This window comes from Sturnus vulgaris, chromosome 15, assembly GCF_052056855.1.
Source record: "Sturnus vulgaris isolate bStuVul1 chromosome 15, bStuVul1.hap1, whole genome shotgun sequence".
Taxonomy (NCBI): Eukaryota; Metazoa; Chordata; class Aves; order Passeriformes; family Sturnidae; genus Sturnus; species Sturnus vulgaris.
In genome coordinates, this window is record NC_142257.1 from 11,792,852 (window position 1) to 11,864,359 (window position 71,508).

General features: G+C 44.3%; 1 protein-coding gene and 1 pseudogene across 8 annotated transcripts; both read left to right on the forward strand.

The window, feature by feature from the left end:
• The first annotated feature begins 1,266 nt into the window (after nt 1-1,266).
• LOC106862514 (organic cation/carnitine transporter 2-like) lies at nt 1,267-59,861 on the forward strand. 8 transcript variants are annotated; one of them, XM_088173777.1, is made up of 14 exons: nt 1,267-1,789; nt 10,268-10,371; nt 19,344-19,498; nt 20,848-21,019; nt 21,967-22,093; nt 22,971-23,071; nt 25,893-26,117; nt 27,354-27,536; nt 28,401-28,536; nt 29,087-31,840; nt 42,256-43,057; nt 43,152-43,231; nt 55,930-56,157; nt 58,187-59,861. In XM_088173777.1, the coding sequence occupies exons 1-8, from the start codon at nt 1,397-1,399 to the stop codon at nt 27,439-27,441; spliced, it is 1,365 nt and encodes a 454-aa protein (XP_088029903.1). In that variant the 5' UTR covers nt 1,267-1,396; the 3' UTR covers nt 27,442-27,536; nt 28,401-28,536; nt 29,087-31,840; nt 42,256-43,057; nt 43,152-43,231; nt 55,930-56,157; nt 58,187-59,861. The 8 variants fall into 8 exon arrangements, with proteins under 8 accessions (XP_088029903.1, XP_088029902.1, XP_088029897.1 ...); XM_088173776.1 differs by having other exon boundaries at nt 25,893-26,107; XM_088173771.1 differs by lacking the exons at nt 29,087-31,840; nt 42,256-43,057 and adding exons at nt 48,228-48,393; nt 52,864-54,470 and having other exon boundaries at nt 25,893-26,107.
• On the forward strand, nt 43,242-48,221 carry LOC148221989 (uncharacterized; annotated as a pseudogene).
• Nucleotides 59,862-71,508: the final 11,647 nt, after the last annotated feature.

Consider the following 71,508-nt stretch of genomic DNA (forward strand, 5'->3'; position numbering starts at 1 on the left):
AATTAAGTTCTTCCACACAGGAAGATTATGATAACTGTGGTACAGTTTTCCTGCCTTTCAGGTACAAATCCCTGGAAGCTGACCCTGGCCCAGGCTCAGAATGATTTTCTGATTTAACTCCTATTATGTCATTCATTTATCACCTTTGACATTTTTCACAGCTGTGTGATTCCAACCCGGGATAAAAGATCATTTTAAATACAAGTGTTCAAAAAATGCCGTAAAAAGTACACTTTTTTTTTTTAATCAACTAGAGGTGGGGAAAAATATCAGCCGTAAAAAGCCACTTGAAAATGTGAGTTAGCCTTATGAAGAGCAAGACCAAATTTCTATAGTGATGCAATTCAGCTTTTGAACTGACATCTATGGGACTCTGTGAACTTGCTGACAGTGCCACTAGGTCCTGAGCTGGGATTTTGAGCCTAAGATTAGCATATTATTTATTAAATTTATTATTTATTATTTGTCAAGTATGTAGTATGCATTGCCTGAGAAAATAGTGTCAGGGTTAGGAAAGATTTTGTACAGCTTCAGCTGAGCCTGCTGAAGGGACAATGGCAGCTGTGGGAAGGTGTTACAGAGTGAAATGAGGAACCCTTTAACTCTTGAACTTGCAGCAACTGCCCTGCTTTGATGAGCAGAACAATCCATGAAGACTCCTGGCTCATACATGGTACTGACTCCAAACAAGGTTTTATCGAAGAACCCCATGCAGGTTCACATGTGTGGCTTGGGGGCTGCAGGGAGCCCAATTATCATTCGGTGGGAATGGGCTGCTAGAGAGGTGGTGGAATCACTGTTCCTGGAGGTTTTAAGGAAAGACTGGACGTAGCATGACATAAGTTACAAGATGCTGTTCGGTCATGTTGATCGCGATGATGTGCGAGGTCCTTTCCAATCTCATTGACTATAATTCATCTCCACCCTGTTTTTTTAATTATTTGGGCAGTAAATACAAGATCCGATGCCTTTATTAATGGCCGTTCCTGACCACAAGTCACGAAGGGCAGGGGACCTGTGCCACCCTCGGCCGGGAGGGAGCTGGAAAGCGGCCCCAGGCCGGGGAGAGACTTGCCCAGAGCGGAGCGAGCAGGCTCCGAGGCCACCTACTGTAGCCCCTGTGTAATACACCCGCCGTAGACTCCCGCTTGGTCCACCGAGACGGCTCCCCCGCGGCACCCGCCGCTTGCCCCAGCCCGCCCGGGACCCCGCCCGCCTCCAGTCGGAGTGCACCGGGCCCGCCTACGCCGGGCCGGCCCCACCTTCGCGGCCTCCGCTTGCAAGCCCCACCCCCAGCCCGGCCCATGGCGCCGGGCTGCGCGGCCGATCGGGACGGCTGCTTCCTGCCCGCGCCAGACTGACCCGCCGGTACTGGCGGCCGCAGCTCGGCCGTGCTATGCGCGACTACGACGCGGCCACCGCCTTCCTGGGCGAATGGGGACGCTTCCAGCGCCTCGTTTTCTTTCTACTCAGCGCCAGCATCATTCCCAATGGTTTCAACGGCTTGTCCATCGTGTTCCTGGCCGGCACGCCCGAGCACCGGTGCATCGTGCCCGGCGGGGCCAACCTGAGCGACGAGTGGCGCAACGCCAGCATCCCGCTGGAGCTGCGGGGCGGGCAGGAGGCGCCGAGCCGCTGCCGCCGCTACCGCCTGGCCGCGCTCGCCAACTTCTCGGCGCTGGGGCTGCGACCCGGCTCCGACGTGGAGCTGGAGGCGCTGGAGCAGGAGCCGTGCCTGGACGGCTGGGAGTACAGCCGCGATGTCTATCACTCTACAATCGTCACCGAGGTGCGCGGGAGCGGGAGGGGACTCTCGGGCAGCCCCGGGGTGCCGGGGAGAATCGTGGCGTTATCGCAGTAGCGGTACAGCTCTGCCGCGTTCTGGGGTTTCTGCCGGCACATTGATCGGCTGTTAAACCTGCCATGCCGAGTTTATTCTGAGGTCTTCTGTTCGCTTTCATTTGCATATGAACGAGGAAGGAAATTTTTATAGTGAGGGTGGGAAGACACTGGACAGGTTGCCCTGGTAGGTTGATCCATTGGATCCCCAATGTTCAAGGCCAGGTTGGATAAGGACTTGAGCAACCTGGTCTGGTGGGAGGTGTTCCTGCCCATGGCAAGGACTAGATGATCTTTAAGGTCCATTCCAGTCCCTTAACGCTCTTTGTTTCTATAATGATCTTCCAAGTGCAGCCTGTTTCCTTATGCAGCGAAACTGGTCACACTGTGCAAATGCTTCTTGGTTCATCAGGTATCTGTGCAAGGGGCTGGAGCAGGGTGAGCACTGGGTTCAGCTTGCTTGGTGTGACAGAGATGTCTCTCTGAACTCTGGAGATCAACAGCATTTGTTTTCTTTCTTTAAAAAAATAAATGTGGTAGAGCTCATAGAATCACAGAGTGGTTTAGGTTGGAAGGGGTCTTAAGGAACATCTAGTTCCAACCCCCTGGCATGGGCAGGAACACCTTCCACTAGACCAGGCTGTTCCAGGCCCTGTCCAACCTTGCCTTGAATGCATATAGGGATGGGGACATTCATAGTTTCTCTGGACAGCCTGTGCCAACGTGTCACCACTCTCACAGTTTAGAGTCATCCTGAGTTGCACAAAATGCATGAGTTGGAGAGCCCTGGTTTGATACTTTATTCAGAAGACCCTGAATTTTGCTATGTGCCCACAGTGCCTCTGCTTTGGTCTCTGCTCACCTGCTGGGACAGGTCATTTTTTTGTCTGTGCAGGTATACTGCTTGAATCAAGTCTGGGCTGTGGGTAACCAACCAAAGGTGAAGCTCTGCTGATTGTCACTCTGGTTTCAGAAGAAAGCTGTCCAGACCCACAAGGGCAGGTTGACTTAAGAGGCAAGGAAATGGATTGTGAGAAGTACTTCTGAGAAATGCTTGAATTTCAGAAGGCTTACAAAGTTTGTAGTCCCATTGCTTGGACATGAGTTTTATGAAGCTGGAGCTCCATAAGAAAATATGCCATTTGCTTTGCAAATTGGGTTGTGATCCATGTTTGGGTAGTGATGGGTGTGAGCACCAAAGCTGATCTGGGTACTTAGAAGACTAAGGTGACTTGGGGAACATGGAAGAGGAGCCATTTCAGCACAAGGGAGGATTGGAAATGGGGACACAGGAGTTGTTGGAAACTCAGTCAAGGGTTTGAATGATTCTGACAAGCGGCACAAGGCATTACCTCATCTGTTTCTAAAGAATTGCTGTCTTCCTCGAGAGGAAAGCTGCTCAGAATTTCTCGGCTCCAGTCCTTGCTGAAATGCACTGTTGTGAAAGGCTGAGTACTCTCAGGGTGGTGTAAGGCAGTTGGCATCTTCTTGGGCAGGCCTCTTTCACAGGCAGACACACAGGTATTGCTCTGAGTGCTGTGCTATGATGGTTTTCCTGGCTTAGATGTGGTGCTTTGTCTTTAGAGCTTCACCCAGCTTGGGCTTGGTGTTAATTAAAATGTCTTGAGCTACTGGAGTATCATCAAGTTTAATAATCAGTAAGAAAAGAGAGCTGCTCACATACTGCTGATACTCCCCAGCCCTGACGCGTTGTGTGTGTGACTTGGCAGATGTCCTGTGTCTGTGGGAGGCAATGTTTGTATGCTCAGGCATCATGCACTGAGGCAGTATTTTTTTCTCCTCTAATATTAATACTTCTGAGGGAGTTTTGCAAGAGCTGTGGCCTTTCACACACTTACAGGTTTTCAGTGTTTAACTTGTTTAATTTCTTGGCTTGGTGGTACTTCTTTTATGATTAACTAATCTTATGTTTGGTTGCATATCCTTAACTTGTTGAATAATCATGAGGACCTTTGTCCCAGATTTCCATAGCTGACACTGGGAATGGGGAGGCGGATTTTTTTTTTTTTTAATAAAGGTTTTTGCTGAATGTCTCATGACTTTAGAGAAACCTTGTTTATGGTTCTGCTTTCCAGGGGAGACTTAAAACATTCAGTTCTCTCCCACTGGAAGAGAGACTTTCTTTTCTCACAGACTAACAACTGAATGTTGTTATTAACCAGTCTGCAGTATTTAATCAGCTCTGATGTAACAAAATCCCTTTCTGTCTTTTACTTTTTGAAATGCTGTAACTCAGGGCAAAGGAAGGGCTTTATTTTGGCTCAAGAAGCCAACTGTGTCATTCTAATTCCTCCATAAGTCCTGTAAAAAATTAATTTAAGAGTAGTGAAAGTTCATGCATGGTAGTAAAAGGACTAAACAGGGCATAATTAAGGGAAAATATTAACTTCTGCCAGTCATGGCTGTTATGGGCCTATACAGAATAACTGGGAGTAGAATTGAGAAGTGGAGTTAAGGGCATAAGTGCACTAGAAATATAATATAATGAAGTGTTAGATCAGTCAGAACATTTTAATTCACACAAGAGTAATTCTTAAACAGTGAACCATAAATAGATGCTGAGTTTTGGATACACTTATTCATCCTCAGCTTCTAAAAAGGTGTTGTATTGTTCATCAACTTGAAACCAGTGCAGGTAGTGTATGCCACATTTTCATGTTTTTTTCATGGTTTGTATCTGTTTTGCTATTGGCAAACTTTAGGGACTGTTGTCTTTTGCAGAGGAAGGATGCACATGGTGGGAATAGAGGCTTAGCGCAGGGCTGGTGCTCCATCCTGTATGAGTGTTCAGAGAAAGTTCTGGGCAGAGATGAGGGCCCAGAGGTTTCCATTGTCTGCACCCCAGGGATTCAAGTGCCCTGCTGTGCTGTCGGACCACAGTCCCTGCAGATAAGTGGGTTATGCTAGGGCTTCAGGAAGCAAAGGGAGACTGCAATAGTGATATGTGGAGGACACAAATGGGCTCTGTGACACACCTGGTTATCCAGAGAGGTTTTGATGTTCACCCTGTTGGAAGGCAGAGGGATGTATAATTTTACTTTACCAAAATAAAAATTCAGGTTTATGCTAGATGTTGTAACTTAGAGTCATAGAATCATAGAATGGTTTGGGTTGGGAAAGACCTTACAGATCATCTACTTCCAACTCCCCTGGCATGGGCAGGCACACCTTCCACTAGACCAGATTTGCAGGAGTGGACCCAGCAGCTGAATTGTAAATCAACCCTGTGTCATCCAGGTTCAGCTCTCACCCAGCTCTTCATTAATGTTAGTCACCTCCATTATTTATCGTCGTTTAAAACAGGTGCTTATTTTTTATTGTTGTAGGTTAATATCTGCTTATCTTTGTGGCTGAAGTTTTCATACTCCTAACTTCGCAGCCCCAGAAGCTGAAAAAGCTGTTTGCAGCTTTGCAAAAGCTTGGTATTACTAGTCTTGACAGAAGAATGAAAAGAAGTCTGGTTTTCATTTAATAAGTAAATACAAATGTCTGACAGATATACAAAGGTATTTGTAAAATGCTAGGTTTTTCTAGGTGTGATTTAAAAAGCACATCATGAAGTAGTGTTTGGAACTGTACAAAATACAGGAATTTTTGACATCGCAACATAATGTAAGATTAGTATTGTTAAAAAGTAATAGGCCTGCAGCTGGTATTGTTAAATGGATACAGTGGTCTTTTAGAGGTACTACAGACAGTTAGTGACAAGGTAAAATTCCCTTTATGTCGCCTTTACTTTTAAATTCAAACTCACCTCAGGTCATGGCAGTGCCCTCTTTCCTTTTTCTCCAGTCATCTCAGAAACGTGATGTAGGGGGAGCAGTTCCGTTTCTGCACCGGAATTGTAAAATATTTGGCAATTTCCTTCCTGTTCTATGCAAATTTTATCTCTATAAAAATGTAAAACAACTAGAGGACGGAAAATTAAGCAGAATGTTTCTTGAAAAAGAATAAGACTTATGTTTGCTTTAGATAATAAGTTTCAATGTAACTACTAGACTTCTAAGTATTTGGAATATACAAATGTGTTTTTAGAGGAAAGGGTGTTTAATAACACTCACAGCTCTCAAGTAAGCAGAGAATACTTGTATGGATATAAACAAAATTAGATTCAGAATCAAAGATTGTCAGTACTTGCTTGTGAGACAGATTTTTTTAAGAACCTACCTCTACTTGCTGAGAGAAGCAAGTGGAAGGAGCGAATACAGGGTAGTGGCCTAGCTTCCAAAAGTTGCTAACATGCTCATTTTTAAAAAGAAAATATTAATACATGGAACTGGCCACTTAATATTTCAGTTATGCTGTTATTCTCAGCAAGACAGGAAAATAATTTAAAAAAATAAAGGAATGGGAAGACACAGTATCTTGTAGTTATAAAAATTGTTTTTCCTATAAGGCTTCTCCTTGTAGGACAGGAGTATAACCAGGTGAGGCTCTTGAAGTTTTGTATTTCTCACAGACTAGCTTTGTTTAGGATTGTTTGTTTAGGGAAGGGTCTTGAGTTTGTGGGAGGGAGGAGATCTGATGGAGTAGTTTATAGAGTTTTTATTCTTCTCAGTTTTGTCACTGGGCTTGCTTTTCTACCAAGGGATTTGGAGACATGATTCCAGGCAGCTGGCATGTAAGAGATTAAGCAGAAGTTGGAAAGTGCTCTCCTAGTGGGGTGTGTAAGTGATGACTGTAAGTGCCTGAGACTGTTTAGTACTCGGGCCCCAGACCTGTGCTTGAGAAGCAACTGCTTCAATCCCTCTGCTTTTTGGTCCCCCTGCCTTTTAGCCCAAGCTGTCCACATTCTTGGCCGTCTTCATAGCCTGTCCTCTTTTTCCCATCCCCTGTTCCTAGCTGTCTTCACTAGTGACTGGCATCAGCCAAGAATCCACTTACGGAGGTGCATAAGCACACCTCAACTCAGGTGCACTAGTTATCATTTATGCTGGGTATGAGGCTGCTGAAAGACGTCACCCCAACCTGATGAATTGCCTGGGAAATAGAAAAATCACAAAGTATCTATAAGATGAGTAAGAAGACAAGTTTAAACTGCAACAGAGGATGTCGTAAAGTTATAATGAAATAGATCAAGAATGCTCTGTTCCATTGCATACCAGTGTTGAGCAGTAGATGCTTCACAACATCAGCAGCTGCTCTTCAAAAACAGAGCAGAAATGTTTTTCTTCTGTTTGAAGCCCAGATACCTCGCCGAGGTTAATCTTATCTTGTTCACAGATAAGGGGCAAAGGCTGTTACAGCTAGCAGGCTAGTTCAAAAGATACTAAGAAGTGAAAATAGCACATGATTTTAGAGCACTAGGTCATGGTATGCTGTGTCCAAACAGCACTGCCAGCAGCAGGGTTTAATTAATAACTACTCCTGGGACACTTGCTTTTTGCTATGCTGATCTGCTAGCAGTGATGCCTTGGTGACTTCCTCTTGGATAATGCACAGCTGAGGGAAGGGTATGGTTGCAAAATGGTTCTGGAAAGATGATGCCATCATCACTGACAAGCAATATAATAGACCTCAAAGGTGTGTCACTAATAAGTTGAAGACTTTAACATTTATTTACTGGAGCAAAGGGTAACAGACCTTAAAATCCCTTTGTTCTAATTGTTGTGCTTTTGTGGAGTCTGTAAATAACTGGTATTGTAGAGCCAAGGTAGTTCTACTTTGGAAAGTTGATGTTGAAGTTCACTTTGGTGCCTTGTTCAAGTGATCTTCAGCATGACAGCTCCTCACTGTGCTTTAACATTGAGAGGCCAGAAAAACAAGCTGGTAATCATTGCCACATTTGAATGCCCAGTATGTTTCCACCTGCCAATGCAAGAAGGTTTTGGCAGAGCTGTGCTAAACATTTTAATACCATGAACTTTTCCAAGAAAGGTCTCCACCTCAGTGATCTGTAGAAAATGCTTGTTATGGGACAGAAACATGCCAGTGTCCGGAAATCCAAGTGTTATGCAAGCCTTGTGCCAAAGTGCAGGGTGTAGGACAGATGAATAGAGATGGTGGACTCAGAGGCATAGGGTGATCAGCTGGAAAATAATGACATATTTAGTAATGATAGACTAATCACCAAGATAGATTTTAGTTCTGTTATTGAGGATATCTGACTGCAGTAGTTGATACAAAGATAACTTTTTGTGAGTAGGTAAGTTTTTATAACAGCAGGATTTGTATTTGTGGTGTTTGTTTCTCTGGCAGGTGTTATCATATGAAGGCATAGGATAACCACTGAAACCTTTGGCCTGTATAAATTATAAATTTGATAGCAGTCGTTTGCTGGCATTTCCGTGTTGCCAGGTATATTTTACTGAAGCTTCCTAGCTGGCTTAGCCTCTGTGGTCATAACAGAAAGGCTCAAGCTTTCTTTAGTCTATAATGAAGTATAGCTTTTGTTGAATAATACAGTTTTAACTATAAATGTTATTTATAGGTTATAATCTAAGTGATGTTGATAACTATAGTAAGTTCAATTCCTTACCATAAGTGGGATACATTTGTTAACACATTAGAAAGCTGAAGTTCTGGAAGGAATTTCTGTAATGATGCCTAATTGATGGTGTTGTTAGGATGTGCTGGAGCACTGCCTGGAGTGCTGGTACCTGAGCTTAAGGTGCTGTAAGGCTGGAAATGTCTGGGGAGGAAATGCTGAGGGTTATGAAATCTGATAGAAGGAGAGATTTTTCAGACATAAAACCGCAAACAGGTTTATCAATGGAGAGGCTATGAAATGACCTGAATACAGTTACAAATTGGAAAAAGGTGCATATTCACCTTAAAAATAATAATTGTGGTGACTGTCTTATAAATACAAGATAATATAAGGGCTGGCAGCTAAAGTTAGACAGCTGATGAGAGTGTAGCCTGTGTGTATGACCGTAATTAATCTCTGGAACAGTTTCCAGTTCTAATTCAAAACTAGATGCTATTCCATGAAATAAGGGACGGCCCAGTTGCATTTTGACATGGGAATCTGGCAGTGGAAGGCCATTGCTGGTGCTGTTCATTCTGTGCATAGTTTTAAGTGATCCTCCAGCCTTAAAATGTAGACTAGGATGTAGTTGTAGCATGATTGTTAACAGGCTGAGGGCTGTGAGATTGCTGGAGTCAAAGGCTTCGTGCTGAGGAGATAGAGCTGGAAGACAGTGAAACACCAGCATTTCTACATGCAGGACTATGGGTGAGATGGCTGGGGAAGCTGGAACACACAGCAACTGCTGTGTGTTTATTATGAAGCAGATCAAACCATTGAAGGGTGTTCCCTTCAATGAATTGAAAAAGGTATACTGAATTATTTGTAATTGGGGGACAAGGAGGATTAATAATTTAGATCAGGATGAATATTTTCATTTCGTCCTTTTTAATACAGATTAAAATCTAAAATTTTCCATTGCTAAAACATTAGAAGGGGCCTTGAGTGGGGCTGTTTGAGAAACTAATCTCAGGGAGGTTTGATCTCATATCAGAAGCATCTGTTGCCTCCCAGTTCCTCTCATGCAGGGCTGCAGCACCTGCCCCCTGGCAGCAGGTACTGGGAGAGCTCTGGGAAACCGGTTTTAGGTCCTCCAGTCAGAACATAGCTCTAAAGAAGGGCATGAGGGATTCCTGCTGGGTTTTGTTCTTTCTTCTAATATTTACACACTTTTTCCCTCCAGATAACCAAAATAGAACTAAAAGTCTTTCAATAATAGTTGTTTATGTAGATGGACAAATAACACGAGTGCTGTTTCAAAAACATCTGACTGAAGTGGGTAGGATCTTGAAAACCATTGAAGACTTTATTTAGTAAATATTTTCTTTTATACCTCATCTTTGTTTGTTAGGTATATATTTCAATTTGTATTTCAAAGATTCTAGTTGAGGTTAGATTCCAAGTGAAGAATGAGCAGTCTCTTGTCTCTCAAAACCATATTAAAATGTAATAAAGAGGCTTTTTCTTGCTATATTGATGTTTCTATAGTTCAATTTTTCTTAAATTAGGAATGTTGATTTTTTAATAGGAAACATTACTATATGCAGGGAAATCAGTTTTGGGAACTATTTACAAGGTCATGCAGTGACAAGGAGGAATGGCTTCATAGTGACAGAGGGCAGGGTTCTATTGGATATTAGGAAGAAACTCTTCCCTGTGAGGGTGGTGAGGCTCTGGTACATGTTGCCCAGAGAAGCTGTGGCTACCCCATCCCTGGAAGTATTCAAGGCCAGGTGGAAGGGAGCTTGGAGCAACCTGGTCTAGTGGAAGGTGTCCCTGCCCATGGAGGGGGTTGGAGTGAGATTGTCCTTAATGCCCCTTACAACCCAAACTATTCTGTAATTCTGTTCTCACTCATTCCAAACCCAGCTCAGGAGAGTTTAGGAGGGAGGGGAAATTCTGTTTATTAAAAGACTTTGCAATTCTCTCTCCCTGCAGTGGAATCTCGTATGTGCCAACGACTGGAAGGGACCCCTGAGCACCTCCCTGTTCTTTGTGGGTGTCCTGCTGGGATCTTTCATCTCAGGACAGCTCTCAGACAAGTAAAGTATATACACCAGAGCTGCTGTCTCTTTGATGTTCATTTGTAGGCATTTCTTGTATGTCAGCTTTCCTAGTAGTGTTTTTCTGCAGCTAGTAACATGTCTTTGTTCTGTGACTGGCTAACCTGAGTGTAAGAGAGTGTGTAGAGAAATGTGCTGAAATAGAATAGATTTTTAAAAGATTGTTAGTAGGTGTTATCTACCTCTGTTTCTTGCAACAAAATCACTCTGCAGCAAACTGGTAGAAAACAGGTGTAGGAGATAAGTTTTGCCTGGAAAAATCTCATCAATGACATTCTCTTCTATTTATTTTGGACTCTGTTCAGAGGGAGCCTCTGTTCCCTGAGGCTTGCTTGTTTTCCTTTTTCTATTTTTTTTCAGGTCAAATTGGGATTTTTCATTTTATAAACAGTTTTAGCTGCTGTTTCTCATCATCAGATAAAGCCTTAAGTCCAATGATCTGTGTTTGTAGAAGCATAAATGCTGTTGAACTGTACTCCAGGGAAGCAATTCTTGTTAATCAGTACAAACATTTAAAAAAAAGGAAGACATTTTTGTGATGCAAACAGTTGTTTGTATTTTGTAGAGCTCAGTTTTTCTCATTCTCTCCCTGGGATTTGCTGTGCAATGCAATGTGTGCTGTTCTCTGGATTCCCTGAGAACAATATGCGGCCTTCTAATTTGCTGATACTTGCAAAGTTTTTGTTTCATTGAAACATAATTTCTATGCCACAAATCTTGTTGCATCATTTAGGGCCTTTCCATGGTTTCCTGCTTATCAGGTTGGACCAATATCAAGCTTAAAGACAGTGATCTTTAAAAATTAACCAAGCCTTGTGTACTTCTCTCCAAAGATATGTGTCATGTTTTTTTTCCCAAAAAATCCCTGGGCAGGCTAGTGTTTGCTCTCTGTGATCCTGCCTTCTGCCTTGTTCCTCCCCTCACAATCCGGCTCTTTACTACTGCACAGCCAACAGGCTGCTGCCAGCCTTCACACCCCCAGTCAGTTCACCCTTGTTTGCAAGCGTGAGGTCCAGCAGTTTGTCCCTTTGTCAGCTCCTCAGCCTTGTATTAGGAAGTCATCACTAATGAGCTCCAGAAACCTCCTGGGTTTTGTCCTTTCAGTGTGTCCTGGAGTGTTCAAAGCCCTTATGATGGCTAGTGGCTTTGGACACAAGGAAGTTTCCTGTGGTGCTCTGCAGCAGGCTGTGTTTGCTTTTTTTCTGAGCAATTGGCTGCGGCAGACACCTACCACCCATATTGGCCTCCCTGCTAATCCCAACCCATAATCTCAGCTGGCTTGTCCCCAGGCAGAGCTCCATGTTCTTCTGCTGCCTTGCCATGTGAGGGGTGATTCCCCTCTTCCCTGTGGGGGAGTCTCTCACCACCCTTTCTTGGTGCTGCTGCTTCAGAAGATTCAGGTTCTTCCTTCCAAAGAGCTCCTTGTCTGATACAAGGATCCTGAGTGTCTCCTCTGGTGACTACCTGGCAGGTGAAGCTGGAGTTGGTCTGGTGCCAGAATCCATGAGCTTCCTGCCTTCACACTCCTGGCAGTCTCCTGCTGCTCCTTCTCATGGTAGCAAAGATCCTCACCAGGTGCAGGTGAGGAGGCCATCGATGCAGCTGTCCTGGGGTACAATGCAAAAATGTGTATTCTATCACCATCTGTTAAAATGTAGGAGGGGTGGTGATCCTTATCTCTGTGGGAGATATCCTCTGCTGATGTGCCATCTGATAAGATCGGGGGATGATCATCGTTATCTTTTCACAACCCGTCCTTCCTCCAGAAGATATATTCTGTTAATGGGCCATAAGTCCTATTGTGTGACTGATAAGATTACATCATCCCATTGGGAGATGCCCCAGCCAGGGGCAGGAGCCAAGCCTTTCCTACCTAGATAAAAAACTGGGGTTTGGGACGTGAAGACAGCCCTTTCCACTGGATCCCAGAGGAAAGTCGGACCATTTCTACATCATCGCTGGATCTTCGGAGGAAAACTGCACCCTTCTACAGGAGCACTGCTTCAACGGAACCACATCCATCATCCAGGAGGACTGCAGCCACCATTTATACGGACTGCTACCAACACCCTGACTGACAGGGTGTCAGGTTGTATTTCTGACTGTGTCGGTGGTTGTTTCTTTTATATTATTGCATGTATTTTATTTTTTTTCTTTTCTCCTATTAAATTGTATTACTGACTTGGAGTCTAGCACTGGTTTTACTTTCAAACCAACACATTAATTGGCGCCCAACATGAGGCATGAAGGGTACGGAGAAAAGTCAGTATTACAATTTTGTTTTCACCATGATTCTCAACATACTTACATGGGTTTTATATCTTGCTCTCTATATTTTTCCACACATGGGGAACTATCTGCCAGCTGTAATGCTCCTGTGTAGACCAGGATATGGTATAAAAATTGCTTTATTGGCCTATTATGTCTACTGCATGATAACCTCTGAGGCAAGGAACATAATTCGGAATATATACTCGACTTTGTTTGCTTGTCCTAGTCTAGGTTGCTACATCCGGGGTTTTAACAATCACACCCAGCCCTTGGGGGGAGGGGTAAAGGATGATTTTTTCCAATCTTTCTGGCCTGATAGAGTAGTTTTTAGAAATGTTGAGTTCCCGCTGGATGCTAAGGACAGCATAATATTGTTGTTAGTTCTGCTTTGTCTCCTCTGCACAGCCTACAACATGCTTAGAAACAAAACACTACATGTTGTACTGCAGCGTATTCTTGAGGAAGAGGAAAAAAGAAACAAATCAACTTCGTCCACATCTGCACAGAATGTCACAAAGAGGAGAAGAACCAAACAAAAAGCAACAGTGTCCATGTCTATGCAGACTGCCACAGAGGAGGAAAAATCCAAAAGCAAAGCAACAGTGTCCGTGTCTACGCAGACTGCCACAGAGGAGGAAAAAGCCAAAAGCAAAGCAACAGTGTCCATGTCTATGCAGACGGCCACAAAGGAGAAAAAAGCCAGAAGTGCCATCAGCATCTCCACACAAACCATCACTGAACCAGAACAGCCTAGACCAGTAGCAGTTGCCCCTGTTCAGAAGAAGAAATCAAAGAGCAAATCAGTTTGCATAGTGACTGACGAGGATGTGGCAGGACCTTCGCACCCAGCGGAAGTGACAGAGCCAGAAATCATCACTCGCTCTCTATCCTTGGGTGAGCTGCGTGACCTGCGGAGGGAATTCACCCGCCAGACAAATGAGTCCATCTTGACCTGGCTGCTCCACATCTGGGACGCTGCAGCCAATGACACCATTCTGGAAGGAAGTGAGGCGAGGCAACTGGGATCTCTGTCCCGGGATGTGGTCATTGACCAGGGGATTGGGAGAACCCAAGAAACTCTCAGCCTCTGGCGGCAACTGCTGACAAGTGTGAAGGACAGATACCTTTGTAAAGAAGATCTTCAGGTGCACCAAGGAAAATGGAGCACAATAGAACAAGGTATCTGATGCCTGAGGGAATTGGCCGTGCTGGAGATCATTTTCTCAGAAGATGAGAGATTTCCTAAGAGCCCAGACTGTGTCCGGTGCACGTCACAGATGTGGTTGAGATTCGCGTGGCTTGGACCAGAGATTTAGTCCTGTTACCTGGCAACGCTGCAGTGGAGGGAAGGTGAGGACATGGTAGGCGTCTTGGCCAATAAACTAAGAATTTATGAGGACACTGTCACAGCCCCATTTCGTACCCATGTCTCATCCGTGGAAACAAGGCTGGTGGAGCAAGTCCGAAGCTTGATTGAAGAGGGCCATCAGAAACTAAAAAAAGAACTTAAGGAAAACAACTACCAGATCTCTCCCGAACCAACAAGAGTTTCTGCCATTAGAAGCCGGCGTTCCTCAGGCAGGGAGAGAGGACACACTCCACGAGGTAACCTCTGGTTTTTCCTTCAGGAGCATGGAGAAGACATGAGGAAGTGGGATGGAAAACCCACCTCCTCCTTAGCAGCCCGGGTACGTGAGCTGAAAAGAGGGACACCTACCACAAGAAGCTCATCTAGAGTGAATGCTGCTCCAGTCTCTCGTGTACAGAACTCCAGACAGTATCAGAATGATATGACTGATCCTCTTGAAGGAACCTCAAGAACCTATTTACAGGGAGAGAGCAACATGTATCAAGATCAGGAATAGAGGAGCCCTGCCTCTAGCCAGGTAGAGGAGAGGGATAATCGGATCTTTTGGACTGTGGATCCGATGGCCTGGCACATCCGACCCACAAAAACATAAGGCTTTGGTTGACACTGGCACCCAGTGTACTCTGATGCCATCAAAGTATGTAGGAGAAGAATCCATCTCTATTTCTGGGGTAACAGGAGGATCCCAGCAGCTGACTGTAGTGGAGGCCAAAGTGAGTTTAACTGGGACAGTTAACAGGAACAGGCAGAAACACCCCATCGTGACTGGCCCAGAGGCCCCATTCATCCTTGGCATAGACTATCTTAGAAATGGATACTTCAAAGACCCAAAAGGATATCGCTGGGCTTTCGGGATAGCTGCTGTAGAGACAGGCAACATTAGAAAACTGAACACCTTGCCTAGTCTTGCAGATGACCCCTCTGCTGTGGGACTACTGAGAGTTGAAGAGCAACAGGTACCAATCACCAGAACAACAGTCCACCGTCGGCAATACCGTACTGACAGAGACTCAGTGATTCCCATCCATGAAATGATCCGTAAACTGGAGAGCCAAGGGGTGGTCAGCAAAACCCACTCACCCTTCAACAGCCCCATCTGGCCTGTGCGTAAATCAGAAGGAGAATGGAGATTGACCATAGACTATCACGCATTGAATGAGGTGACTCCACCACTGAGTGCTGCTGTGCGACATGCTGGAACTCCAGTACGAGCTGGAGTCCAAGGCAGCAAAGTGGTACGCCACTATCGATATTACCAATGCATTTTTCTCCATTCCTCTGGCAGCAGAATGCAGGCCTCAGTTTGCTTTCACCTGGAGGGGCGTGCAGTACACCTGGAATCGTCTGCCCCAGGGGTGGAAGCACAGTCCCACCATCTGTCATGGACTGATCCAGGCTGCACTGGAGAAGGGTGAGGCCCCCAAACATCTACAGTATATCGATGACATCATTGTATGGGGCAGCACAGCAGGGGAAGTCTTCAAGAAAGGAGAGATTATCCAGATTCTGCTGAAAGCTGGTTTTGCCATTAGGCGAAGTAAAGTTAAGGGACCGGCTCAGGAAATTCAGTTTCTAGGAGTCAAGTGGCAAGATGGACGTCGTCAGATCCCAACAGAGGTAATTAATAAGATCACCGCTATGTCTCCACCTACCAACAAGAAGGAAACACAAGCTTTCCTAGGTGCCATAGGCTTTTGGAGAATGCACATTCTTGAGTACAGTCAGATTGTGAGCCCTCTCTACCTGGTTACCCGCAAGAGGAACGATTTCCACTGGGGCCCTGAGCAGCAGCAAGCCTTCGCCCAGATCAAGCAAGAGATTGCTCATGCAGTAGCCCTTGGCCCAGTCAGGACGGGACCAGATGTGAAGAACGTGCTCTACTCTGCAGCCGGGAACCATGGTCTGTCCTGGAGCCTGTGGCAGAAGGTGCCTGGTGAGACTCGGGGTCAACCACTGGGATTCTGGAGCAGAAGCTACAAAGGATCTGAAGCCAACTACACTCCCACAGAGAAGGAGATCTTGGCTGCCTAGGAAGGAGTTCAAGCTGCCTCAGAGGTGATTGGCACAGAAACACAACTCCTCCTGGCACCCTGACTACCAGTGCTGTGCTGGATGTTCAAGGGAAAGGTGCCTTCCACACATCACGCCACTGACACCACATGGAGCAAGTGGATCGCCCTCATCACTCAGCGCGCCCGTATTGGGAATTCAAATCGCCCTGGGATTCTGGAAATAATTACAAACTGGCCTGAAGGTGAGACTTTTGGATTGTCTTCTGAAGAAGAAGAGGAGCAAGTGGCACGTGCTGAGGAGGCCCCACCATATAATGAGCTACCAGAGACTGAAAGACGATATGCCCTCTTCACTGATGGTTCCTGCCGAATTGTAGGCACTAACCAGAAATGAAAAGCTGCAGTATGGAGCCCCACATGACAAGTTGCACAAGCTACCGAGGGACAAGGTGGATCGAGTCAGGTCGCAGAGCTAAAAGCCGTCCGGTTGGCTTTGGATATTGCTGAACGAGAGAAGTGGCCAAGGCTCTATCTCTACACTGACTCATGGATGGTAGCTAATGCTCTGTGGGGATGGCTGGATCGCTGGAAAAAGGCCAACTGGCAGCACAGAGGGAAACCCATATGGGCAGCTGAGATTTGGCAGGACATTGCTGTCCGAGTAGAGAAATTGACCATAAAGGTTCGACACGTGGATGCACATGTACCCAAAAGCCGGGCTAATGAAGAACATCACAACAACGAGCAGGGGGACCGAGCTGCCAAAGTGAAAGTATCACAGGTGGATCTAGACTGGCAGCACAAGGGAGAATCATTCCTAGCTCGTTGGGCCCATGATGCCTCTGGTCATCAGGGGGGAGATGCAATATACCGATGGGCCTGTGACCGAGGGGTGGACCTTACCATGGACAGCATCTCACAGGTCATCCACAACTGCGAGACCTGTGCTGCAATCAAACAGGCCAAGCGGGTAAAGCCTCTGTGGTACAGTGGACGATGGTTGAAATACAGGTATGGGGAAGCCTGGCAAATTGACTACATCACCCTTCCCCAAACCCGCCAGGGCAAACGCTACGTACTGACCATGGTGGAAGCAACTACAGGATGGTTAGAGACCTACCCTGTGCCTCATGCCACTGCCCGAAACACCATCTTGGGCCTAGAAAAACAAGTCCTTTGGAGGCATGGTACCCCTGAGAGAATTGAATCAGACAACAGAACCCATTTCAAGAACAGCCTTATCAACACGTGGGCCAAAGAACATGGCATTGAATGGATATATCATATTCCTTACCATGCGCCAGCTGCCGGGAAAGTTGAACGGTGTAATGGACTCCTTAAGACTACTTTGAAAGCACTTGCTGGTGGAACCTTCAGAAATTGGGAAATGAACTTGGCCAAAGCCACCTGGATGGTTAACACCTGAGGGTCCATCAATCGAGCCGGTGCTGCCCACTCTGAACCCCTGCACACAGTGGATGGGAACAAGGTCCCTGTGGTACACATGAAAGGTATTTTAGGAAAGACTGTTTGGATTAATCCCACCACAGACAAAGGCAAACCAATCCGTGGGATTGTTTTTGCTCAAGGACCTGGTTGCACTTGGTGGGTAATGCAGAAAGATGGGGAAACCCGTTGTGTACTGCAAGGAGACCTAATTTTTAGTGAGAACTGTATGTAAAGTTTCATTTTGTATTATATATCTGTAAGAGGGTATTGGTTTGGGTATGATGTAGAAGGTAATAGAATAAGGGGTGGATTATGTCCTGGGGTACAATGCAAAAATGTGTATTCTATCACCATCTGTTAAAATGTAGGAGGGGTGGTGATCCTTATCTCTGGGGGAGATATCCTCTGCTGATGTGCCATCTGATAAGATCGGGGGATGATCATCGTTATCTTTTCACAACCCATCCTTCCTCCAGAAGATATATTCTGTTAATGGGCCATAAGTCCTATTGTGTGACTGATAAGATTACATCATCCCATTGGGAGATGCCCCAGCCAGGGGCAGGAGCCAAGCCTTTCCTACCTAGATAAAAAACTGGGGTTTGTGAAGACAGCCCTTTCCACTGGATCCCAGAGGAAAGTCGGACCATTTCTACATCATTGCTGGATCTTCGGAGGAAAACTGCACCTTCTACAGGAGCACTGCTTCAACGGAACCACATCCATCATCCAGGAGGACTGCAGCCACCGTTTATACGGACTGCTACCAACACCCTGACTGACAGGGTGTCAGGTTGTATTTCTGACTGTGTCGGTGGTTGTTTCTTTTATATTATTGCATGTATTTTATTTTTTTTTCTTTTCTCCTATTAAATTGTATTACTGACTTGGAGTCTATCACTGGTTTTATTTTCAAACCAACACAGCAGCCCATCCAGTTACTTGTAGCCACTGAAGGACAGCAAGCTCATGGTCAAGAGCTCCTTCTCTCCATGACAAGAGTGCTCCAGCAAGGCTGCCTACAGAGTTCTGCTGCCTGCAATGAGCCTGAGACATGAAGGTTGACAAAATATTTGGGGTTTCAAGTAACAGTCTGTTCTTCATGCATCTGATGCCCATGACACCAGCAGTAGACCTGCAGGTCAACACAGACTTTGGAGTTGTGAAACCTGTACTCAGCACATCCTGTCCCAACAGTGTGGGGCTGCCCTGGGCCAGGACATCAGCAACCACTCTTAAATTAGCTTGATGGGCTGAATTTAGTTTAATTTCTTTTCTCTTTTGTTTTTGGGGTTTTTTTTAAATGCTTCATCAGGAGGTCTTCTGGAATCCCTTAATTTTGTTCATTTTTAAACCAAAGGGAATGAAGACTGCGGCATGGGATCACTGACTGCCAATAGCATCTTCCGAAGCTGAGTTTTACCTCTCTTCCAGAAGCCTTTCTTCTTTTTCTTTTTTTAACATGACCTACGTCATGTACTATGTGCTCCTTGGAGGAGGAGAAGCATTGGATACTCTTGCACTTTAAGTAACTTGTTCCTGATGATTTTTGTTTCACTGCTCATCCTATCAGTGAGAAAGGAATAGTGTTCCAGCACATACTTAGAGACAACTTAACTAGCAGCCCTTGGAATATTGATTTCTCTTGGCCAGTGATGTTTTTAATGTGTTTAAAATAGTTGTGCCTGTGTTGCATTTCCTGAACCTCTGCTTTTTGCAGTAGTTTTGTATCTCCTTGAGTATGCATATAAGTAATTTTATTTTTCTGTTTCTGTAGATTTCATTCATGATGTTGTTTAATCATATATTTTTTCCCCCTTCTCTTTCTTTTTTTAATCTGTCCATTTAAGGTTTGGCAGGAAGAATGTGCTATTTGCAACTCTGGCAATGCAGACTGGCTTCAGTTTCATACAGGTCTTCTCTACCAGCTGGGAGATGTTTTCAGTGTTGTTTGTGCTGGTTGGCATGGGACAGATATCTAACTACGTGGCAGCATTTGTTCTTGGTATGAAAGCCCTGCTGGTCACTGCATGTGTCCTTTCATCTTGTGTTTTTCTGCTCCTTTTCAGTACTGACTTAGGGTTGATTTGTTTTGCCAAGCAACACTGTTAAGAATGTGGCCTCACCATGCATGAATAACTTCTCGTTGGAAGCTTCCAACTGATAGAGGTGTAATTTGAACTATGGTTTACCATCCTAAAAGAGTCAAAACCCCAGATACTGACTATTTGAAATAAAGTCCATCTTCTAGTTGGAGAGATAATACATGTGAGACAAGATTTTTGGGGGATTGGAACTAGATGATCTTTAAGGTCCCTTCCAACCCAAACCATTCTATGATTCTATGATTTTTCAGGGATTTTTGATGTCCATTTTGGGGCCTAAATACCTGTTTAAATTAAGTTGCAAAAGAACCAAAATAGGTAGAGTAATTTTTATAAAGTCTTCTTTAAACAGCCTATAGTAAAATTTTAAATTACTTTTGCTTTATATACTTTCAATCTAACTAAGACCATATTTAGTCATGGCAATCTGAATTACCTCATGAATCTGAGATTTAAAAAAAAAATTATTGATGTTATTTACAGTGACCTCACTGTCCGAAGTACCAAATGGTGGCAAGAAATTATTTTTGAGACAAGGAAGGCCAGTTCAGGAGTGAAAGCAGTGCTTAGCTAACCTCACTGCACACAGCCTGCTGCAACTGCTGACATCTTCTTTGATTTCCATGGAAACAAGAAAGATCATATCTTTTTTTCTCTGTCTCTTGATTTGCAGGTCCCAAAACATTTCAGAGGGGGGCACTGACTCCTGTTCATGCATTTAATTCCTCTGACAGTTGCCTGGTCTTTGTGACTAACATGAATTCCATATGTCTACCCCAAGAGACTGAGGTTTTTTGGCTAAATAGTCTTTTAGAGGTGTTACAGGTTGGGAACTTAGTTTAGGCAGCTTTGAATTATTCCTTAAAGAAGGTGGTCACTCTTCATAAGCTGGAGAGGATTCTGGAGATCAAGCTACAGTTAACTGTTGAGAATGTCAGGGGATTTCAGCTCCTTTGGTAAAATGTGAGATTCTAAAAAGATAAAATTACATAAATCTGACCTACATAATGAGCTACAAAAGTGCTCTGTGGCCCAGTTCTCATTCTTTTACGCATATAATTACCTCCATTGATGCAGAATCACAAAATGAAGCAGCTCTGTGGTTCCTCTCCAGCTAGACAGCAGAGTGCTATATCCTGCAACTTTGCAGTGCAGTGCATTTCAAAGCCAATTGCTAGGGGTATTTTTATTAAGTTACTTGGTTGCTATTAAGTTTAAATGCTAATAATCCCTTTGCTGTTTTGAACAGGCGCAGAAATCCTTGGCAAATCAATCCGTGTGCTGTTCTGCACCCTGGGTGTGTGCGTCTTTTACGCATTTGGTTACATGTTGCTGCCTCTGTTTGCTTTCTTCATCCGAGACTGGCGGATGCTGCTGCTGGCACTTAGCCTGCCTGGGCTGCTCTGCATCCCACTCTGGTGGTGAGTATAATTAACTTACAAGTCTTTAGAAGGTCCTGTCTGCAGATTTTTAAGATGATGAAGCTAATGAAATTCAGGAATGGGTAGGTGAAGAATGGATGTTGTGTCCTTTACTCGCCCAGTTGTTTAGCTGTCAGTCCATGGCATTGTATGTGATCTGACTGATGCCCAAAAAACCTACTCTTCATTTTCTATAGGCTTCTGTAAAATTAAGTCTTCCACATGCAAAGAAAGCAAAAAAATGGTTGATAAAACTCATACTTCTGCACTGAAATCCACAGGCTTTTAAGTATAGGTGTGAACTAAGGGCAGAAGGAAAAATCAGTTGTTCTGGGCATTGATAGGGTGACACAGATATGACCAACTACAAAACAGTACTTGTACAGCTGTGGCACTTCCGTGTTTTCTTCTATAGTTGTTAAAATACTACTTTTGAGTGGCATGTAAAGCTGAAATAGTCCACGTGGTGGTGGTGTTCCTTCACTTTCTGTAGCATTTATGTTTGTATTTCCATCTCAGTTCTTACACAATCGAATGACTGGGGAATTCTGCTCTCTGACTTGCCTTTCTGTGACAGAATTTACAGTTACTAATCTTATATATGTTAGCCTTTAAGGATATGCTTCTTAACCTACAGCATGCTACTTGTGTGTTCACATTTCTGCATTTCTTAAATTAATCCCATACTTTGAATGTTTGGATTGCTCTTTTTTCTGTGTCACTACCAACTCCTTCAGCACTTCTGAAATCAGTGAGGGAATATTAGTCTGGTCTTGTTCCTTACACTAGTCTGCTCTTGTAAATCTGATTTCTGTTGTCACTGTACTAATTCCTGGAAGATGCGGCACATTTGGAAGATGCAGCACATTGCCTGGAGCAATGTGTTGGTCCCTTCAGCAGTGCTTTCTATGGAAATGTAGCCTTGTTATTCTGAACCTTCTCTGCAGGGTCATTCCAGAATCTCCTCGGTGGTTGATCTCCCAGGGGAGGTTTCAGGAGGCAGAAGACATAATCCGAAAAGCTGCAAAAAGTAATGGCATTCCAGCCCCAGATGTAATACTTGACCCTAGTGAGGTAAGACTTGTTTAGCAGTCCAAGTATGATTACTTGTTTGCTGTACTTTATGTAAAGCCATTCATTCCATACACATGAACGCAGTTATGCCTGCACTGCATTATGTGCTTCTCAAGTGGGTGAAAGATCATAGTTTTCTGCTGAAAAGCACAATACCCTTTCCCTTCATTGAGATTTGCAAAACTTTTGTGGTCCCATGCCCATGGGAATACCAACATACATTCTAATGCAAATATCTTTTTCATCCAGTTTACAGCTGCCCTTTTTCCATTTAAACTCTATTTTTCAGGGGAGGATAATAAATTTGAGGTACCTATTGCTTAGTGCTCTAAATATTTGCACCGAACAGATTTTCTGCTTATTCAGTCTATAATATAACTCTATATAAGTCTAACACAGAGCTAATCCTGGCCAGTGACATTGGAAATACTGTTATTCTAGTTCAATTTCTAATCCACATTACAGAAAGCAAAACTTGAGCCCCTTTCAGATGAAGTAGTGACAGGTATCTTTCCCATCTCTTTCTTCCTACATGCTCCTGTTTTCTCTGGAAATCTTCCCTTTGGGTGAAGAACCTCTATCTGATACCCAACATAAACGTTCCCTGACTTAGCCTCAGGCAGTTTCCTTGAATCCTGTCACTGGTCACGAGAGTTAAGAGTTTCAGTCTAAATTTTAAGTGACTTTAAATTAGAAAGGAGCTTCTACTTTCACAAGTAGTTTACATATGTTTTGTTAGAAGTTGGGCACCTGTTTCAGCAGATCAAAATACTGAGATGTAAGTTGGTGGTAGGACTTAGTTTCATAATAATTAGTTTAATTATTTTTGTAGGAATTTAAAGTTCCCATGTTTTGTTTGTTGTTTGCTCTTTTACAGCTACAAGATGTGAATTCCCAGAAGCAGCAGACATACACCATTTTGGATCTGATGAAAACCCGAAATATCCTAACTATCACAATTATGTCAGTGCTTCTTTGGTAAGCAAGTGTGATTCAGGAGTATGTAGCTTTAAATACTAAAGTATTCTGAATAGATACAGACAAAAGCAGCTCAAAAATCAATGACTAGCTGGCTGAAACAACAAAATTCTTCTTACATAGGTTCTTCATTTTGGTGACAGTGTAGAAACACATCTAGGCTGGTGTTCCTTTCTGAAACGGGCTTGTCCTGAACTGAGCAAGAATCCGATCAGCTGACAATGGATGTGTGGGAATGCTGCCTGATCCTGGGCCTTGGGGAATGCTCTTCTGGCTGTAACAAAGTCTTTTTAGAGAAATGAGTCATGCGCTACCCCCAATCAGAGAATTGCCCAGGGATCTGAACATGATGCCTCGCTAGAGGAGAATCTTTCCACTTCTTTTGTATTGGCTCTTGAAGGGTTAATGCTGCCTTTTAACTTCTTATCTGAGATTTCCCTATATTTTCCTGCTGTCTGCTTTGTCTACTTGTCATCATCAGCTTGGTTTTCACTAGCTGAAGCCATGCTTTATGCTCAACTTGATTAAATGGTTATTTTTTGTCCCTTTACTGGAAATCTCAGTAAAGCTGTAAACAGAGAGGGTAACTTACAACCTGCCAGAGGCTGTACAAGTGCGGTTTAATTACTGCATATACCTAGTGACCAAACCAAGAAGGTCCCTCAAGTGCTTGGGAGCCAACTAGGTCTATATGCTGTCTTTTTGAACAATGTTCCTGTGCCTTAGTGAGGCAAAGCCTCGGAGTTCAGTCCACTGACCCGCCAGCACATACAAGATGATGTGGCATCTTAGGTCAAAGGATGATTTGGCTTATATTTAAGCCGGATTCTCTGGCCCATCACCAAACAGAAGGCCACAAGCACACTGAGAAGGGAACTTGTGCAAAAAAATAGCTCAAAAAGGAGAGGAATGTTGGTTCCTTGCAGAAATGTTAATAAGGTATCTATATAATGTCTTAATGGTCAAGTCCAGTCACTGACTCTCATATTTGATTGGAAGTGAGACTGCCCTACTCCTCATCTACTTGATATGGGGCAGTAGCTCCTGGACACAGCCAGTTTTGTGCGTGTGGTTGTAGAAATCAAAGGCAAAATCTTTTTGAACAGCATTTCTGGTAGGATGAAGCAGCTGAGAGAAACACTGACGTGACAGTATGTAATCCATTCTACTGGATTCAGTAACCCTTACTGAAGGGCTTTTTACCACATCAAAAGTCAAGTTTTATGATAGGCAGGAAGAGTCAAATGGGTACAGTTGACTTGCCCAATTTTACCTCCTCTTGCTGAAAAGCATTCGGTTAGGTTGGGCAATTTTTTCCAATTCTAATTTGTATGTCAGTGGCCTAATCTCCTTTAAATTAATTTCCCAATATATAAAGATATTATATCCTGTGCTTCCTCGCAGCACATGGTTTTCCAACCCATGGTATACTGATGGGATATTCTGTATCATGAATTAAAAGTTCTCACAAAAAAGGGCTATAAAAGAGGATAATTGCAGACAGCAATTTATCACCTTTACATAGTGCTGAGTGTTTTGTTAATTTTGATTAAGTAACAGGCTGCTAAACTATTCCCTTTGCAGGGTTTGCACCAGGGATGAAGCAGTTTGGTTCTTGGCACCCTAGGATGTGTAAATACCACTGAAGTTTTCCTACAAAATATATAACTATATTAAGATTTGCCAATCTGTTACCAAGAGGGAGTTCCAGCATTACAGTTTGTATATAAAAATAACTTCAAGGAGCACAGGGTGTAAAAAACACTGCAGAACTACTTCTGAGAAGAATGGCTTAGGGCAAGGCACCACAGCAGCAGGGGTTAACTTGCAGCTATGTCACTTCATACCTTCCCAGGTACACTAAGCAGCTTTCTTTTAAGCGACTGGACCATGAATATTCAGTGAATATTCCAATATTCAGTGAGGAGGAGGAAGAGGTAATCTTTTGTCAGTGGTGCAGTTGGTGCTGTGCAGTGATTTTTGTTCCAGGTTCTGTTATAAGGTAGATGTTGGTAGAGATGAAGTGCCAAGAGTTCTGTGCCTCATGTTTGTATCTGGACATGTCCTGATCCACTGCCCATTATTTCCTTATTTACCACGTAATACTTGTTAGTAAAGCTTAACCTTCTGTACCCAGCATCTCCCAAGACAGGGAAGAGTTTGTCTCCAAGGCCAGTTGTGTATTTCCCTGGATTACATGGAAGCCAGTTCTCATCTGGCAGGAAATTAAGATGGCAGTGTTCCAGCCACCAAGCTCTGTCCTGATGCACTGACCAGCCCAGGCACCCAGCCACAGCAATGTGATTTGGATACTGCCCAGCCAGCTTGGAGCACGGCAGAGAAAATCATGGACTGTTTGGGCCTGCCAGGATGCTATACTTCTCCTGTCTGACTTTATACAGAAAGCATGGAGCATAATGACTCTCCACCCAGAGCTCCCTGGTAAACATAATGGAAAGCTGCTGTAGGCCTCAGCAGCAGTAAAATTCAGTAGCTCAGACTTTCAGGTTAAGGCTTTAAACTATAGTAATGGCAACTACTGCATTACTTCAGTGTGAATGTTCATCACTTTCCTCCCAGGGTAATATATTTTTGTCTTTGAAATCAAGAGCAGTCTGAAAGATTAAAATCATCTGCATGGTTTAATAGTTAAACTGCTGTTTCTATAGTCAGCACTTCAGCTGCTTCAGAAGTGAACAAGTCCACCAGATGCTGAATTTGCCTTACACAGCCATTTCTTCCTTGATGAAAATGTGGAAGAAGTTCATGGCAACCTGAGAAAGAAGAGAGATTTGTTTGACCCTGCTATTGTTTCTTTTAGGATGATAATCTCAGTTGGCTATTTTGGACTTTCCCTTGACACACCTAACTTGCATGGAGATGTGTATGTGAACTGCTTCCTCTCAGCAGTGATTGAAGTCCCAGCCTACGTCATTTCCTGGCTGCTGCTTCGCAATCTCCCCCGACGGTACTCAATGGCTGCTGCATTATTCTTGGGAGGCTGTGTTCTTCTCTTCATTCAGCTGGTGCCTTCACGTATGGAACTGTTAGTTGTTCTCACATATGTATGATGGGTGACATTCAGTACCGTGCGTGGGGCAGATGTGGAGGAAAAGTGTCCTAAGGGGTCTAAATACAGATACTTGTGTCCTATCTTTGCCTCTCTTCCATGGTTTTCAGTGCTGCTATGCAAGTAACTGTCACAACATGTCATTCAGATACAGTTTGAAAGGTGGATCATTGACTTTGTGATCTGTTGGGATTAGTTGTAGTCCAGTTTTGCCTCTAAACTACATCTCTGACAGGGTATCCTGATAAAGTCCAGGTGTAAAACCAGGTCTAGACCAACCAGAATTTGGCAAGCAGAAGTTACCAAGGGGCTGCAGAGCTCACTTCCCAAACAGCTATTGATGACTTTAGAGCTTGTTTAAAGAGTTACTTTCAATGGAGTCATTGCGGAAGTATTTTTGATAGGCAGAGATGCTTGTACTGAATTGGTGTTGATAGGTAAAATAAGGTGTAGCTACTGGAAAGGAGGGCCAAGTAGCATTTACTGGATCTCAAATCATATGTATTTTTAGTCCAGGTAAATTAATAGGGTTATGGAATCATTATGGATAATGATATTGAATATAAGAGGAGGTGTTGTTGCCTAGGACTCATTTACAAATCAAAGATATACAAAAGCGATAATGTGCAAGAACTGCCTTGTTTATTTTATACAGGTAATATGTGTGCTGCATTCTCAGGTTTGGCGGGTTTTTTTTCCTGTTCTTTGAGTCAGTTGGAAACTGATACCATCTGTTTTGATTTTCAAATCTTAACTGACTCAGTTTAAGTCAACCTAACTTCCTATAATTAAATTATTATAGCTAAGAGTGTTAATGAAACTAAGAATGTAGCTAAGAATGTTAATTAAAAAACAGGTTTTTAGGAAACCTAAAATAAAATCATTTGTTTCAAATGTTTTGCTTTGTTCACTTTATTAAAACGGGGTATATGGCATTTTTTGCAATAGCAGAGGTCTGGCCCCTGAAACTTGAGAGGATCTCAGCAGTTCTGGCTCCTTATTTTTCAGGGCAGGAAACCCTATTCTCAAGAGAAGATGGAAATGTTGACTTCTAGTAATTTTAAAAAGAACGTTGTTTATGTTTGTGGATGTTTACAGGGAAAAAAGACACCAGATACTGGAGTTAATTAGGCAAGAGTTACACAAACACAAAGGAGTTAAGGGATACAATGAATTGCAAGAGCCTAAGTCCTTACTGTGCTTGGATTTCAGATATCCGTGTGCTGTCTATTCTACTGGTGATGTTGGGGAAGTTTGGAATCACATCTGCCTTCTCAATGGTTTATGTTTATACGGCTGAGCTCTACCCAACAGTAGTAAGAAACATGGGAGTTGGAGCAAGTTCCATGGCCTCCAGACTGGGCAGCATCCTCTCACCTTACTTTGTTTACCTTGGTGAGTCAACTGGTCTGCTGGAGAGATGCTCTGGAGACTCAATTCTCTTGCTTCAATAAGGACATTTCTTACAGCTATTTATTGCCACTCCCTTGAGTTCCTACTGTAGCTGAAGGGGGTCTTGGATAGATACCAAACTGCCAGTTTGAGCCAGAGTCATTTATCCCGTGAGGGACAGCTTTCCCTGGAATCTCAGGCAGGTTTTGGCTACAAGGTACAAATGCAAGCAGTGCCCGGAGTCAGGCTTTCAGCTCATTTGCGAAATCAGGCTTGCAAGTACCTTCTTAGTCAGCAGAGAAAGAGATCGAGAAATGCCGATGAGGAAATTCCATAGAATCATTATTTCTTCTACAAAGGAAGTCCTGTACAGCAAATCCACTGGGTGGGGTTCTAAGGGGACTTTTTAGGATTAAGGGGTCTTGGAAAGTGACCAATAACATAGAGGATTGAAAAGTTAACCAACTACAACAGCTTCTAGGTTAAAATGAACCAATTATTTGAGGAATCAAAAAAGAACCAATTAAATTGCTAATAGATAAAAGTGGAGGTTAGCAAAGAGGGGAGTATTTCTAGTATTAGTCATTGTAATTTATCAGCTTCTTATCTAAGGTATCATGTTCCACGGGGGCCTCTCTTGGGTTTCTGCTTCTTCCAAAGCTGGAGTCTCTGCTCCTTCCACAACTACAACCACATTTATAACAACATACGCTTTGAATGTGAAGTTGTGATGGAGGTTGGTTGGTTTTGTTTTTACTGAAAGCATGAATCTTGCACAGATAAAGCCTTTTTTTTTTTTTTTTTTTTTTTTTGGTGTGTGTGTGTGTGTGTGTGTGTGTGTGTGTGTGTGTGTGTGTGTTTTTCTAGGTGCCTATGATCGATTCTTGCCTTACATCCTGATGGGGAGCCTGACTGTGCTGTCAGGAATTCTCACACTATTTCTGCCTGAAAGCTATGGTATGCCTCTTCCTGACACTATTGATCAAATGCTGCGAGTGAAAGGGTAAGTGCCACCTGATCTTAACGCTTCTCTGCTCTGAGGAATGGACTTGCCTAGGCATGTCAGAGGGAGAAGCTGGTTCTGGCAGCAAAGGTAGTACTCTGTTGAAAATACAAAAGCTTAGCTGAAGTCTTAATCCCTCTTCCCAAGTGTAAATGTTCATGTGTACATCTCTCAGCTCCAAATTTATCATTTTACTCTGATGACTTAATAAAAGTACATCTGAGGAATGCATTTTAAAAGTGTGCTGCTTTATCAAGGTATACAGACGTTGTAGGTCCTGAAAGTCTCCTAAGTGCTGGGCAAGAGCTGAACTCTTCCAGTTTAGTTCAGCTGATCTAAAAGGCACTGAGAGCATTTGGCCTTTTGCCATGGCTCTTGATGGAAGATGACACATGAGCATAGGCATGGTGTAAGTAAGGGACGTTTTCAACTGAAGTCAACAGGATATTAAAATTAGGAGGTTGTAATGTCAAATAGGACTCAGATTTTTTTTCTAAGTTCTCTCATCTGTTTTTAAAGTTATTTTATTTTTTCTTTCTTCAACCCCCAGATTAGAGTACAGGCCTCCATCTAGTAGCACAAGAGATTCCAAGGAGGAAGAAGAAAATCCAGAGATTTTTAAAAGCACAGCTTTTTGATGGAACTCCTATGTATTTCCTGGTAGACTGAAAGTTAAATGGACTTTCCTTCTAAAATTTATTCTAGAAAGGGCTAGTGGTAACACTTTGTTTTCTGTAATTTTAACCTTATTTATTAATTTAAACACCATGTTCCTTACATTTTCTTTTTATATGAACATAAATACTCTGTAGCCTTCAAGGAGATTCTTCAGCCATGGTTGTGTTCATGCAGTAGTACAATGGAGCAGAATCTGATCAATCCTTTGTAACTTTACACCCATAGTTCAGCTGAAAGATACTTGAAAATTATTTCAAGGGCTGGCAGGGTGCCTGGATTCTTCCGTGAACCTTCTCCAGAGCTAATGCTTACATCATGAGGTAAAAATCGCCTGAAAAAATTGCTCATTGCTTTTGGTTCGTTGACTTCTGTTTCTGGACAGGAAACTAATTTATTATAGTGAAGGTTTATGAGAATGTGCCTCTCTGTGATCTTACTCAAATGACTTTGCATGTGCTGAATTTGCTACCAAATTGAGAAAGGTACAAAGAAAGATTTTGAGAATTAATTCTAACCTGATGTGTTTTAACTTGGCATAGACAGAAAGGATCATAATGGACAAAGTATCTGGTACTGTAATTTTATTCACAAAATTCACTTGATTCCAATGCTGTATTTCAACTGTACCTTCTTGGTGAAGTTGTTTACATTTGACCTTAGATGTTGACTTTTTATGGGCTGGATTTATTATAAATAATGTAAATGGTTTCACCTGTGTGTAGAGGGAGTGGTGTTAGTTTGGGATTCTCCCTTTTGAATGTGTGGTGAAAGTTTCATGTGTAAATTGTTTTAATGTTTTCTGTGCAATTTGTATGATGGAAACAATTTTCCTGTCTTTGTTCTGTGTTTTTCCCACTCATGTACACGTGCACACAATTTATTTAGTTGTAAATTTTTATGTTAATCGTGCCACTGCATTGACCTCATGGTGGAATGTACTGAGAACAAAACTCAGAATATATCTCTGACCACTTGTTCTCTATATTCAAGTGTCAGCTATATGATTGCTCTGAGGTCTGTTCATTCTAAGTTAAGTTTCACTTAACTTATGTAATCAGTGAATTGCTTTTAAATTGTTTTAAAAAACCAACAAACCCACAAGTCTTGTTGACAGTCTGCCAAGAAATTGTTCCTTGTGCTATGGAAGTCTGGCATTACCTGTGTTTCTTTAAATATACAATACATATGTACACAGTCTCATTTGTGCTATACTGGTTACAGTGTGACAAATGTGAGTGGTGAAAGGTTTCTTTCTCATGGCACTTGTGTTTTGTTCTGTCTTGTTAAATTTAGACAATAATAATAAACAGCCTAAGCCTTTGTAGCCTAAACTTTCAGGGTCCTTACTCTACTGCAGCAGCTGGTTGGGGAAGTTTTGCATTTTCCTATGGTGTTTAAATATACTGGCTGATTCCAGTCTTTCATTAATCAATATCCCAAATTCTGATCTTGGTAACAGACTCCAGCAGTGGGACTGATGTGTACCTTGAACTGCTTGTCACAAGAAGAAAGTAGAAAATGCTGTATAGAAGCTGTGGCTGGCCCATCTCTGGAAATATTCAAGGCCAGGTTGGATGGGTTTACAGCAACCTGATGTAGTGGAAGGTGTCCCTGTCCATGGCAGGGGTTGGAATGTCAGCTTTAATGTCTCTTCCAACTCAAACCAGTCTGTGGTTTCATGTAAAACACATGGTGCCTCTATCAGCCTGTCCACCGTGGTTTTTCTTAACATTTGGGGTCATTCTTCTGAACAGAGCCTGGGAGCAGTATTCTACAAATTCTTGTGCAGAAACAAGTGCTTCTGAGAAGAGAAAAAAAAAATCCCCCAAACCAGAGACTTCACCAGTGCAGTCTCAGTAGTTTCTGGAGGTGGATGCCCGTAGCTGCAGGGAGACAGTTTTTCTGTCTCACTTGCACTGTAGATCTTTGAACTCTTAGGCCAGTAAATCTTACCTCTGTCACTTGACTCTTTGCCTGCCTTTGACAAACTACAAGTGTACTGTCTCCTAGGTCAGCTTTACTTCAAGGCAAAGTAAATAATGCATGATAAGCAGCAACTGTCCAGGTAATTGATTGAATTCCTGAAGAAAATACCTTAAAAGTCTGCAGTCCTGGAGTGAGCATTCCTGGTAGCAGCTGTTGCCTCTTGAAGTGAGCAGCTGTGCGGGAGAGGTATTGCAGACCAGCTGAGGAGGATGTTCCTTGTTCCTTCAAAGCACTTCTGAGAGCTGCAGCTTTTCTTCCCTTGTCTGTGTTGGTGTTAGCTTTCTGCTAGAAGTGAGACTGCTTGAAGGATCTTAATTGTTACCATCTGGAGGCCCCTTTGCCCCTAGGGTGAACCAACTTAATTTCTTTTTGATTTATTCATGAATTGTTCTTAGCCATCAGAACTCTTCAGTGCTCCGATAGCTTTATTCAAGCCACCAGAGTCCATGCAGCTCTTGCTCTCAATTGCAGACAGGGAGGAAGGTCGGTCAGAGGGAGCTCTCTTGTTATGGGACTGCTGCTTTCCCATGAAGAAAGGCACTCCCACCATCCCAAGCACCTCCACTTCATGTCCCAAAGGGTAAATGACCTTGTGGGAGCTGCGTCTGCCATATCTACAGGGACTCATAGAATCGTTCAGGTGAGAAAAGCCCTCTAAAATCATCGAGTCTAACCATTTCCCCAGCACTGCCAAGCCCACCACTGAACCCTGTCCCCAAGTGCCACATCTACATGTCTGTTTAAACCCCTCTGGTCCCTTCGGTGGCTATCCGAAGTGCTTCTTCACCTGTCCTACTCCAAGTGAGGTGAATATCAAGATCGGGCGTCTGGGGAAGAGATAAACTCCCCATGTAAGAGGCAGCCTGGGGGAGTCCCTTTGCTCGCAGCCCAGGCGTGCCCTCGGCTCCGGGCCGGTCCCCTGGGCTCCCCCCGTCCCTGTTCCCCCAGACCCTTCCCTGAGGGTGGCTGGCAGTCCAGGCAGCCCCTTCTTCGCCAGGAAAGGGAAAGCGAAAGAGGCGCGCGGTGTCAAATGGAGCCGAGCTGAGAGCGGAGCGGGCCTGGGAGCGACGGGAAGGGTGCCGACCCTGGCGAGTCTGGCAGCGGGGATGGAGGCACCGGCTGCTGCCGAGTCCCTTCCTGGCCCGTCGGCTCTCCCTTTTTCCTCATCCTCCTCCTCCCCGCCCCGGGCAGGTACGAGCTCAGGAGCGATACCCTCCCGTTCGGGGATGATCTTCCTCCGTCCCTCACCTCCACTTCGCCCCTGCACCGGTCCGGACGCTGCCGTGTCTCGCCGGCTCCTGCACTCCAGGGGCTGGTTCTTGTGAGCTCTCGTTGAAGCCTCTGAAAGTCTGACCTTCGCATATATTTATCACTTGAAGGTAGTAAAATACTGGCATAGATGTCCTAGAGAAGCTGTGGATGCCTGTTCAAGACCAAGTTGAATGTGGCTTGGCGCGACATGGTCTAGTAGGTGTTCCAGCCCATTGCAGGGCGTTGGGACTGAGCGAGCTTTAGGGTCCTGATCAACCCACACCATTCTGTGGTTCTATGATTCTGTTTGGGAGGGGGTTTTTGGTGCATGTGTTCCCCAAAGTGCTGGGGAGCTGCTGCCCAAAAAGCTGCTGCTTTGATGGTTCAGTTCATGCTGGATCCTATGGCAAGTTCCTATCTTCAAGTTTCCAGCTGCTTATAATTCTGCCAACTTTAGTTGTTTGAGCTGAAAATGTTCCGACCTGGGTGACTGCCTCAGCTTGGCTTTCCTTTCTGTATTTATTTATTTTCTTCCCTCCAAGAGGGAGACAAAGACTGACCCTTGGCTCTCAGATGGCCATAGTTCTGGTGACCTTTCCTTGGAGCAGCACTGCCTGCTCAACCTCCTTCTTAACTCCAGCAGGGAATTTGTATTTGGGAAGGGAGAACAGATTTTGTAAAGTTCTGCTGCTCAAGTATAAGCTGATTTGCAAAATTATAATAAATTATAATTTCCTTCTGTTCTATCACAAGTTGAGTATTGACTGTAGCTCTGGTACACATTGCTGCTGGTAGAGCCAGAGTGTGAAGAAAAGGCCAGGAACCTGAAGAGGGTGAGGCATAATGTGGGTTTAGTGGACACTGCTGGGATAAGGGGTTAATGTTGAGGTTGGGTTAAGACCATATTATAAGTCAGTGAGGATGGAGACCAGTGAGGACAGGGTCTCCCCACAGGTAGCTGCTGTGGACCTGAGTGGCCCAGGCTTTACCCTTTCCTTGGCAGATGAAATACAGTTTGTTCCTCTAGCAACAGCTGTGATCTTTCTTTTCCTTTTGAGAACAGAGCCTTCAATATATAACAGCTGAGGCCATGCTTAGGACTTGCCTTTCCACCAGTCCAGCTGTAAATTAGTGAAGAGCAAGAAACATCCTTCAGCTTCCCCTTCAAAAGGCTGCTGGAGCAGGCAAAAATGAGTGCTGCGGATGGGGAGCAGCTGTGTTCAGGCCATGCTCATGCTGCTGTGAGTTCATACATTCACATTTGCTTGTTTTTAAATTGAGTGTGCAGTGGCCTCAGGCATACACCTGGCCCAGGTAACCTGCCAGCACTATGAGGGCTAGAGCCAGGCTGTAGGGTCAGACAAACAGTGGGCAGTGTCTGGGTGAAAGATGCTCAGGCATCCTTGTCCCAGGCTTGTGTGTTGTGCTCAGGAGCTGGGATGGAGGGTGCTCTAGAAGCAGCAGTTGGAGGACTATCTCCAGAACCCAGCCTGGTTGCAGGGTGCTTGGTGGTGATTGTGCCGGCAGGAGCAGCACCTGAGGAGAAACTCTTTTAGAACTGCTGAGTGCCCAGAGCAGCTGCAGAGCTTATCTTTGCATGTGTCAAATACTCGTTGATATCTTTTGGAAATTAGGTGGTCTAAGTCAATCACTAGAAGTGGAAAACATTATTGTCACTGTACTGTCTCAGATCAGGAAATGAGACTACTATGCCCAGCCCTGGCATCTCACAAGAAGTATTCTGGCAGTGTCTACCTTGAAAGAGCTGGTGAGATGATGCAGTTTGTTTTCAGAGTAGGGTTTTACCAGCACGGAGAGAACAGCAGGCTTGGGCAGCTCAGAGAAACTGTAAGCAAGTGAGAACACTTCGGCTGCTGCAGGGAATGGGGCAAGGAACAGCACAGACACATTGGTGTTGCCTGCGTGTCTTGTAAAGAGCATTGTGGGATTTCAGTGTTCAGAGTCTGAATTTGTGACCATGGTTCTGTTGTTTCTCCATCAAAACCTTGCTCCCAAGGGAAATTACCTGAGCCCATTATGATTCTGTACCTAAAGATACAATTTCATCAATGGAAAAAGTGCATGAGCTCTGACACAGGAAATATTGGCTGAGTATGGCCCATGGCTCTTATTCAGCTTATCAGGTCTTGGACACTGGCACCAGTTTATGCTACAGGGAGCTGAGCACTTTGCACTGCACTGAGATCAGGGCGCACTGGTGAATAGCTAAATCTCCAGGCTCTGTCAGGGAACATTCGTCCTCCACTTCTCCTCTAGGAATAAGCACAGACTCACAGTCGTTTTTACCCTTGCTGAATTTATAACAACAGCATTATCAAGGCTTTCACAGTTGCCCTGAAGTCAGTGAGGGGACAGTGTATAGGAGTTGTGGGTGGTGTTATTCTCTGAGTTGAAAACACACAGGTGCCAGAACCCTCACCACAGATTCCCTTTCTTTCCTTCTGCTTTCTGTTTTGCAAATATTCCACAGACTGGACTTGCTGCTTCAACGCAAATACTGCTCCATGTATGTGCTAATACATAAAACTGCCTCTGATTCTGCTTTTTGCATTGAGGTGTAGATTTTTTTTTTGTGTAATAATCTAACTGGGTTACTAAGAAAAGCCTTTAGAACAGAAATGTTTACTCAAAACCATAGCTTCTAGCATACCAGCATGGCCAGCATGCTCAGACCAACCTCTGTCCTGGCTCACAGCCTGTGAGAGAGCCAGGTAGGAATTCCCAGGACACCTCCAAAACAGCACCTTGCAGCCAGCAGACTCCATGGGGATTTCTTCTGGTCCCTCTGTGCAGGCTGGGGAGGAGAAGGGACTCCTCAGGAATTGTCCTAGCTGCTCACAGCTCTCTGCCCCTAGAGCAATGCATCTCCATGGGTGACTGCAGAAGTGCTGGCTCCCTCTGGGCTGTCACTCCCTGCCCTCTGCCAGATCCTGACCCAGCCATATCTCAGTGATCTAGAAAACGTCAAGGACCTTTATGCGAGTTGCCAAAACATTTATCCTTGGTGATTATCCTTCTAATATGTCCTCTCCTCAGAGGCTCTCTGCCTCTCCACCTCAAACTGCTTCAACATCTACTTTGAGTTCAAGCTGAGTATGCTATGCTCCACAAGTCTTCACTGACTATAAATCAGCTTCAAGTATTCTATTTAGCCCAAAATATCTGTGTAGAGTCAAGTGTATCTCAAACTGTGTGACTGAAGGCAGCATGTGGCCACAGCTCCACTCTCAGATGTGCAGGGCACCTTTAGGCGTGTTCTCAGGGTTTGTATTAAGTGTGGGGTTTCCTGCAAGAGGACACGGGAGGAGAGATTAGTGTAGGACAACATACTTTCTGCTCGGGGCTTTTGGCCATTCCTCAGCACCTTCTGCAAGAACCTCAGCTCTGCTGGGGAGCCCCTAGGTGTGGGGATGCACAGGACAGGGACCTTTCTTCCCCCCAGTGCTGATTCCAGTGCTCCTGCTGCTTTCTTTTTGATGACTTCTCTTCTGGCTGGAATTTCATAGGGAAGCTCATGTGAGATGAGGCTGGAAGGAGAGGACAGAAGGAGTGTGGAGGTGAGCTGTGTATACCTCTGGGGACTGCAGACCTGCAGGCGGCCCTGAGTGCTGGCTGGAGGAGTTGCCCCAAAGCAACTCCCAGACAAGCTGGGAGGAGCTCCTGCCAGCCCTCTCCTCTCCTCTCCTCTCCTCTCCTCTCCTCTCCTCTCCTCTCCTCTCCTCTCCTCTCCTCTCCTCTCCTCTCCTCTCCTCTCCTCTCCTCTCCTCTCCTCTCCTCTCCTCTCCTCTCCTCTCCTCTCCTCTCCTCTCCTCTCCTCTCCTCTCCTCTCCTCTCCTCTCCTCTCCTCTCCTCTCCTCTCCTCTCCTCTCCTCTCCTCTCCTCTCCTCTCCTCTCCTCTCCTCTCCTCTCCTCTCCTCTCCTCTCCTCTCCTCTCCTCTCCCCCTCACCCCCAGCCTCACCCCACCCCCCCCTCCCAACCCCCTCACTCCCAGTTCCCAAAACCTGGACATGGATCCATTTTGGTTTTGTCCATTATTTTTTCCTCTGGAAGCCAAAATCAGCCCCCAGCAGTGACTTTGAGCTGTAGGATGGGTGTCACATCTCCCAGGTTGGGGCCTTTTCACAGGTTGCAAGTCAAACCATTGGATTCACCCCTGTGTTGAGTTTATGCCCAGGGATCTAGGTCAGCTTCATGTCTGTGGTGTGACAGTGAAGAACTGCAGCATGGCTGAAAAGGAAGATGTATAAAGACAGGAAAAACACAACTGGCTTTGGATCTGTGTCACTCTGGGACCCACGATGTGTGCCAGGCAGGTCTGTGGGGTTTCTTTTCCTTCATGGGCCTGGAGGTGTATGCACATCTTTGAAACTCCTGATAAACCAGAGCCACTGACAGTCTCCTGCTTCATGTTTGTCATGGCTTGTTCTCTCATACCTATCCCACCCTTTCCCATCCCATATTGAGCTGCTGCAGCTGCTGCACTTATCACTTCACAGCAGCAATGGAGATCTGCCAGACACAGCCCTGTCCTGGAGCCAGCTCACCTACAACAACTAAATAAAGCAAATGCAGTAATTTTTTTTAATACCTCAGGTTTTTAGTGAGTGTCATGGACCATTATGGGAAAATCATTGTACACCGAGTGCAGGTAGTAACATGAGGCCTTGGAGACCAGAGGAAACCTGGAGACAGGGTTATTTGTAGACGAGAGATGCATAAGAGGGATTTGCAGGAGGGCAGAAGTGGGCTGGGTCTGGTAGAAAAACTGCAAGTGAATTTGATTGAAGAAAAGGAGGCAAAGGAGACGTGACGTGTCCTCCCCTGAGGGGCAGTTAAGCTGCTGCTAAAAGTGCTCTATCTCCATTATTTCAGACAAATTTGAGTCAGTCTTCTTTGCCTTATAGATCCTTTGCATTTTCATTTATTTTAGCAAAATATGTCTACAACTTATTCTGCCAAAGTAAACTTCTCCCAGCTGAAACCATGTCCCTGGAGAAAAGGGAACGCCTTGTGTGATTTTATTGACTTTCATGGTTGTGGTAGCCTCTTCTCTCTCTTTACCTCTGACAGCTGTTGGGACAGACACTCTTGGAGAGAAGGTGGTTTCATGAGTGAGATGTTTTCGTTCTAAGTGAACCCTACTGAAGGAGATTTATACTCTAGTTATACAATGTAAATGGTGCTCATCTCCTATATAATTAACACAGTGATTAAACGGAATAAAGCCCACTTAAATGGCTTTCCCTTACAAACACTTTATTTTCCATCAGCAAATTAACATGACTGAAGGGCTGCAAAACCAATTTTCTCAGACTGTTACAGGAAAGGGATAGTCTTGAGTACCATAATCTCATAGCACTGTGTGGAGTGGGTGAGAGGTTGCTGCTGATCCCTGGACATGGCTCAGTAGCTTTGTCTGCTCATGGCTCCACAGATGAAACAACTTTTGCCTTTGCACCATCTGATGGTGGAAGGCACAGAGCAGGAAGATTTGGAGGTGACAAACTTTAAACCTCTGCCTTTTTTTCTCTGGGTTTCCCATAAGACCTGTTGAAAGGCATTTGTTATATTCTGGCCACCTAAAGCATTTACCTCGTGACCTCCATGTCCTGCAAACTTAAAAAATGTCCTTCCTGGGGACAATTGAAATATTGCTCTTTCCTGGGTAATGTGGGCTATGAGCCTTGGAAATTAAAGATTCATGGATCCTGGGCTTCATCCTACCCCAATCTTGCTAGGCCATGATGCTGAGAGACAGGCTGCATGGTCCTGCCAGCATCAGCATCAGCATGGGCCTGGGGAGCCTGCTAATTACATGCTTGTCATTATTGAGGCAATGACACCTGCAAATGGGAAGAACTGAACTGGCCTTTCTGGAAGGGTGAAATTGATTTTAACATGGTGTCAGTGTGCCTTTAGTTTATTAGACAATCACTATCCTTGCCTGTCTGGACCAAGCCCGTGAAAAGCTGCAGGAATGTCTGTCCTCAGGAACCCAAATCCTGGTGCCATCCTTTGTTGAGGAGTGATGTAATATTGTCATGGCATGAGGTTAGTGATGATGGAGGTGGCTGGAGCTGATAAAACTGAACTGGTTCTATGCCCCTGTAAGAAAAGGGTAACTGCAAGCTCCAGAAAATAAAGCAGACAGACATTATAATTCCAAACAAGTTATTTCAAGCAGCAATGTTCCTTTCCTGGGAGAGTGTTGCCACCTCTGCCAGCAAGGTCAGTGGAGGATGGACCAGATGCTCCCAGTCCTATTTGCATCACAGGCTATGCCGTGGCTGCTGCTCCCTCCAAGGGAGTTTAACTGACCAGTAGAGAAATCAACTGTGTGTTTGTGCTAAGATAATGCAATGGACAAGAGATAAGATATAGAAACTGATTGTCTTATCTGCTCCACCCTTGGAGTTCAGCCTCTGGGAGAAGCCAAAATGGGTGCAGAGGAGGAGCCTGAGTCAGTGACAGTCCTGCTCAATTTCTCCTCTTCACTACCATACACCAATTTTCTCATCCTGATATTTTTCCCTCCCTTAGAGGAAAGAAAAGGCACAGCCAAATGTCTTCTTGAGGTCAGTAAACATGGCAGCAACCATACCATTCTGAAAGTTGCTTTTCTGAAACAATAAACAGCATTGCATAAAATAGCTGATGCTTCCCATGCAGCTGTTACACCATCTTTCTCTGGACAAGTGGTGTGGTTAATAAAATTGTAGTTTGGGACGGCCTGGTGATAATGAGCATTGATACGGGAGGTCCCTTGACACATGAAGGAGCTTTGGAGGAGCTGGCTCCAACAAAACTTTATATCAAATACACGGTGCAAATAAAAACAGCTCCTGCTGTGCAGAAATCAAGGCAGTGACTGTCCCCCGGGCTGGGCACTGGTAGGACCGCACCCCACACCCTGGCTTCAGTTTTGGGCCCCTTGTGACAAGAAAGATACTGAGGGGCTGAAGTGTGTCCTGAGAAAAGCAACAGAGCCAGGAAACAGTCTGGAGTACAAGTCTGATGTGGAGCAACTGAGGCAGCTGGGAGTGGGGCCTCAGCCTGGAGAAAAGGAAGTTCAGGGGGGACTTTCTCACTCTCCATAACTCCCTGGCAGGAGGTTGGAGTCACATGGGGATCAGTCTCTGCTCCCATGGAACAAGTGATAGAACAAGAGGAAATAGCCTCAAACTTGGGGAGGTTTAGGTTGGATATTAGGAAAAACGTCTTCACAGAAAAGGCTATCAAGGCCCTGTCTGTGTCCCGAGCATGTATCCCTCCTGCACATCAAGCACACAGAGCAGCAGCTGTTTACAGTGCAGAGTCACAGCTGCTATTTCAAGGCACTTACACCCCAAGTGAGTTTCACAGCTGGGAAATTACTTCCTGTTGTATTGCACTGGGTGGTTAGTTTCGTAACACAGAATTCATGGTTGTTAAGTTGCACTGAATGGTCTATTCTGTTCTCCCCCCCCCCAAGTTTGTGATGTGGTTTCATCCTCCCATCGCCCCTCCCCTTCGGTTGCATCCCATTGGTCAGGGTCCTGTTCCTCCCCCTCCCCTTTCCCTGGGCTTAAAACCTCCTGCCATTTTCTGTTTGGTCTCTTTTCTCTCCCCTCCCGCCTGGAAGCTACAATAAACAGTGGAACCATTTCCTACGGGAGAAAGAGCCTCCTTTGGTCTTTTGCCTTTGTCCTTGTTGGCATTTCTCCATCCCCCAAGGTCCAGAGCTAGCCAAGAGGACCCAGGGAAAAAGGTAAACTGACAACTGGCATCCAAGCGTGGGGCTCTCACGAGGTCAGAGACGCACACAATGGCTGGGATCCACGTGTGGATTGTACCAGCCCTTGGACTATCAGTTACTTTGGAAGCAACAGACTGCTTTTTGTGCAGCAACGCCTACAAGGACGAGACTGGTAGCCTATCTTAAGCCCAAAGGAGAGTCCACCCCCATCAAAGGACTTCCTTTGCAGCAATTCCAGCCAGCCAAAGAGGGTGATGACTACCCCTCACCACTGTTAGCAGGGACCCCGAAATAGCCCCCGGTCACACTGGGGGGGAGGGGGGTCCCCACGGGAGACAGGGGCACTGTGCGGTGAGCAGAGCTGGTGTGTGGGCAGCCCAGCATGAGCGGTGGCATGAGCCAAGGAGCAGCAGCGGCACACAGGTGGCATCAGAGGTGGTGCGCAGAGTGGTGTGGGCAGCCTGTTGACCAGCGCAGGCTGCGGGCGGCGCAGCATGGATTGGAATAGTGACGCGGCAGGCACAGTGGTTCGGCACTGGGAGCAGCTGTGAGTTGTGGCGCAAGCTGTGGTAGCAGCACACGAGCTGCAAGGAGTGTGAGTGGTGCGAGCCGCCAGCACCGCGAGCTGTGGGCAGCGGTGCACTTTTGGTGGCGCAACACCATTTAAAAGTTACACAGTTTGCTGGCGTGGTTTCTCCTCCTACCACAGGGTTGGGGGGAGGGGAAAATGGTGGACCCGTCCCTGGACTGGTTGTGAACAGTTTTACTGCAAAGGAAGGTAGATCTGATTGTGTGGATTGCTTTTAACATCAGGATTTCCATTCAGTTTTCTTTGCTACAAAAGAGCATATATTCCCAAATTCGGGATATCTTAAGTAGTGGGAAAATTACAATTTTCAAGAAACAGTTAAAGCGATTTGTGTGCTGGTCATCTCTTCGTTTCCTTCAGTTTACCCTGCAAAATGTAGATTCTGTCTCCTCCTGGGACAAAATCAGAGACCTACTAACTCTCAAAGTGGAGCGGGGAGACAAAACAGTATTCAAATTTCTTCCCTTGTTCCTTTTAATTCGCAAAGACTTGATTAAGAGGGAAGTGAAGGGAAAGCTACAGCAAACTCCCTCGGTTTTTCCTAACCTTCTCCCAAGCCCTCAGCCCCTGAGCTGGATGAGACGTGTGGGACATCCCAAGAAATGCAGGGAACCCAGAACAGCCATTGTTTCCCTGGTCCCCCGCCTCCCGCTCAGCACCCTGGCTCTGACAGCTGTGCGCACACTGACAGAGAACCTTCCCTGCACGCCTCTAAACCAGTTATTACACCTCAAATTTGGCATTTTGTTAGCTTTAAAAATGACCCCACCCACCCACATGGCAGCAACCACGTGGCAGGGATCCAAGATGGCGCTGGCCACGTGGTGAGCCCTCCATCTTCCTTTTCTTCTTCCCACAACCCTTTTTACCCACATGTCCCCACCTCCAACCCTTTCCCATCCCACAATCCCTTTCTTCTCTCGGACACACCTCCCCCTTCCTCCATGTTCCTGCCCTGCATGATGTCATGCTGCAACTCCACCTACAGATGTTGTAATCCTAGTTCCCACGGTTGCTCCTCCTTCCTGAGCAACTCCATGCCCACTCCTGTTACTGTTTCCCATGCTCCCACGGGGGGGGGGGGGGGGGGGGTGGTGGTGTCTCCCTCCCAATTCCCACAGGAGGGTTGGCCCCCTCCTGTTTCCCACCTGGGTTGGAGCGGGAGAGGGGGGCACTCCCGGTGGGGGACCCCGGGGGAGGGGCCTTGGAGATCAGGACTAGGAAGAGGAAGCCATACCCTCAGCCGCCCATATATTGTCATATATTCTGGTAGGAGAAATGGAATGAGACGCTATCAGACTTTTTCCTACCAAAATGAAAAAGAAATTTGCAAAACCCAAAGGGAGTTTGGCCGAGGCAGTGGAATCTTTAAGGGAATCATGAAAGCAACCTTAACATCAAATTAATTAGTTCCGGCTGACCTCTGATATCTCTTCTGGTGTCTCCTAACCCCCTCAGAGTTCAAGCTATGGGAAAGCACCTGGAAGAGATCTCTGAAGGGACTCCTAATGGAACTTAAGCAAAGCACCCAGGGCACAACAGATGCAGATGGAAATGAGATCACCTATGAACATCTGTGAGGCGAGGTGGAGTGGGCTAACCCCGAGGACTAAGTTCGGGTGTTATCCAAATTCATCTTAGACAAAATCTGTGGAGTTGCAGAAAAGGTTTTTAACCAATTACCAACAGTTGAAACTAAGAGTAGTTATGTTGATATTAAACAGTTTGCCTCAGAAACATTTTTGCAGTTTCTCGACTGGCTTCGTGCACAAGTGGAGAGGCAAGTAGAAGACCCAGTGGCACAGGCAGAATTAATTAAGGAGACGGCTCAGATGAATGTCAACGAAGCCTGCTGCAGGGTAATCTTAGGACTGCCTATCAATCTTCTGTCTACACTAGCACAGATGATAGAAGCATGTGCCAAGAAAGCGGAGCTTTTCAGTGCACCAGAGAAAAGGCTAAGACTGGCAAACCTGAAAACTGCAGCAGCTGTAACGCCAGAAGTAAAGAGGCAACAGAGGTCTCCAGAACAGCTTCAACATGTCATCTGCTTCTAGTGTAAGAAGCTAGGACACTTCGCCAGAGACTGTCCTCAAAGCCAGCAGCAGAAGAAGAAAAATCAAAAAGAACAAGTGACCCACAAACAAAAAAACTAGGATCAGAGCATGGACCCGCCCCACGCCATGATATACATGCAGTTCCAAAGTGGGGAAAGCCTCTCTCTTAACAAAAAAGGGGGAGGAAAGGAAGCAGGGTACAGGTCAGCAGAAAAATAAAAATGATAACTGTAGTAACAAAGTTTAGCAGCCTCATGGACATTTCAGGCTTGTGACTACCAAAGCATTTCTTTTCAGGTCTACCCATTGGACAATCCTTGGAGTGGACCTGCTGGTTGACTCAGGAGAATTGGAGATAAATCACACAGGACTGGACAGTGAGTATTTTGTTACTGGGGACACCGCACACACACCCATGGAGATTGAGGTGGCTCCCATGATCATCAAGGGAGACATAACTCACCTCGTTCTCCTGGTGTGCTGCCCTCAGCCACCCTTCTATTTGGCCAAGGGACAAATCCTTGCCTAGGCCATTCCCATTTCAGCAGAAGTCCCAGTAGATGAAAAAGCATCTGACATTTACTGGGCAGAAGTGCTTGGCGAGGACAAACCCATTACAGGACGCAACCAGTGGAACAGACCATCTCCACGTGGAAGGGTTGCTTGACACAGGGGCAGATGTGACTGTCATACCTGAGAGGGTGTGGTCGTCACACTGGGACTTGCAACCCATGTCTGGAAAAATCCAAGGTGCAGGAGGGGTCAAATTGGCAAAAATCTCAAAAAGCGTTATACAAATTGAGGGGCCGGACAGGAAACGAGCCAGTGTTTGCCCGTTTGTCACCGACTACAAGTGCCCCCTGTGGGAGAGAGACACCATGTCCCAGTGGGGGGTCAAATTAGTTATCCCTGAGACTCCCCAGGATTTTTAGAGGCAGCCACTGTGGAGTGCCATACCCCCAAATTAATGTGGTTGGATGACACTCCAGTTTGGGTAAATCTATGGCCACTCAGTAAGGAAAAGCTTGAGGTGCTCAAGGAGCTTGTGGAGGAGCAATTGGCCAAAGGCCACATAGAAGAGACAACCAGGCCTTGTAATTTCCCAGTCTTCGTGATTAAGAAGCCAGAGAAGGATAAGTGATGGCTCCTCCATGACCTCCGGGAAATAAACAAAATAATTGAGGACATGGGGTCACTCCAACCTGGGATGCCTTCCTCAATGATGCTTCCCTGAAATTGGCAATTGGCTGTCCTGGACATCAAGGACTGTTTCTTCCAAATTCCCCTACACCCAGAAGATGCCCCACGGTTTGCCTTCTCAGTTCCTACTATCAATCGAGAAGTCCCAGTGAAGCACTACCACTGGAAAGTACTGCTGAAAGGCATGAAATGCAGTCCTTCCATCTGCCAGTGGTATGTAGCCTCATTGCTGTCCCCTGCGCACACCCAAAAAAGGGAGGCCATCATTCTCCACTACATGGATGATGTGCTTGTGTGCGCCCCTGATGACTCTAATCACTAGGTCAACTGTGTGTTGAAGTATAAAGTTTTAACCTCTGCTGGATTCTAGCTGCAGGAAGACAAAATCCAAAGGATGCCACCTAGGAAGTACCTGGGCTTGGAGATCACTGTGTGGACTGTTGTTCCACAAAAATTGGAAATCGATAGTGATTCCAAAACCCTAGCGGATCTCCATTCCTTGTGCGGGTCTTTGAACTGGGTCAGGCCTTGGTTAGGCCTCACCAACAAGGACCTAAACCCCTCTCCTCAGTTTATTGAAAGAAGAGAGAGAGCTGGTGTCTCCCAGGGAACTGACCCCAGAGGCAAAAGCTACAATCCAAAAGGCACAGAAGGCTTTGGCTGAGAGGCCGGCTCATCATTATCAGCCTGAGCTGCCTTTCAAATTAATTGTCCTGGGAAAGCTGCCACACTTGCATGGTTTGATATTCCAATGGATCTAAGAGCAGGAAGATTCACTCTTAATCATAGAGTGCGTTTTTCTCCCCCGCCAATGATCCAAGACCATCACCAAGCCACAAGAGCTGATGGCTCAGCTGATCCAGAAAGTCAAGATAAGATTGCGTGAGCTGGCTGGTTGTGACTTTGTGTGTATTCGCCTCCCAGTCAGACTTTCTGAGGAGGGAAAGAACTCTCCTGAGAGACTGACCAAGAAGATGTTTGAGCACCTGCTCCAAAGCAGTGCCAACCTCCAATTATCTCTGGACAGCTGCAGTGGACAAATATCAGTCCAGGCCCCATCATAAAAATTGTTTAATAAGGAATTCCACCTCATTTCTCATGAGAAAAGGAGCCATAGGCCGCTCAAAGCTCTCACAGTGTTCACTGACATGTCCAGGGCATCCCACAAGTCGGTGATGACTTGGAGAAATCCCCAGATTCAGCATTGGGAAGCTGATGTTAAGTTTGTGGAGGGGTCACCCCAGGTCGCTGAACTGGCCCAGTTGTGAGAGCCTTTGATAAGTTCTCAGAGCCAATTAATTTGGTAACCGATTCAGCCTATGTGGCTGGGGTAGTGTCCAGGGTGGAACAGGCAGTTCTCAAAGATATCGAGAATGAGCATCTCTTCAGGTTGCTCTCAAAACTAATTTATTTAGCTCCACATCGAGAGCATCCGTTCTGTGTCATGCATGTGAGGTCACATACCGATCTGCCAGGAGAAATCGCAGAAGGGAATCATAAAGCAGACTCCCTGGCCACCCCAGCCAAAAGGGTGTGCCTCCCAGACATCTTCCAGCAGGCAAAGCCGAGCCACTAGCAATAACATCAGAATGTGCCAGGTCTGATCTATCAGTTCCAACTAACAGGGAGTCAGGCTTGAGCCATTATGGTACCTGTTCCAGCTGCCAGCTCCAGGTCATGCCATCACTGGGTATTGGGGTTAGCCCTTGAGGTCTTGGGAGCTGCAAAGTGTGGTAGACACATGTAACACACATTCCCAGTTTTGATCGCCTTATATATGTACACATAAGCATTGACACATATTCAGGTGCAGTTTATGCCTCTGCCCACACAGGAGAAAGGGCTGTGCATGCCAAACAACACCTAGTGCAGGCCTTTACAGTGCTGGGGGTCCCTATGGAAATTAAGACCAACAATGGCCCAGTGTATGCATCCAAGGAGTTCCTAGAGTTTGTCCAGCAGTGGGGGGTGGAACATAAAACTGGCATCCCCCACTCCCCCACAGGTCAAACTGTGATTGAGCTTGCCCACCAGATGCTCAAGCAAGTCCTGGCTAGACAGAGCGGTTCAACAGTGTGGATGTCATCACAACAAAAGCTCTGCAAAGCTGTATTTACAATTAATTTTCTAAATTGTTCTTTGGAAAATATGAGTCCTCTGGTAGTATGTCACTTTAACAGCAGTGATCAGTTTAAGTTGTCTCAGTGTCCACCAGTTCTATTAAAGGACCCAGAAACTTGGGAGACCAAGGGCCCTTACAAACTTGTTACCTGGGGGCATGGCTATGCGTGCGTATCTACCCCCTCAGGCCCGTGTTGGATAACCCAAAAGTGAGTAAAACCTTTCATCCCCAAAAATTCAGCTCCAGCAGAAGGCGATAAAAAGCAAGTAACTGTTGCTTCAAAAAGAAGATACCGCCAGAAGTGGAGAGAAAACCTTCCTCTGATCTGGTTACATTCCAGCAGACACAGGAACTTTTAATATGCTTTAAAATGTTTGTTTTTATTTTTAGAAAAAAACCTACCTCCCCCCCAACTTCACAGTGAGCCCTATCCAAGTTGTCATCCAGTTCGTGCTGAGCAGTCTGACAGACATGTGGATCATCCCTCAGCCACACCAAAACATCTGGGTGACCCTGGCACAGATGCTCCAAATAGAAAATATATGCCTGTCCACTGCAGCAGCAAGAGATCTTATGTCTACCTGCCTGGTAGAAATTCCATTGTAAGCTGGAGAATATCCAGCCAGCTTTGACACATCTATGCCTAACCCAGGTCCAAAGTCATGCAACATCTGAGAATGCAAAAAGCGTCATCAGTGGGCTGTAATGGTTAAGAACCCTGTAGAAGAATGGCTACCAAATTTGCCCAAAGCAGCTCAGGAACCCCAAGAATTAGAGGTATTGGGTTCCTCTCCAGCACCATACTGCATTCACTTTACCTTCAGCCCATTATCTAACACTAAAGCCTTTCACACCATACTGTAATCTTGGGAGGAATTCACCGCCAAAAAGTGGTGTTATATTCTGAGCCATGTTACAGCAGACAATCTCTACCATTCACATCCCAAAAACCTCCCTAAGGGTCTGTTCCTAACTTGTGGAGGTCGAGCATGGACAGGAATCCCTTCTTGACTTTTAGGAGGGCCATGTACCATCAGGCGGTTGTTCCTGTTAGCACCTAATCAAACCTTAATTGGCAAATGGATTCATAAAAACAATTCAGCCAACAAAATTCAAAAGCACAGTGCTGACAAATTGGACCCAAATTGTGATTCCAAAATTTTTTCATTGGGCCAGGTAAAAAAGAATTGCTGCTTCAATATTCCTTGCATGGGTCACAGCAGCCAAAGCTCTAGGTGAATTGGGCTACCTAGAGTGCTGGGTGGTCAAACAGGCAAACTTAACATCTACCACCATCAGCTCCCTCCTGGAAGATGAGGAGATTACCAGGCAGGACACACTCCAAAATCATGCAGCCATAGACTTCCTCCTCCTGCTGCTGCATGGACACGAGTGCCATAATTAGAAGTACTTTGTTGCCTGAACCTAACCTCAAAAGCTCCCAACATCCACGCAGCCCTCTGAGAAATGAAAACCATGATTGGACGAGTAAAGCAAGAGTCCTAAGACTGGTTCAGTGGACTGTTCAAAGGCTGGAGACTCATGGGGTGGTGGACTTAAATAGTTAAAACAATTCTGTCATTTCTTCTTGTTATTTTTCTAATAGTGTTGGCATTCAGAGTTCTACGTTACTTAATTTTTAAAGCCATTAACAGTTTAATCCCTACTACCTCAGAAGTCAACCACATGGAGTTAGCAGACCAAAGGCAATCTAACCAGCCCACAAATCATAAGTGGTGGAAAAATTCATATTCGGAATCAGAATAAGCCCGACACCCTTTTTTAACATTATTTACAAATAAGGGGGAGATATTGTATTGCACTGGGTGGTTAGTTTCGTATCACAGAATTCATGGTTGTTAAGTTGCACTGAATGGTCTATTCTGTTCTCCCCCCCCAAGTTTGTGATGTGGTTTCATCCTCCCATCACCCCTCCCCTTCGGTTGTATCCCATTGGTCAGGGTCCTGTTCCTCCCCCTCCCCTTTCCCTGGGCTTAAAACCTCCTGCCATTTTCTGTTTGGTCTCTTTTCTCTCCCCTCCCACCTGGAAGCTACAATAAACAGTGGAACCATTTCCCACGGGAGAAAGAGCCTCCTTTGGTCTTTTGCCTTTGTCCTTGTTGGCATTTCTCCATCCCCCGAGGACCAGAGCTAGCCAAGAGGACCCAGGGAGAAAGGAAAACTGACAACTTCCATTTTTGCAGATGGGTTTGAGTGGTGAGTCATCCCTTCTCTCTTTGAACTACCCTCTTTCCCGGTTGGGTGTAGCCTAAAGGAGATGGAGCAAAGTCCTGGTTTTACCCAGGTGGAGCTTTGCTGCTGCAGCACAGCTCTCCATGTGGCTTCCTTTGCAGGAAGCACTCAAGATGACCCGCAAGGTTTCCAACTTTCCTCTTTTCTTTTGGGAAAAAAAACATTCCCTAAGTGCTTTTCTTCCTGTTCATCAAATTACTTAAACTGTTGATTCTTAGCCCACTTTAAATGAGGTTTTGAGCTCTGGCCTGGGTACAGCATTCAGTGTCTGCCCCAGCAAAACCAGGCCCATGACCTTTATTGCAGGAACGGCATCATTAGCTTAGGGTTGGTTTATTGTCTGAGGAGAATGGAGGGTACTGCTTCCCAGCCAGTATAAATAGAATTGAGACAGTTTTAGGAAAAAAGAAGTATATCTGTTTGTTGAAGTACATCTTCCTCAGTAATTTATCTTGTCTGCTTTTCTTTGTTTAGAACTAAGAACTTACATGGAGAAAGGGACAAAAAAGACTATAGGGTATTTCACTTTAATAGTCATCAAACCTGCTTGATAATATCTGTTCTTTTGCATTGGAAACATCATGGGAAAAACTAAAAAAATCCCTGGTGACTAATGCTATTTTTCATGCAGGTAATACAGTTGGAGTATAGATAAGCTTTTGGATTAGGAGTTGTAACTGTTGGTCACTCTGTACTGTGGGCTGTAGAAGTCCTGGTCCTGGATTTTCATGTCAAGGCAGAGGTACCCTGTCTCCCTTCTCCCAGTGTCTTGCTTTCCATTAAAGGTCATTTGGGCTGGACTGGAGCATCCAGCTCTTCATGACTGCTGGTGACACAGAGCAAGGCTTGCTAGACCACCTTGTAAATTCACTCAAACTCAAGACTGGATGACTTGGCAGATCTTGCAGCTGTGTTTCTGACCCTGGGTATGTGTGGGGTGAGTTCTGCCTTCCCAATGTGCTGTATTGGCCCAAACACTGGAGCCAGACTGGTGCTGCTGGTGTAGGTTGGGTGTTGGTGTCAGCTGCACCGGGCTGGGCATTCATGAGCTATTTTGAGCCCAATTAAGATGAGCCCAAGAACATGACTGTATTATGGCCTTGAGCAGGAAGGATTGTAGCTTTCAAGTGAGTTTTTTGTTTGTTAGGGCTTGTAATGTTACATATTTGATTTGGACCTCTTTGCAATAGTGTCTAGTTTCCTTCTGGCACTGGTGTTTCTAAGGACAGATTGCAGTGCAGTGCAGAGACAGCCCTGAAGACCTGAATCTGTGTAAGCAGAAGCTTTCCTTTGTTAGTGTTATTTTCTCGGAGGATACATCCTGCTACGGAAAGAAAAAACAAAGATTAAAAATAGGAGCAGTATTCTGTGTTGTCTTTAGTGCTGGTTTTAAGCTGATCAGCAAATGTAAATTTGGGGAGGGTCTTCTGACAAGGGCCTGGAGTGCCAGGACAAGGGGGAAAATGGCTTCAAACTGGCAGAGGGCAGGGCTATATGAGATATTGGGAAGAAATTAGTGAGGCACTGGCACAGGTTGCTCAGAGAAGCTTGGAAGTTCTCCAGGCCAGGCTGGATGGGGTCTGGGGCAACCTGGTCTACCAGAAAGCATCCCTGCCTGTAGAAGTGGGGTTGGAACAAGATGAGCTTTAAGATCCCTTCCAACCCAAACCATTCTGTGTTTATGCCACTTTGATGATAAAAGCACAGAGACCTGGCAGGAAGCAAGTGAGGTAATAAACCTGGGGTTACTCCTGCTAGGTCATTCCTGCTCCTGTGATGTGATTATTACTGCTGCTGTATCTTGAAGTATGTAATCAAATCCTGTAAAGTTTCAGTGTAACTTGGAAAACCAGGCAATAAGGGAATGAGAAATAACTCAGTGCATGCAGAGTGCTGGAGATATTTGTGTGTGCCAGTACCACAGCAGGCCAGCAGAACCCTATGCTGTCACTGTGACACCAGCTGTGCTGGAAAAACCTGGCCACAGAGGCTGCCTTAAGCAAGAATGAGACACTCTAGGAATAAATGCTATGGTCTGAAGGAACACAAGGTTAACCACAAGGTCAGGGTTACTGCATCACAGTCTTAAGTAGTGTCCATGATCACTTTAAACCTGCCAGGGTGGGGTGTAGGGTCACTGTGCCATAAATAAGGAATTATGATGTACTGTGCAGACCTGGAGTCATCAGAATGTAAAATATTGCTTCCTATAGATCAGGGTGAGGTAGCAGAGATGCACAGAACTGAAGGGTAAACAGAGTTTGGGGGTGGGGGGGGATGGCACTGTTTTGGTGTGGTCTGGATGAAGAAACAACTCAGCCCAAAGCAAAGTACAAATGTGTACCCATGTGCCAGAAAATGGCAAAGTTAAAGTATTTTTACTACTCACAGAAGGCTGCAGCGGTGTTTAACCCACTGAAAATAAAAAATATCACCAAGGGAACTCTCCTGAAATGAAAATAATGGCTACAAGTAAACAGTTTCATCAAAAACTCAGGTTTTTGCTAAAAAATCTCCCAGATTGGCAGGTTTTGGCTTTTCCTTGTGCTTACACAAGGAAATGGGCAGAGTGCTTCATAGCTGATTAGTTGCAGCCTAAAAGTAATCATAGTTTTGGCTTCTGGACTGCATACAAAAAAAAATTCTGATATCCAGATACTATAAAATAAATTCATAAAAATTTGAACCATGCTGCTAAATGAATTCTGTTCTAAAGCATGATAAGTTGCTAATGGAAATGTATTTGAGTTAATTATGATTATTTAACAAACCTGGTTGGCACTTTGGGTTTGCAGTTGTGTTACAGCCTAGAGTTAGTTATATAATTTAGCTTTAATTTAGTCTTACTAGTTTAACCCTCTGATAAACCATTTCAGTTGCCATGTGGAGCATCTTTTTGTGTCCCAGACTTCAGTAACAGGAAGAAATGATCCAAGTAACTCTGACCTCTAGGCAGTGAGGGGGAAATAAAGCCCTCCATTATAGATCTCTAACAGCCTGTGCAACATAATAAATTCAAAAAGGAGTATTTATCTGGAACACCTTCTGAGGTACCTAGCTGTAGATTTTTGCCTTTCTCTTTTGTTTCCAGAGCATCTCTTCCCTGGTTTGGTGTTTATTTTGCATCCAGCATTGCCCACAGAGGAATTCTGCAGCTAGCACTCACACTCAGTACCTCAGTGCTTCTCAAGGTTCTGGCTCTTCTGGACTACTCGCAACCTTTGTGGTTTCACATCTTCAGCCCTTTTCACCAAAACCTCTCCATAATTGTCAATGTGCATCTGTAGGCTAGGAAAAATGTCAGTATTACCGATTTAGAGTAAGAAGATGGGAAACTACAAATGTTAGGACTGACTCAGCTATTTCTTAGGGCTGCAATAACTGCTGGCTGTGCCCTGTCCTTCCTGCAGCCCTGCCCTATATGGGGGCAGCAGGAGCTCATCTGGGGATGAACCTGAGTCAGCAACTTGAGGGGCCAAAATTCAGTAATGTGACTGAATATTGTTTCCTGAGGGTGGTGAGGCACTGGCACAGATTGCCCCAGCAGCACCGGTGCCTCCAGCCTGCCCCCAGCCTATATTTGCTGTGCTGTTCGTGAACAAGAGTAGACTATTAAAGAGGTCAGCCTTCCCCTGTTGTAAAGCAGCGTGGACAATGTGATATCTGCACTCACTTGATATGCATCCAGGACCTTTGTGTGGACTTTGTGTACCACAGGGTTCACACTGGGGATCTGCAGGCCTGTCAGTGAATGGGGCTTTGTGTGCTGGGCAGGATGTTGTTGACATATTTGGAATTGTCTGCTCGCAGCACCTCTGCACTAACTTCTCACAGTGTCATTTCCTCCACCTTCCCCTCCACATTAAATAACTCAGAGGCTTGGCATGTACCAGGTGCTGGGTGAAGTCCTTAGCAGGATGGGGAACCTAGCACAGGCCCAACGAGTGTAAAAAACAAGGATGGGAAGGAAAATGGAATCATAAAATCTCATGTTTAAAGAGATCTCGAGAATCATCTGGTCTAACCTTTCTTGGTGAAAGCACTGTCCAGAGAAGATGGCCCAGCACCCTGTCAAGCTGAACTGTAGATATGTCTGACATTGAAAAATCCAGTGCTCCCCTGGGGACATTATTCCAATTGCTGTTTGTTCTTATTGTGAAATGTTTTCTTCCTGTGACTAGTAGGAATTTCCCCAGGAGTAACTTGTATCCTTTGTCTTTTCCATGTGACTCCCATGTGACCCTTTGTAAAAAGGGTGTCTCCATCTTCTTTGTAGCCACTCTTCAAATACTGAAATATGGTGATAAGATCTCCTCTGAGACCTTCTTTTCTAAAGGCCAAACAGCTACAGTTGTCTCAGCCTTTCCTCTTGCAGCAGCTTCCCAGTACTTGAGTCATCTTTGCCCTTTTCTGGACCCTCTCCATCTTTTTCAGATCTTTGTGAGGACCAAACTGAAGAGAGTATTCCAGGTGTGGTCTGGCAAGCATTGAGTAGAGTGGGATAATGGCTTTTTCTTCTGTTTTGGTGATTCCCTTGACCCCCAAGATCTTGCCTTCATCCCACAAAGCAGGTACCCAGCAGAACACTGCCTGGGAGCTGCCTTCCTCTGGGGCAGCACCCAAATCCATGTTCTTTCAACTCTAAAGGGGCTAAGTTTTCCCTACAGAGAGTTTTTGATGGGCTCTTAGTAAATACGTTGGGTCCCCCCTGTTTCACCCACCTGGGAACTTGCACTAATCATAAGAACTGTTGCAAATGGCCCAGGCAGATAGGAATGATGGCCAAGGCTAGATGCCTTCTGGTTGACGTAGGAAGAGTAAAAATATTGAGTTGAGGACAGGGGAAAAAAATAACAACTAGCTGGAGGAAGTTCTGAAGAATCATATAAATAGGTCTGAGAACTTGGCTGCTGCACAGCAGTAGTGCCAAAAATAGCTGTGAAAGCAGAGCTGGTGGTGAGCAAAGCTGCAGAGAACTGTGGCGGCTGTGGCTGCTGCTGCTGCAGTGTGAGTAGCAGGAGGTGACAGGAGGAAAACAATACCACAGTTCTTGGTGAGGTCTTTGTTTGCCTTGAGGAATTAACCAATTTTAGCATTTTGCATGTTTGAAAGTCTACTTGTATTTGTTGTCTTGTCTTTAGATGGGCTTAAAAGGAGTTTCCATCAACTTTAAATTAAAAAAAAATAATAAAAACCAAAACACAATCTTCATGGGAAATTTCAACATAGTGACAGTAAATCAACTTAGTAATAATAGCCATGTTATGTCACTGTTGGTCTCAATGCTTTCTCCTTACCTTGCTTTATGAGTGTGCTACTGGGCATTAGTGGAGAGAAAAAAATTTGTCAAGTACAAACTGAAAATCCAAATGTTCAGTGATTTTAGTGACCCTTTCCAAATACAGCAAAAGAAGGGTCTCCACTGAGTGCTGCTCTGGGGGAAGTCACCTACCTTAATATTGAAACAGCAAAGGGTGCCTTGGGAATCAGGGGCATATCCCCTGGGAACAGTCTCACTAGTGATCAGGACCGTCCATGGGGTAGCTCAAAGATTTAATTAAAGGTTAAGTAGATTGTGTTATGAGTGATGTGGTCTGAGTAAGGACTCTGGCCACAGAAGCAGGGTCAGGAAGTGCAGAAATTTCTTAGAAAGTTCGTGGCTTTGTTATGGGTAAAATTTGGTTAGTTTGTTGCAAGTTAAGGTTGTTAATTTTCTAAGTTAATTGTTGCCCTGTTGTGGCTTTGTGAAGAAGTTAATTGTTTTTGAAGTTAATTGAAATGTTATAATAAATTACATTAATGTTAAGAGTTTTAAAGGGGGGAAGTCCAGGACGAGGTGTGAGGGGGTGGTAACAACGTGTGAGTGAAGTCTACATAGTGACATCAGCACCACGAGTGAAGATTGGTAAGAGGGCCTGTCCAATCTCTCGACACCCTGAAGAAAGGATTGGACAGGAATGAATGTTGTTAAAGACCAATAAGAGCCCCCAAAATGGACCAATCGCTGTGAAGATCCAAAACCCACCAATTCTGGACCCAAGGTGGGTATAAAAGGGGGTGTTGGACAGTTGCGTTTGCTTCTCCTGCAGAACTCAGGTCCAAGGGAGCACCCCGTGTGCCTGAGGCCGAGACACACGGAATTGTTCTCTCTGACTTGCTGTGCGGGGGCTGGACTTATCCTGGGTCTCCCGTCTTCTGTAGCTATTTTTAATAAACGAGTGCTACTTTCTATGAGAAAGTCTTTACTCTGTTTCAAAAAAACCGGGTGGCTTTCAGATAGAAGCCTGGCCTTGTTCGCAACAGCTTCATGGTAGCTCAGATGGACTCAGGTCATGGTCAGGCTGAGCAAAAATGAAATATATCAATTCATTTCAACAAGACAGCTGTCCCTTGTTCTGTTTGTTGGGTTGTTGTTTTGGTTTGATTTTTTTAAATAAACACAACTGAAATGGTTTTTTTTGTTTTATATTTTTATGGGATGATTTAAGCAAAATTCATATTCAAATTCCCTTTTGATCTAACTCATATTTTCTGAGCCAAAAATGCTGAGATTAGAAAGTTTCAAACAACTCCTATTCCAACATTTGTTTTAGTTGTTTGAGACAAATAATGCTCTGCACATTTAAGTATTTAATTTCGTCTTGTTTCATGACATAACTGAGTGATTCCTGTATGTTCATTTGCATTTCACTGTCACCAGTGCTGGCAGGTTATGAGGTGGAGTTCACAGATGCCATGAGAATGATGTTGTTTATATAATTTTCTATGCCACCAGCCATCCCTGTTGTCCAGAGAAATTCAGCCTGTCTGAAGCCCTGTAAATACAGGATACCTACCAGTGCAGCTCTTCCTAGGAAAATCCATGAGTCAGTCCCAGTGGAGCATAACTGATGAGAACTAATCAGGCTTCTGCAAGGGCTTGTCCTGAAGTTGACATCAGCTGTTTCCAGACTTCTTTTTTTTGTTACTGACAGAGGAACTACTTTAACCAGGAAAAAACAATAATTAAAAATAAATTATACTATATACTTTGTTCATTTGGAGGCTGAGAAAAGTCCATCTGTTGTCATCAGCTATTTCTACAGGTCTAAGCCTCGAAGGCCATCCTTTCTATGGCAAACGTATTGGGTTGCAACTCTTATTATTAAATAAGAATATGGATCATTCTGATATAGCCAGAATAAGGTTGTGAGATGGAAGGGTGTTGACAGACATGCCAGTGGCAGAAGTGCTTTATAAAGTGTATCACAGGTAACATGCTGTCAGCTGCCTTGAAATCAATGTTTTAAAAACAGACACAGAAGATAGATAGATAGATAGATAGATAGATAGATAGATAGATAGATAGATAGATAGATAGATACACAATGTTTACACAGAGACTGAGTATATCAGCATGTGAAAAAATGGATACACTTTGTTGAAGAAGGAATACTTTCTATAAGTTGATCTAGAAATACAGTGATAATCAATATGTTAATATTGTCCCTTTCCTTACAGCTCTTGGTACGTGGATTAGAGTTGGAAGAGGCACGGGATGAAGGCAAGGCTGGGAAATCCCTCCGCTTGGAAGCAGGGGTCTATTTCTCATGGAGCAGCAGTTGATGGTCTCCACACCAGCAGCTCTGGCTGCAGATGGCCATGTGAGAACTCTCACTGAGGTGTCTGAGATGACAAGAGTTAGTCTTGAACTGAGTGGAGGTTTAAAGCACACGTACTTTGCAACAGGTGAAGATTACTTCACTGTCTGACATTCCATTAATATGCACATAGCAGCTCTGCAATATTTCTACTGATCATCTTCTTGGCAAACCACTAGTTTCTTCAGTGCCAAGGGATGTGGCCCTGTGGAGCCTTTGGCAGTTCCAAGAGGGGTGAAGGTGTCCATTAGGGTTTTTGGTCTTGCTGCCTGGCAGGTGCTGAAGGCACTTACACAGCATTTGAAACGGCCTTGTTGGCTGTGTATTTGGCTCTCCTTGACACTGAAGACAGAATTGTGGACCATGAAGTGATGGTGCACGCTGATGTGCCAGTGGTTACATGGGCTTTGGCACCAGTAGCCACTCACGAAATAGGGCATGCACAGGTACATGCAGGAAAGAGCAAAACCAGGGCCGAAAGGAGTTCATCAACTGACTACATGAGCTCGTAAGTCAAAGACACTCCGAACCTAATCATGGGACCTGTGATATATATGCGCAACTATTGAATAGCAGGTAGGGAAAACCCTATGACCAGCTAATTGACATTCAGAAACAAATGGCATGGTTTGCTGATAGTAGTGCAGAAACTAGACAGGGCAAGCCTAGTTGGGGAGCTGCTGCACTCAGTCCAGCTACACAGACTCAATTGGTAGAAGAAGAAGGTAGCAGTAAGTTGGCTGAAATGATTGCTGTCTGGCAAGCCACAGATGCAACACTGCCCAATGCTATTTGTTATCTGTACACAGACTCCTGGGCAGTGGCACAGGGACTTGTAAATTGGCTAGATAAATGGCAGGCAGATAATTGGCAACCAGGCACAAAAACTGTGTGGGAAAAGACATAAGATTGGGATTAAGATATGGGATCTCTTAGAAGAACTAGAAGTGCAAGTGCTCCATGTTGATGCTCACACTGCAAAAGAAGATGAGACAAAGAGATGGAGTGCACAAGTAGATCAGCTGGCTCCAGTGGGGAAAGTGGATACAAATAAGGGAACCTAGGTACAACCGGAGGGGTAAATTAAAAGGTGCAGAGGACCTGCTGAAATAAGGCAACTTGATTACATAGGCACTCACCTCAACCACAGATGGCAGTGTTATGTTAGCGTTGCAGTTGATAACTTTCTAGATGTCATGGTAGCTGTTCTGAGCAGGTATAGCAATAGCTATACAACAATCTACTGTTAAGATACCATGGAGTTATACTATGGGACACCTATAGAAATCCAATCAGATAATGGGTCACGCTTTAAGAATCACCAAGTACAAGCTTGGGCAGAGGACCAGGGAATAAATTGGGTTTGGCATCTACCGTACCATCCACAAGGAGCTGGCATTGTTGAATACCTAAATGGACTGTTAGAACAACAATTAAGTATTTGGGAGACAACTCCTATAAAAAATGGGTTGACCTTTTATCTGAGGCTGTATGGATCTTAAACAATTGTCTGTGATTTGGCTGGGGCACAAACCCCCTTGATGTGTATGAAGGGTCCAAACATCCAATCTGTCAAATTTCCTGTTACATTAGTAGCATATATTAATGGTCAAGAGTATTAAGCCCAAGTAGAAAGTCTCTTATACAGAAAATCACGCTCACATTCTACTTAGCAGAAATACGGTGGGTAAAAACTGATTTAATGATCAGAACACCAGAAGACCAGGAAGTGTTTTTGTAGCAAGTGGATCTGTAGTCTTTAAATCCAGCCACAGCCTAAGAGGCCACTCAAGTTGGGCATCCAGAACATTTCTCCTTCCACCCAAGTACTCCCTAGTTGAGCTATAGGATCAACACAATTCTTTTGTGTTATGCCCTCCCTGTCTTTTCAGGGTCCCAAAGAGTTCTGTTTTTCAGGTGCCAAAGTATGGTATCAACCCCCCATGGAACTTAGTCCTATCTCCACTGAGGTGATAGAAGTAGAAGCAAACCAGGCAGTTACTATTGCTGTTCAAGGGGAATGGCACTGGCGCCAAGCATCTTATGTCAGAGGGAGTAATCAGAAGGAGCGGAGAAAGAGGGGAAGGTAACTATTCTTCTTTTTGTATTTTTTACAGGATACCCCAAACTTATGCCCCCTGGAACAAAACATCTGAGTGACACTGGCTAAGGCAATTGGACAGGATACCATATGCCTTAGCATGGGTATGCCCCAGAATCCATTCACAATGTGTTTGATTGGCGTTCCTCTCATCTCCCGTGAGACGCAACAGTTATGTAAGGACACTTCTGTGTCTGTGACCTGTTCACCTACAGGATTATGCAATTATGCAACAGCCATCTCCACTTGGAAAAATCTCCTGCTTTGCCTTCAAAAGAGCTCTGCATTTTAGGCACCCAGAATGCAGTTAGTTGTACTACCTTTAATTTTATCAGTACAAGAAATGGTCTCATTGCTTGATAGGTCAATGCCACAGTACTGTGGTATCAAAATGCTTCACACTGGTGTAATTCAGCCACACCGTCAATTTTAAGTTCTAGTGTGCATATGCAACTCTCACAAGCTGTCTTCTTAATCTGCAGGGATTGAGCTTGGGTTGTGGTGCCATTGGCCATTAAGGGTGGACCATGTACTTTAGGAAAATGAACCCTTTCCTCTCCTAATACAACTGCTGTAGTATGGATCGAACAAAACTGGACTCATCACCATCACACTAGGGACATATATGCTTTTTCTCCTGACTGCCAAGAAACAGTAGACTTTTAGAATACTGCCAAGATAATTGCTGCTTCTTCACTAGCTCCCAGAGTTGCTAGTGCTAAAGTTCTCACAAGTCTGAATAGACTTGCCTGTTGGTTGGCAAAGTTTAGTAATTCTACTAGCACAGCTATATCTGATTTGTTAATTGATGTAAATATTAGATATTAAACATGCTGTGCTACAAAATTAAGCAGGAATTGACTTTTTGCTTCTAGCACATAGACATGGATGTGAAGACTTTGATGGGTTATGCTGTATGAACTTGAGTGACCATTCTAGTTCTGTCCATGCACAGCTACAGAAGATCCAGACACTAACTCACCATTTTGTAGTGAACACAGATTGGGACCTGTTTGCTGGGTGGACATGGGGTTGGAATGGATTTTAAAAAGGATTAGCATAGCTTTATAGTTTTGGTATGAGATTCTTGTGTATCATCTGTTGTATGCCTTATTTCACGACTGTAATGCAATCTTTAATGGATAGCATATTCCATCCTATCGTTGTTGGAATGGTAGAATATCAATGTGTTCCAACCATGGACCATGTGGTGGCATGTGTCAGGGACTGAAGATGGGTCTAAGACATGATATATTTGATCCTCAGTTGTGCATGTCGACAAGGTAATGCAGAAAAAGAATTTGTTGTTAGCTGGTAGGACTAACCTTCAGAAATGAAACTATGTATCTGTCACCTGGTGGGATTCATCCTATGAAGGGGGAACAATATACAATAAAGCAGATTTGTTGGCATGGAGGTGTTATCTCATGCGTTGGCCCCACCTGAGATGATGTTGAAACTGGCCACTCCTGAGGATGATATAAGGTGTGGTTCCGGGGTGAAGGCAGAGGATGACAGAATGCACACGGTTTTTATCCAGGGGACGCCCTGAAGGTGCACTGCCTTCCTGCCCCTCCTGCTCAGGAGCCACGCTCTATCTCCTTCTCCTACTTCGCAGCTTCTCCGGTGTCCAGGCATTGGTATGTATTTATTGCTAATGCGACTAATAAAATTTACTTCCTTTGCTATTCTGACTGTGTCTTGAGTTTTTTGTGCACAGATAGCCTCCCAAACTCCCAAACACATACACAGACCTCTAGAGATTAAACTCCTGTTCCCTGAATGGAATCTAAAGCAATGAAGTGACTAGGCCCACAGGAATAGCAAGTACCACAGTGAACACAGCCAGTGCAACTTAAAATACAAACAGCCTTAACAGAGACCTAAAATATATAGACAGCAGATCTTACCAACTGCACCTCCAGCATTATATGGAACTAATTAAGAAAAAGCACATTGCACTTCCTCCTAAGGGAGGCAAAAAACTGTATTTTCTGCTACTTTATCAGACTCCAAACTACTGGTCTGCTAGTACAAATTACGATGGAGCACTTCAATCTCATGAGGAATTCTAAGTTTAGTACATCCCAGAGAAAAGGAGACCTGACTGTATAACTGCTTCCCTTTTCACACGTTTAAAAATACCCTTCTCCCCCCGAACTGTTAAAAACTGGTATAATAATGAACCAGGACCCTCTAACTAATCAAAGTAATCTGTAATAGCCCACTCCTCCTGGTTATAACTGCCGTTTTCTTCCTTAATGAGCTTTTTGTCCCTTTTATTGTACCTTGGCTTACCTTCAATAGAAATTTGCCCATCTAGAATTAAAGCTGCCTCAACTGTTTCAATGATCACCTCACCTTTAGCTGCTTCTTTTGCATTTCTGTCCGCCAGCTCATTTCCTTCTTCCAATTCAAAGCTCACTTTTTGGTGTGCCTTGATGTGCATAATAGCTACCTTTTCAGGTAACTGAACTGCATCTAATAGTTTTAGTATTTCTTGTGCATGTTTAATATTCTTTCTTTGTGAGTTCAGCAGTCCTGTTTCTTTCTAAATAGCTCAGTGTGCATGAACCACTCCAAATGCATACCTTGAGTCTGTATAAATGTTGATTTCTTTGCTTTTTGCCAGCTCTAAGGTCCGGGTTAAGCGATTATTTCAGCTTTTTGCACAGAGGTGTTTGTTGGCAATGGTCCAGATTCTGTTACCTCTCTGCTTGTGGTAACCGCATACTCAGCATGTCTTTTTCCACTGATGATGTAGTTGCTTCCATCAGTAAAAGAGGTCTCAGCATCCTCAAGAGGGTTGTCCTTCAGATCCGGGCAACTGGAGTAGGTGGCTTCAATGGTCTCCAGGCAGTCATGGATCACTGGTTCTCCCATGCTCTCACTGGGGAAAGAAGCTGGATTCACAATATTAGTTACCACAATTTCAACATAATCTTGCCCTACCAGTACGGCCTGGTACCTTAGGAGTCTTTGTGGGGAAAGCCAATGTCCCCCTTTCGCCTCCAGGACTGCAGACACTTGTGGGACACTAGCACAGTTATCTTCTGGCCTAGGGTGAACTTGCATGCTTCTTGGATGTTCAGTGCTACTGCTGCAACAGCTCTGAGGCACCCTGGCCACTCCTTGGCTGCCACATCCAGTTGTTTGGAGAGGTAGGCAACTGCCCTCTGGTACGAGTCCAGGTCTTGTGCTAATTTTCCCAGAGCAATCCCCTGCTTTTTGTGAGAAAACAGTCCCAAGGCTGGAGCTGACATGAGAGCTTTCTTTAGTTGGTCAAAGGCTCATGTTGCTTCTTTTGTTCATTGGAGGTCTCTGTTTCCTTCCGTAATCAAGGCATATAGGGGTTTGACTAACAGCCCATAATTGTAAATCCACAGTCTGCACCACCCCGTCATGCCCAAAAAGGTTCTCAGTTCCTTTACTGTCTGGGGTTTTGGGGTCTGGCATATTGCTTCCTTGTGATCCCGTCCCAAGGTTCTTTGTTCAGCACTAATCTCATAGCCCAAGTAGGTAACTATTTGCCTCACCATCTGGGCTTTCTTCTGGGACACTTGATACTCTTGTAGACTCAAAAATTTAGGAGGCTTACCATCCACTCCACACGTCTCTTGAGTTTTGGTAGCTATCAGGAAGTTGTCCACATACTGTAACAGTTGTCCTTCTCCTGATGGAGCTTCTCAGGATTCTAGATCTTTTGCCAGCTGTTCTCCAAATATAGTAGGAGAGTTCTTGAACTCCTGGATAGTACACACCATGTGAGCTGAGTTTTACGTCCAGTTTTGGGATTCTCCCATTCAAATGCAAAATTTTCTGTCTGGCTTCATGGAGAGGAAGGCAAAAGAGAGCATCCTTCAAATCTAAAACAGTAAACCAGGTTAGTTCAGATGTTAAACGAGTTAACAAGGTGTAGGGGTTGGCAGCTTTCTTATTAACATCTCTTAAATCTTGTACTAATCTGTATCATCCATCAGGTTTTTCACGGGCAAAATAGGAGTATTAAAATCAGATATACACTCTTAATAGTCCTATTTGCAAGAAGTTCTCAATCACTGGACTAATCCCTTCCCTATCTTCTTTTTTTAAGGGATATTTCCTAACTCTAACTGGTTGCTTTCTTTCTCTAAGCTGGATTTGTACTGGTAGAGCATTCTTTGCTCTCCCTGGTATATTAGACGCCCACACCCTAGGGAATACTTGATCCATTACTTTTTAATAATTTCTTCTTCATTTTCAACTTCAGTTTTTTTGGTTATTAGCATTAAGCTTAACAGTTCCACATATTGCTGATCTTTTACCTCCAAACTAATTTCCCCATTTTTTAATATTATTTTTGCTTCTAATAGTTCCAATATATCCCTACCCAAAAGTGCTGATGGACCATATATATAAAAACCTGTGAATTCCCCATTGATTTCTAAGTTTATATTTTAATGGTCTGCAAAAATAAGCCCTTTCAGATTGGCCAGTTGCACCCTTTACCATGGCATAATCATTTGTTACTGGTATTAAGGCTTTATTTAACACTGATTGTTTCAGTTGGAAACTTCCAAATAGCAGATTTCTATCACTTAGGCAGACGTCTCTTCTGTTAGGTGTTGTTGCCAATTTCATTGGGAGGCACCTCATTCTCAGTCCTGATTTGAGTAACACAGATGCTTCCATCTTTGACCTAAACCTGGACTCCTTGAAAAATGTTTCTAGTTTGACATGTGTGTGAAAGAACAGTGTAGACACTGTAGTTTCCAAACCTCTTGGGGAACTGGTCAATCCTTCCCTACTGTATAGAAGAGAACTGGAGATTCCACTAGTTAGTCCTTCCACAGCTAGGAAGGACTTGTCAAAAGTATAGAAAGCTGCCAAGGATTACAGAATGAGAAATTCCCAGAAAAACACCAGAAGCCACATAAATTGAAAGGGGCACATCTGATGTGTCTTCAAAGTTTGGAAGGATGTGTAGGACAAATCTCAATTTTATACTATTTTTTTTGTTTAAAACTCTCCTCTAGCATGTCAACAGGGAGGCACACCTCCTGCTGGTTAGTCAAGTTACCCGCTGTCTCCTTTTGTCTGTCATACAGGCAAGAAACTGCTTTTTAACAGGGTATCTTGAGTTCTAGTACTTTAGGCATTCGGAAAACCAACCAAACAAGCAAACAAAAAGCCCATCTCTCACCCGATGTATCTGTATCCTAAGTAGAATCGGTCACTGAGCAAGGAGTTCTTAAACTCAAACCTCAAAACCAGAACACAACTCTACTGAGAGGGACTAGGACTCTTGAAACAGCCAGCTCTGGTACATTTAGCTGGTTGGCAAAAATGAAAGGAGGAAAAAAAACTGCAGAAAAAAAGGCTAGAAGTCTTCTTGAAGAGAAAAAAACTTTAGATCAAAAGCAAATACAGTTCAATTGCAGTGCACAAAACAAAAGTTCCTGCGCAATCTGTGGTGATATGACTAGGTTAACCATGGGAACATGGCTAGCTTCCTCAGGAAATTTCAAAGGACATTTAGTAAATAAGACAATTTTAAAGACACAAATTTCTTGCTATAAAACCAGGAATATGCCACAGTTTAGCACAAATCTTTTCACAGTCTTTTTAATAATCCAGTAGTAGTAATATTAGTTTTGGAGAATTGTTTCAAGCACTATGAGGACAGAAGAAGAGAAAAAACCCAACAACTACACAAGAGAAGAAATAAAGAAACCGGGATTAAATCTGTCTACATTGTTGAAATTTATGACCAGTATGAAAAGAAGAACAAGCCAAGGGAACATTTTTACAAATACCTTTGTTTCTTAAGGCAGGTGGTAATTAGTTTATAAAATGACTTCTATGCATTGCAAAATACACATCTCAAGAGGTAATGTGGCAATGAAATACTGTAAAAATCAAACACTGCAAGCTCCTCGAATGCAAGATAAAGCCAGGAACACTGCCACAGGAAATCATGATTCTGTGTACCAGAATATGAAAAGTAGTGCTAGGAGTCATGACCCTGACAGAGCCACTGTATTCACATGTTCAAAAGAAAGCCAGAAACACTTCCATGCATGTTCCAAGCACTGTTTCAGACACTGGAGTGCCTGAAGGACCTGCTAAGGCTGCCAGATGTGCCACAGAACTGCAAGAACAGTCCTAATGCTGGCCAGGGGTTTTACACACAGAAGCAGAAACGGGATGGGACTGCTGTGGGACGCATCATGAGCTGCTTTATTATTATTTTTTCCTCCCAAGCATCAGTCTCATTACAAGGTTGGGACAGTGGGAAGACGCCAGCAGCTCACGTCCTCAGCAACAGCTGGAGAACGTGATGTTACAATGCATTTTGAAAGTTTTTTGACCAATCACAAAAGCACAAAACATATTGACAGTAGTTCTATCCAAGCACTATAAGTACACGTATCTTTGGTTAAAACAATGCTTGCTTATTTCGAGTACAATACCTACTTGTAAGCCTTAAAATACAATGCACAGAGCTCCATTATTAAGCTTAGACCTTCCTAGTACCTTGCAAGATATACTTTTCTGCAGCTTAGAGAGTTATTCTAGCCAAGTGTTAATACACAGACCATTGTTCTACTTGTCCTTGCTTTCTCCATTTCATATAACTTTTCTGCTTATGCTTTCCGCTTAGCTCTAATTGCAGTTTGCTGTCTCCGAGGCCTGGTTTTTTGCAGCTTTCCCAAAACCTTCTGATTTTAAGGATTCCCACACAGTCCCATTTTCTGGAGCTGTGCCTTGAGGTCACATGCAATAGGGTGAATATCTCAAACTGGTTCTTCAGGTATATTAACTTCACGTGTATGAAAAATGCCTCCACAAATGCAGACCTTGAAGAATATATTCTGATTTTATCATATTGAAATAGAAGTAAAGAGAGAAGCTCAAAGAAATGCTAAGTGCTCCACTAGCTAACAAAATCAGTATTTGCAGCCCACAGATGCTTGCTTATGTCTCTAGGAGAAGTATGCTACTCCGTTTTACAAAGTCAACCTACAACATATTTTACAACACCTAAAAAAGGGGTTAAGAAGAAAACTAAAACTTAAAGTTTAAGCAAAGATTTCATCAAGTAAGAACATCCAAGATCATATACAGATGAAGGATAGGAGCAAGCATTATGGTTTTTCCCTTCACCCACACAAGTGTAGATCAAAACTTTCCATTTTTAGCTAGCAGTTATATTTACATATTTATACTGAATTGAAATGATCTAATAATTTTTTAAGATTTCCATACTGAAATCTGACAAAGATCTTTAAAAAAGTATCAAATATGTAAAAAACCCCAATCAAACAGGCAAATAAACGTGGGGTCTTATATGGGCATGAACCAGTAAGTTTGGAAAAAATATTCTGAAGGTCAGATGAGTGCTCAAACATTACTGAACTTTTAAGGAATTGTTTATCCCTGCCTCTTTCCATAAACAAAACAAACAAACAAACAAACAAAAATCCAGTTTCTACATTTATACAGAAAAAAAAATTAATCCAATTTTTTGATCTGGTTGTCTTCCTACTACTATAAGCAGAAGCTTGACCATTTTTTTGGTTGAGTGAAAATAGCCTGGTCCTATTGGTCTGGACTCCAGACCACAGGATCAGGTTGCTGAATACCTCAACAAATCCCACCAGCCTGTAAAAGGACTGAATTACTTTTCAGTCATGACTTTTCATGATTTCACCATGTTCCACTCTCACCAAGTGAAAGCACCTCCAGACGGAGCAGAATAAGTCTGTGAGTGAAATTAAAACCATACTTTTACTGCAATATATAATGTATAGTGATTCCTATTTCAGGCTTATCCAGAAACAGAGGCCAGACAAAGTTAAAAGGATAAAAGCAGATCTATTTAAGGAAGGACCTTCAGGTACATTAAGGGGAGGTAAAGCCTCCCCAAGGGGTTACACCCAAAAAGAATGATGGTCATGAGTTTTTCAGATAGATATAAATTTGGTCTATCTACATATCAGGCATTAATCCTCCAATTACGGCTTTAGGTAATGAAGTAATACTCCTCCAGTTTGCTCCTCCCCTCCAATTTACTTCTGTTTATGCTTTTTGCAGCCTGAGGCAGAGGGTGTCCTTGGATCTCAGGCCTAGAAGAATTGTTTTGTCTGACCAAAACATGAAGAGAGAGTTGGGTTCCGGGGATATTTTTTTCTCTTATCTTATATTTACATATATCTATGTACACAAACAACAGGACAGGTCTGCTAGAGCAGCTATCTTGAAGCCTTTTTTCCATCACAGTTGTCAGCTTCATTTTACAGAACTAAGCAAGGGAGATGGAAAGCTTCAGCCGCTTACAACAGCAGATGAAGTTCTCTTTGTTACAAAGTCTTTTAACAACTTTCTAGCCAATAGCATAATATTAAGAGCTGACAAGTGTTTGCTCTAGCCAATTAGTATACTTACACATACCTCTTGCTTTGAACAATGCTTGCTTGTAATAGCTTGAAACAATGGATAAACCTTCATTATTAAGCTTACATATTTCTACTATCTTGTTTAACATATTTTCCTGAGGCCTATCTTTACACAGCTCATAGCCCTATTGTTTCTTGTCCTTGCATCGTCAGCATTCTTGCATTTCTCCATCTTGAGATTTGCTTTCACACAACTTTCTGAGAGTTTTATACCTTTTCTATTTCCCACAATGAGTTAACTAACACTATATGGAGTTCAGAATTATACACGAATGCAGTACAGGATCTGAAAAATATAAAAGCTGAAATCTTAAGGCATAAATAGAGACTCAGGCCCTCGTCGTCCTGATCCCTCAAATCCATCTATTCTTTCAATATAATAAAATTAAATGTTTATATTTCCAGGTGTTCATTTTAAATGGCTTCAAAAGTTTAAAGTTGTGTATAAATCTGGCCCGTTAGTATTTGTTGGTTGAGCAATGCAACTGTTCAAATTAATAAAACTGAAGTTTCCTCACAGGATTTTTTTCATTTTTCCTCTATGATTTATCATAACATCAAAGGGCAAGAAATTGTCTTCCTGCTTCCAAAATCTCAAAGTTACTTTCCTCCTTCTTGCATCAGGCAAAATGTAGGACTACTAAGGTTTTTTTAATCCAAAATTAATCCAGGCAGGAAAGATGAAGTAGAGCAAGAGATAGAGAGGGACTTGGACATCAGACCAAAAATGGCCCAGCACTAAGGGCAGTCAGCTTGAAAAGGAAAGGCAAAATGTTAAAACTCAGGTCTCCTGCCTGATATGGACAAGACAAATCAAATAACATCCTGTATGATTCTCCAAGCTGCTCACCGTAATTCCAGCAATGGATCAATTCTGCTTTTGATAGAAGTAGCATTGATGTAGTTTATTTCAGCATGTGCCTGGCATGCACTAGCCATGCAAATTATTCACCCTGCTTTACAAATATCACACCAGGAATAAAGACTCAAATATCAGCTGGTCTCTGCCCAAGGTACAGTCATGCCGGAATATTTTGCTAATTGCAGGAACCCACATTTGTATGAAGAACTCCCTTGGAGGCTGTAATAGTACAGTGTAATGGAATTCACAATATTCATAGAGGGGAAAATTAAAAAAAAAATAGAAATCAGCATTTTGACTTGGAAGACATTTTGTGAAACATAACTCCTAACTAGTATCAGGAAGAAACATTTTGAGCAAGCTAACCCTCAACAACCTAAACTTCAAAGATTTATGAGATTCTTGAACAAATTAATCTGACCTGTTCTGAGCTCTACAGTCTATTTCAGCAGCACACATTTGCAGACGTGATATACTTAGGATATATACAAGGAAATGCAACACATTCAAATAATTTCCATACACATTATATGGGATGGTAAACCATATTAAGCCTTTTATGCATCTAAACCAGAGTCCTGCAACTTCCAAGTGTATTCATAAAAGGCAGAAAACCAAAGAAAACTAATCCTTACTCAATGTTGCAAAGCAGGTGCAAAGTTCTTCTGCTGAGCTCTCTTGCCCTGCTGCTCACAAGAGTCCTGAAACAATCTTCCTCATACAGACAATGAGAAAATCTTTCTATTGCCTAACAGATTGCTGTTTAAATTTTCCTTCATACTGTGTGCTTAGAAACAATCTGTTACTTGCAATCTTCAAAGTGCGTGAAAGAAATCAGTTCACACCATTAGGAATAAACAGAGGCATCTTTTCCAGCCCAAGTTGTTGTGTTCGATCGGCGTGGGATCCAAGACAGCAAAATCCCACACTCTGTGATCCATGTGACAAAAGCCTTTATTCAGTTCTGACCTTGCTTTTTGTACCCCTTTCAATGTATCCGGGCAAGCGTCTGTGATTGGTTCACAGATCAGGCTGCTCAGCCCACTGACCAATAGCTCTCTGCAGCCAGGGCTGGAACTCATTGGATTAAATCCTTGTCTGTCTCCAATCCTGTCCTATCTCTGTTCTTTGGGGGCTGGCCTTTTAAGTCAGGCTGCTTATCCAATCAGTGGCCAAATTCACTACCCAGTACAAGCCAGCTTGCACTGTGTCACCAAGTCGTCTTTGTCATCTTCTTTGTAAACACATGTATACACATTTACAAAAGAAATTACAGTGGTATGACAGTCTTAGCCGCAGTTGCAGCCTGAAAACTGCAACATTAAGTCAATTAGGATTTTTTTCCCGATATTAACTACCTGAAATTGAAACTGAGATTAAACTGAATGGGTTATATACAGCATAGTAAGCCTGCGTTCATATACTTATTTTGCACATTTTATATAATTAACTCCTGTTCCTTTGGAGCTTTGAAACTCTTCGAAAAGTTCTACCACTATGTCTTTATGAGTCAGGGCATTTGTACATTTTACAGAATTTTGCTCTATTCTTGTCCTGAGACACTAATCTTAGAGAAAACTAGGATTCTAGTTAAAATTAAAAGAAACATGGGCTTGAAATAGTTATGTGAAACTTAATTAATTGCCTGTCATTTTATGTTTGCTCAGCTGTGCTTGCTACAGGAAAAGAAGAAACTAGTAAGTAGATCCAAGGAAACACGAAGAATTGCAATCAGAAACTTATTCAAAGAGGGAAATTGGAGTTTTCCCAGAAGTCATTTGTATTGTCATCAATAGAAAAGGTCGAGAGTTCAGGGCAAGGAAGACTCACCTTACTTCCTCTTTTTAAGACCCCTCTTGTCAAAAATTACCTCAGACTTTATTTAAGAAGCCAACCACGCATGCTTAATAGCCATTCAAGAGAATTACCACAGGAAGCAGAGGACGGGTTGTGTATTTGAAGTTTTTGGCTGTGTTGGGGGTTGAATGCTTCGCTTTTCTTTCTGTGGAATTTCTCCCATTGTTATGCTAATTAATTGTGGCTACACCTTAAAACGACAGATAATGTTCTCTCGTAGGGGGGTGGCTGGAGGGGGAGGGGGGGGGGAACCGGAAAAGGAAAGGTGGGATAGGGGGGTCTGGAGCGGGGGACGCTCTCTCGCTTGGCTCCTGGAGTGGGAAGACAACCTGGGCTCTGCTCTGGCATCTTCCCCTGTCATCCCAGCGCTGAGATCCACGCTCCCTGCCTTTGGACATCGCTCCACGGCTCTCCCAGCTCACCCTACTACCTCCGGACACTCTGCTGAGCACCACGACCGACACCGTGAGGGGGGAGTCACTTTCCCCATCCCCTCTCTCCCCTGGGCCGTGGCCGCCATCACCCAGCCCTCTTCAACTGCGCGGGACCTGCCCTGCCCCCACAGCACCGGTAACAGCACAGGGAGACGGCCTGCGGCCAGAAGGGACTGGAGTGGAGCTAGACTGTTTCTGTTGCCAATTTTTATAGCTGTTGTTGTTTTTTTTCTGCTTTGTTAAATACCAGTAAAGAACTGTTATTCTCATCCCCATATTTCCTGCCTGAAGGTGTCTGAATTGGACCTAAAATAATTAAAAGGGAGGGGGATTGCACTCTGCATCGCAGAAAAGGGGCTCCTGCCTTCCCTTAGACCATACCTGTCTTTCAAACCGAGACAGATTTTGGCGCCCAACGTGGGGCATTGCCTGAGGGCATTGAGAGAGGGGCCCGCGCCTTGGAAAGCGTCGCGGTTAACAGCAGTTGAACATGGGTCAGTCGGTCCTAAGCGATAGGCGAGCGCCGTTCCGAAAGGGCGGGCGATGGCCTCCGTTGCCCTCAGCCGATCGAAAGGGAGTCGGGTTCAGATCCCCGAATCCGGAGTGGCGGAGACGGGCGCCGCGAGGCGCCCAGTGCGGTGACGCAACCGATCCCGGAGAAGCCGGCGGGAGCCCCGGGGAGAGTTCTCTTTTCTTTGTGAAGGGCCGGGCGCCCTGGAATGGGTTCGCCCCGAGAGAGGGGCCCTGCCTCTAGCCAGGGAGAGGCACGGGAAAACCGGATCTTTTGGACGGTGTGGATCCGATGGCCTGGCACATCAGAGCCACAGGAACACAGTGCATTGGTTGACACTGGTTCACAATGTACATTAATACCATCAGGACATGTCGGAAAGGAACCTGTTTCAATTGCTGGGGTTACAGGGGGATCTCAGGAATTGACTCTGCTGGAGGCTGAGGTGAGCCTGACTGGGAAAGAGTGGCAGAAACATCCAATTGTGACTGGCCCAGAGGCACCATGTATCCTAGGCATAGACTTCCTCAGGAATGGCTATTACAAAGACCCAAAGGGACTCAGGTGGGCTTTTGGAATAGCTGCTGTGGCAGCAGAGGGCATTAAGCAGTTGAACACCCTGCCTGGGCTATCAGAAAACCCATCTGCAGTGGGACTCCTCAGGGTGAAAGAGCAACAGGTGCCAATTGCTACCTCAACAGTGCACCGCCGGCAGTACCGGACGAATCGAGATGCCGTGATCCCCATCCACAAGATGATCCGTGAGCTGGAGAGCCAAGGGGTGGTCAGCAAAACCCACTCACCCTTCAACAGCCCCATCTGGCCTGTGCGTAAATCGGAAGGAGAATGGAGACTGACCGTAGACTATCGTGCACTGAATGAGGTGACTCCACCGCTGAGCGCTGCCGTGCCGGACATGCTGGAACTGCAGTACGAGCTGGAGTCCAAGGCAGCAAAGTGGTACGCCACCATTGACATCGCCAATGCATTCTTCTCCATTCCTCTGGCAGCAGAGTGCAGGCCTCAGTTCGCTTTCACCTGGAGGGGTGTGCAATACATGTGGAACCGACTGCCCCAGGGGTGGAAACACAGCCCCACCATCTGTCATGGGCTGATCCAGGCTACACTGGAGAAGGGTGGAGCTCCAGAACATCTGCAGTACATTGATGACATCATTGTGTGGGGGGATACGGCAATGGAAGTATTTCAGAAAGGAGAAAAGATCATTGAGATTCT

What these genes read in the sequence shown, in the direction of transcription:
- LOC106862514 (XM_088173769.1), top strand. Translation starts at nt 1,397, where the DNA reads ATGCGCGACTACGACGCGGCCACCGCCTTCCTGGGCGAATGGGGACGC. An exon ending in CTCTGCATCCCACTCTGGTG is followed by an intron (nt 21,020 to 21,966) that starts GTGAGTATAATT and finishes CCTTCTCTGCAG; the next exon opens with GGTCATTCCAGAATCTCCTC. An exon ending in AAATCACACAGGACTGGACA is followed by an intron (nt 43,232 to 48,227) that starts GTGAGTATTTTG and finishes CCCACCTGGAAG; the next exon opens with CTACAATAAACAGTGGAACC.